Source organism: Ceratotherium simum, chromosome 39 (genome assembly GCF_057802395.1).
Source record: "Ceratotherium simum simum isolate JZ-2026a chromosome 39, ASM5780239v1, whole genome shotgun sequence".
NCBI lineage: Eukaryota > Metazoa > Chordata > Mammalia > Perissodactyla > Rhinocerotidae > Ceratotherium > Ceratotherium simum.
The window spans coordinates 10525564-10591798 of record NC_141938.1 but is presented as its reverse complement, the minus strand read 5'-3'; the positions used below and the strand labels follow the sequence as shown (position 1 = coordinate 10591798).

At 59.1% G+C, this 66235-nt stretch overlaps 6 protein-coding genes and 1 non-coding gene across 14 annotated transcripts; 2 read left to right on the top strand and 5 right to left on the bottom strand.

Annotated features, from left to right (window-relative positions):
- Nucleotides 1–14147: 14147 nt before the first annotated feature.
- LOC147912176 (U6 spliceosomal RNA) lies at nt 14148–14252 on the bottom strand. Its single transcript, XR_015550293.1, has one exon. It is a non-coding gene; the product is annotated as a U6 spliceosomal RNA (small nuclear RNA).
- A 3463-nt stretch (nt 14253–17715) lies between these two features.
- TIMM44 (translocase of inner mitochondrial membrane 44) lies at nt 17716–32034 on the top strand. Its single transcript, XM_004443487.3, has 13 exons — nt 17716–17794; nt 19490–19591; nt 21838–22008; nt 23060–23140; nt 23902–24051; nt 25254–25393; nt 25669–25754; nt 26476–26568; nt 26663–26787; nt 28292–28342; nt 30478–30567; nt 31040–31150; nt 31493–32034. The coding sequence occupies exons 1-13, from the start codon at nt 17750–17752 to the stop codon at nt 31610–31612; spliced, it is 1365 nt and encodes a 454-aa protein (XP_004443544.1). The 5' UTR covers nt 17716–17749; the 3' UTR covers nt 31613–32034.
- A 530-nt stretch (nt 32035–32564) lies between these two features.
- CTXN1 (cortexin 1) lies at nt 32565–34069 on the top strand. Its single transcript, XM_087426073.1, has 2 exons — nt 32565–32720; nt 33060–34069. The coding sequence occupies exon 2, from the start codon at nt 33080–33082 to the stop codon at nt 33326–33328; it is 249 nt and encodes an 82-aa protein (XP_087282199.1). The 5' UTR covers nt 32565–32720; nt 33060–33079; the 3' UTR covers nt 33329–34069.
- Nucleotides 34070–35388: 1319 nt separating this feature from the next.
- SNAPC2 (small nuclear RNA activating complex polypeptide 2) lies at nt 35389–38168 on the bottom strand. Its single transcript, XM_087426055.1, has 5 exons — nt 37945–38168; nt 37025–37144; nt 36832–36900; nt 36130–36547; nt 35389–36040 (listed from the first exon to the last, which is right to left on the bottom strand). Exons 1-5 carry the CDS (start codon nt 38125–38127, stop codon nt 35709–35711), a joined length of 1122 nt encoding a protein of 373 aa, XP_087282181.1. The 5' UTR covers nt 38128–38168; the 3' UTR covers nt 35389–35708.
- Nucleotides 38169–39637: 1469 nt separating this feature from the next.
- On the bottom strand, nt 39638–42141 carry TGFBR3L (transforming growth factor beta receptor 3 like). The gene is given in 5 exon segments (XM_087426075.1): nt 39638–39754; nt 39756–39875; nt 39877–40290; nt 40881–41197; nt 41200–42141. Coding segments are annotated over 5 exon segments (1302 nt in total). The 5' UTR covers nt 41534–42141.
- A 724-nt stretch (nt 42142–42865) lies between these two features.
- MAP2K7 (mitogen-activated protein kinase kinase 7) lies at nt 42866–52641 on the bottom strand. 3 transcript variants are annotated; one of them, XM_004443490.3, is made up of 12 exons: nt 52404–52641; nt 50583–50630; nt 47436–47577; nt 47217–47283; nt 46993–47106; nt 46793–46912; nt 46508–46615; nt 46241–46420; nt 46056–46136; nt 45796–45938; nt 45178–45223; nt 42866–45083 (listed from the first exon to the last, which is right to left on the bottom strand). In XM_004443490.3, exons 1-12 carry the CDS (start codon nt 52525–52527, stop codon nt 44949–44951), a joined length of 1308 nt encoding a protein of 435 aa, XP_004443547.1. In that variant the 5' UTR covers nt 52528–52641; the 3' UTR covers nt 42866–44948. The 3 variants fall into 3 exon arrangements, with proteins under 3 accessions (XP_004443547.1, XP_087282179.1, XP_004443548.1); XM_087426053.1 differs by lacking the exon at nt 46508–46615; XM_004443491.3 differs by lacking the exon at nt 50583–50630.
- Nucleotides 52642–53708: 1067 nt separating this feature from the next.
- On the bottom strand, nt 53709–61757 carry LRRC8E (leucine rich repeat containing 8 VRAC subunit E). Of its 6 annotated transcripts, none has more exons than XM_087425588.1 (5): nt 61688–61757; nt 61205–61405; nt 58421–60662; nt 58071–58213; nt 53710–57067 (listed from the first exon to the last, which is right to left on the bottom strand). In XM_087425588.1, the coding sequence occupies exons 4-5, from the start codon at nt 58206–58208 to the stop codon at nt 54824–54826; spliced, it is 2382 nt and encodes a 793-aa protein (XP_087281714.1). In that variant the 5' UTR covers nt 58209–58213; nt 58421–60662; nt 61205–61405; nt 61688–61757; the 3' UTR covers nt 53710–54823. The 6 variants fall into 6 exon arrangements, with proteins under 6 accessions (XP_087281718.1, XP_004443549.2, XP_087281714.1 ...); XM_087425589.1 differs by having other exon boundaries at nt 58421–59424; XM_087425590.1 differs by having other exon boundaries at nt 61205–61400; nt 61688–61736.
- Between the last annotated feature and the right edge of the window lie 4478 nt (nt 61758–66235).

Genomic DNA, 66235 nt, shown 5'->3' with positions numbered 1-66235 from the left:
TGCCAGGCCGTTGCCCATGCTGTTCACCCTGCTGGGAGTGGTTTGCCCCCTTTGTGGTGTCCTCAGCTCAAACTCCACCTCCTGGGCTGCCATCTCTCGCTGGTCCCATGGACTGGGCTGGGACCCGTGCGGGGACAAAGCCACTGAAAGGTTTCTGCAAGCCTCTGATGGTGGTGTGTGCGCTCTGATGGAGGAGGCCGGGGCTGATGACCCGATGGACCGCAGTGCGGCATGTCAAGAGGAAAATCGAGTGAATAAATAAAGGGAATCTTTGAAAGAGATGCGTCCAAGACAGAGGCATCAAGATAGCGCATTATGGCTAGTGAAGATGAAGTAGGAGGAAGATGATTGACTGGGGAGGCGGCTGGGGCCCAGACCCGCAGGAAAACAAAAGGATCAACGTGCAGTAGGCTTTGTAAAAGGCTTTCTGATTTTTTTTGGTAACTTTTTTTTTCATCTTTTTCTTGTGTGTGTGTGAGGAAGATCAGCCCTGAGCTAACATCTGCCAATCCTCCTCTTTTTGCTGAGGAAGACTGGCCCTGGGCTAACATTCGTACCCATCTTCCTCCACTTTATGTGGGACGCCGCCAGAGCGTGGCCTGACAAGCGGTGCGTCGGTGCGCACCCGGGATCCGAACTGGCGAACCCCGGGCCTCCACAGCAGAGCACGCGCACTTAACCGCTTGCGCCACCGGGCCAGCCCCTTTTTCTTTAATCTTAAAACATTTCATTCGTCTACATTTGTGACCTAAGAAAAAAATGAAAATTTCAGTGTTTAGCGAGTTATTTTTAGACCCTTCAGCCACATGAAGATGCAATCTTAAACGTTTTGAATTTAAAGAGACAATGTATATAAAGCATCCCCTTCCCTCTTCCCTCTCCTTCCCACCTTTCCAGGCTCTTTAAATCCCTCCATGCCCAGTGTGGGTTATATCCTTAAAATGCCAGGAATCAGACCGGAAGGTATGGGTGACATGTTGGCAGGATGATGGAGGCTGGGGACAGAGGGATGGAGGGGGCCAAACCCATGCAGGCAGGCGGGTTCACACAGCCCTGGGGGCTCCTAGGCTGTCAGCCCCAGTGACCCCGTGCCCACCCCCTGTGTGTCTCAGAGGAAGGAGTGGCACTCCTTGGCTTGCAGACGCATCACCCCAGCCACACGGCCATCTCCTCCCCGTGTCCTCACATCATCTCCCCTCTGTGCATGTCTGTCTCGGTCCAGATTTCTCCTTTTTACGACCCTAGTCCTATTGGATTAAGGCCCACCCTAATGACCTCATCTTGATCACCTCTGTAAAGACCCCATCTGCAAATCAGTTCACACTCTGAGGTCCTGGGGGTTAGGACTCCAACATATCTATTTCGGGGGACATAATTCAACCTATAATAGGGTTCCTCATTGGGTCTTATTGAGTTCTTCCCAGAGCAGTACATTGAGGGTTCATCATTGCCCCCCCGGATTTAGTGTGACAGTGGCCAGCAGGACAGGCTACATAGTTTATGGGGCCCAGTGCAGAATGAAAATGCAGGGCCCCTTGTTCAAAAGTTGTTAAGAATTTCTGATAAACAAAATGTATTATATACATACAATGGAATATTATTCAGCCTTGAAAAGGAAGGAAATTCTGACACCTGCTACAACATGGATGGACCTTGAGGACATGATGCTCGGTGAAATAAACCAGTCACAAAAGGACAAATACTGTCTGATTCCACTTTCATGAGGTCCCTAGAGGAGTCACATCCACAGAGACAGAAAGTAGATGGTGGGGCCAGGGGCTGGGGGAGGGGATGGGGAGTCAGTGTTTCATGGGGACAGAGTTTCAGTTTGGGAAGATGGAAAGTTCTAGAAATGGATGGTGGGATGGTTGCACAACACTGTGAATGTGCTTAATGCTACTTAAAAATGATTACAATTATAAATTTTATGTTACGTATATTTTACCACAATTAAAAATAAAGTTTAAAAAAAGTATTAAGCGTTTCAAGACGGCAACAGCAGAGCATGAAACCGAGCATGGGGCTCTGTGTGTCTGCGTGGGTCACTTGCCCGTGAGGCCGCCCCGGGGCCAGACCCTGCCCCCATTGGCTGCGTCTTGCACCACCTGCTGTGTGCAGCCAGCAGACTCTGGTCAGCCAAGTCTCCCTCGTCCTTGGCGCCCAGGTGGGGAGAAGCCTGCTCCTCGCAGCTGGTGTTTACGCAGCCAGGCGTATCCGGTCCAGGTCTGCGTGGGTGAAAATCCGCAGTGTGTTTGCTGGCAGACGGTACTCCGTGCAAAGAGAAGCACGGTTGGCGGTGATCGGGTTCCAAGGGCAGATCTCCGGCCTGGTCTGGGTGTTGCAGTGGAGGACTGCCCCTCCTGAGGTCCCAGCCCAACCTGGGGCCTCTGCCGCAGTCAGCCTGGAGAGGGGAGCAGAGCAGCCCTGGCCCTGAGCCCCCATAGGCAGGAAGCCTGCAGCCCAGCACAGCTCCGCCTGCTGCAGAAGAAGCCAGCTCCCTTTGGGCGGCGTGTCCGGGACTGCTCCCTGCGAGGATCTGCTCTCTCATCACATAGGAGCGTTTCTGTCAGCTGGGCGGCTCTCTGCCTGTCTTCTCTGCTACCTGCGTAGCCCCTGCCAGCAACCCCAGCCCCATACTCTCCCACATGCTCCCACCCTCAGGATGAAGGCTGCTTCCCTCTCCCATCACCCACCCCACGTCCCTCCTTTCCCATGCTCCCATGGCTGATCCAGACTCCCCACTGGACTTCTGGCCCTAACGGAGGGCAGCTGGGCCCGGCCCACCTGTGCCTCTGCCCCCACAGTTCACTCGTCCTCCGTCGCTACCCTTCCAACCATTCTTTTATTCAATCCACACATATTCACCATGTCAAACATTTTAGAGCGGTCAGTCCATCAACACATGAATATAAACAAATTGTGGTGTATCCATACAATGGAATATTATTCAGCCATCAAAAGGAATGGAGTCCTGATACACGCATGGATGAACCTAGAAAACATGTTAAATGAAAGAAGCCAGACACAGAACGTCATATATCGTATGATTCCATTTGTATGAAGTTTCCAGAATAGGTAAATCCACAGAAGGTGGATTAGTCATTGCCAGAGGCTGGGGGAGGAGGGACCAGGTAAAACTGCCTAATGGGTACAGGGTCTGCTTTTGGGGTGATGACAATGTTTTGGAACTAGATAGAAGTGATGGTTACACATCACTGTGAATGTTACAAAATGGCACTGAATTGTTCACTGGAAAAGGGTGAATTTTCTGTTATGTGAATTTCACCTCAATTAAAAAACAGAAATCAGCTTAGGCATTTCAACTGCCAAGAGTTGGACATGTGACATGGTAGACCAGCCGACCCGATCATGGGCGCTCAGCCTGTGTTGGCGTCACCCTTCAGCTCTCCAAATGGATCAGCTCACATAGGGAATATTGAGTCTGTTCACAGACTCTTTCAACAGGTCTTAACTAAAGATCTAGAGATACATTTGCTAGGGTGGCTTAAACAATGGAAATTTATCATCTCACAGTTCTAGAGGCTGGAAGTCTGAGATCAAGGTGTGGGCACGGCCGGTTCCTTCTGAGGCCATGAGGGAGAATGTTCCATGTCTCTCTCCTAGCTTCTGGTGGTTGCTGGCCATCCTTGGGGTTCCCTGGCTTCCGGTAGCCTCACCTGGGTCTCTGCCTTCATCTTCATGGCCTTCTCCCTGTGTGCGTCTGTGTCCAAATTCCCCCCCACATCTTTTTTTTTTTTTTTTTTTTGTGAGGAAGATCAGCCCTGAGCTAACATCCTTTGCCAATCCTCCTCGTTTTGCTGAGGAAGACTGGCCCTGGGCTAACATCCATGCCCATCTTCCTCTACTTTATATGGGACGCCGCCACAGCATGGCTTGACACGCTGTGCGTCAGTGCACGCCCGGGATCCGAACCTGTGAAACCCTGGCCGCCGAAGCGGAGTGCACACACTTAACCACTATGCCACCAGGCCGGCCCCCCAAATTTCCCCTTTTTATAAGGACACCAGCCATATTGGATTAAGGGCCCCCCTACTCCAGTGTGATCTCATCTTAACTAATTACGTCTGCAATGACCCTATTTCCCAATAAGGTCACATGTGTAAAGCGGTGTGACATTGTCACAACATCCAAGTGCCTTCTCAGTTGACTTGGCTCCTCGCCCGGGGTCTATACCAATTTGGGTATCGTCGAAGTCACTCAGCGTCCTCCTGGCTGTGTTCCTGCCACGCACGATAGAACCCCGTATTTCTTCACTGCAGATTGGGAATTTTAAAAGAGGCGTAAATGAAGCTTGATCCTGCACCACAGATGGTTAGAGCAGCACTGGTCTCGTGGGAAAGACTCGAGAAATAGCCGCACGTGCGGATACCCGCCGGCCAGGCTGACCGCTGTGAAGAACAGTGAGCTACGAGAAGGAACAGCAGACACGCCGAATCTGGGTGGGGTCAAGGAAGGTCGGGGATTTCGTGGAACCAGGAGGGATGAGAGGAGGGAGGAGTGAGAAGCCTTGGTGGAACAGGACAGGAGGGACTGAGGGCAGTGGGGCAGGGCTCCTGGGACAGCTCCATCCGCAGATGTGGCTGAATGTGCCAGAAGCCGGGAGCTCAAGCCTGAGGAAGACACAGCCCCTGCGGGGCTGGCACGGTCGTCTTGGACCCAAGCTTTGTCCTAGCAATGCCCTCAACCTCTCCATTCCAGAGAAGGCTCGAAGGCAGAGGGCGTGGGGGGGATAGAGGGGGTCCCGGCACTGAGTACGCAACCTCCCACTTCATCCACGTCCTAGAATCTGCTGCTTCCCGATGGGACGGGGATGCCCCGCCCCCAGTCCTGCTCCTGCCTTCCTGTCTCTGCACTTTGGCAATGCTGATCCTTCTCCTTGCGTATTAACCGTGTCTTTGATTTTCTGTCGTCTGATGCTTTCACATCCTGGGGCCTTGCTGATCTGAGAGAGTCTGCCTCTCCCAGGACTAGCTAATTCCTAGAGACAGCAGACAGCTTGCCAAAAAGCGTGCCTTTCATGTGCAAACCAGCCAATCCAGAGCCCATACCCTCATCACCTCCTGTACGGGGCTCTCACACTCAGGGCCACTCTCCCCTGCCCTGATCACCCCAGGGCCAGGTGCCAGATAACTAGGGCCAGCCCCTATGCCCCAGAGCCTGCTGGAATTATTCAGACTAGCTGATCCCAAGCCTGCCTACCCTGCCTTGCCTGTTCCTTCCCTGAAAACTACGATAAAGGCTCCTGCCTACGTTCCCTCTCCCTGCCCCCCGACCCACCCTGGTGCTTCCCTGTGTGGCCCTGCCTGGTGCACTGTGCCCCCTCCTCTTGGGATCTGTGAGTAACAACCTGTCTTTTCAATAGCGGTCATCTCCTGATATTATTTGCCATAGCTGAAATATAATAAGCCTACATTTTAAAACACCTTGAAATGTCCTGCCATTCCCCAGCCCCAGGGACAGGGCAGCCCCAGGGGATTCTGCCATTACCCTGCTCCAAATGCAGAGAACAATGCAGCAGGGCCAGACACACCCAGAATCTTCCCAGTTTACAGGTGGGTAAACTGAGGCATGGAGCGGTGAAGTGCCTTGCCCAGGGTCATAGGGGCAGTCCAGCTCCTGAGTCTTTTTTGTTGTTGTTGTTATTATAATTGCACTGATTAATTTTTTTTTGTGGTAAAACATTCAAAATTTATCATTTTAACCATTTTAAGGGTATACTTCAGTGGCCTGAAGTCCATTCACGCTGTGCAACCATCCCCACCAAAGTCTGCAGAACTTTTTCACCATCCTAAACTGAAACTCTGTCCCCATTAAACACTAACTCCCCACTCCCCACGTTTATTTTTAGTAGGTAATAGTCACAGTTCAAAGCATACAAGGTCCTAAGATTATTGAATGAAAACCTCCCTTCTCTCTGGTTTCCTAACCACCCAGATCCCCTCCCTCGAGCTGCCTGTATATCCCTCCAGAAGTCCTCTGCGCACATTCCAGAAAATCTATTGATCTCTATATCATAAGGTATTTTAAGTGGTGGGGGCGAGGCCATCAGATCTGTGTCTTAAGCCCACTCAAATGCTGAGAGGGGAATGGTTCTCTGCCTGTGGAGCTCCCTGCATTTCAGAAACTGTTGGCTTATTTTGCTTAGCAAATGTTTTCAGGTTCATCCACATTGTAGCGTGTATCAGAACTTCATTCCTTTTTTATGGCTGAATAATATTCCATTGCCAGGATGGACCACATTTTGTTTATCCATTCATCTGCCGATGGACACTTGGGTTGCTTCCACCTTTTGGTTATTGTGAATCATGTGGCTATGAACGTGGGTGTGCAAACATCTTTTGGTTCCGCTGTTTTTTCTCTCTCTCTGCCCTCCCTATCTCCCCTTTCTGGGTCACGATAACAGAAGAGGGGTTGATAATGGCAACCAAGACTGAAGAGACAGACCCCAGCTTGATAAGGCCCCAGAAATACGCTAAAAACACACCCCACTGTAACTTTCATGGGCCCCAGGCTTTGCCTTCTTGGTTCCCATCCTCCACAAAAAACAAAACAAAACAAAACAAAAAAAACAATTAAAAATGATATTTTACAACTGAGTTGGCTTAAGGATGAATATAACCCAGCTGGATTACAGCTTTGTTTTTTTTTGTTTTTTTTGTTTTTTGTTTTTTTGCTGAGGAAGATTCACCTTGAGCTAACATCTGTTGCCTATCTTCCTCTATTTTGTATGTGGGTCACCACCACAGCATGGCCACTGATGAGTGGTGTAGGTCTGCGCCCAGGGTGGAACTGAACCCAAGCCACCGAAGGAGCTTGCTGAACTTAACCACTAGGCCACCAGGGCTGGCCTGATTATGGGATTTTTTCCTTCTAATTTTAAAAGAAATTGAGGGCCGGCCCCATGGCTTAGTGGTTAAGTGCGCACGCTCCGCTACTGGTGGCCTGGGTTCGGATCCCGGGCGCGCACCAACGCACTGCTTCTCCAGCTGCGCTGAGGCTGCGTCCCACATACAGCAACTAGAAGGATGTGCAACTATGACATACAACTATCTACTGGGGCTTTGGGGAGAAAAAAGGAAGAGGAGGATTGGCAATAGACGTTAGCTCAGAGCCGGTCTTCCTCAGCAAAAAGAGGAGGATTAGCATGGATGTTAGCTCAGGGCTGATCTTCCTCACAAAAAAAAAAAAAGAAAGAAAGAAATTGAAACATTTGCAAGGGTCCCCAAAGTGTTGTGGGCCCTGGGCATTTAATAGATAAGTCAGCCCTGCTGAGAAGTGACACCTTGTTCTTGGAAAGGCCTGATTTCCTCGTAAGCTCTGCATCTGCCACCTACTGACTATTCTACTCAGATCCCACGTGGACTCTGATAAGTGTGAATAATTACAAGAAGAGAGATGAGGTTCCAAATGGGAGGAGTGTCCCATTGCCCAGGAGCAGAAGGGCCACGCAGCATGGCTTCAGGGAGCGTGGAACAAGGGACCACTGGGGAAGCTGGAAGCCCCTCCCGATCTCCCGCCTGCTGTGGGCCCTGCACGGTGGGGAACTGCTCTGCACTCCTGGGTGGGCCTGGAGGCTGAGAGCCAGTGGGTCAATAATGGACTGTACCACTCAGTCTGCACCGTAAAAGGGAGATTTCCGAGTTACACAGTCATGGAGTCCTGTCCACCCCGTCTCCTGGCTTCTCAGCAGGCCCACCTGCCAAGACCCCTAGTTTGGGACACCGTTTCCTCTCTCCTCACGGCCACAGTGGCCTCCTCATTGCAGCCAGAGAGATCTCTCTGCAAAACAGATCTGTCTGTATAGCTTGAACAACACCCCTCGTGCCCTGCTTAAAACTCCCCAACAAGAGCAAACTGGTGCAGCCACTATGGAAAACAGTATGGAGACTCTTCAAAAAAATTAAGAATAGAACTACCATATGATCCAGCTATTCCAGTGCTGGGTGTTTATCCAAAGAACGTGAAAACATGTGTGCGTAAAGAAACATGCACTCCTGTGTTCACTGCAGCGTTATTCACAATAGCCAAGACTTGGAAGCAACCTAGGTGCCCATTGAGGGATGAATGGATAAAGGAGATGCAGTATATATACACAATGGAATACTACTCAGCCATAAAAAGATGAAATCTTGCCATTAGCGACAACATGGATGGACCTTGAGGGTATTATGCTAACCAAAATAAATCAGAGGGAGAAAGTCAAATACCATATGATCTCACTCATAAATAGAAGATAAAAACAACATCAAACAAACACATAGAGACAGAGATTGGATTGGTCGTTACCACAGGGGAAGGGGGGAGGGAGGAGGGTGCAGGGATGATTAGGCACATGTGTGTGGTGATGGATGTAATTAGTCTTTGAGTGGTGAATATGATGAAATCTACACAGAAGTTGAAATATAATGATGTACACCCAAAATTCACATAATGTTATAAACCAATGTTACCCCAATAAAAAAAAAATAAATGAAATTTAAGAAACCTCTCCAACAGCTCCTGGCTTCTGCGACCACTGTAATCTGGTCCCCACCTAAGCTCTCCAGCCAAGCCCTTTTGCTCCCCTGCCGTTTCCACAGGCCGTTGCCTCGCACTGAAACGTACTGGCCTCATCCCCGGCTTGTGTCATCCCTTCCTGCAGCAAGCCTTCGCGAGTCTAGCTGCCCGTTATAGCTTCTCGAAAACAACTTCCATCTCCCCGATCATAGCACTTGAGTGGCTTAACGTCTGGAGGCCTTTGCTTCCTTGGCTAGGAAGTGGGGAATAATGCCGCCAGCTTCACAAATTTTAAGGGCCTGCCATATGCCCAGCCTTGCTTCCACCCTGCCCACACATGGCCATGGGCCAGGGGTCTGTGCTGCGACCGGGGACAAAGGCTCTGCCCTGGCCGGGTCAGCGAGATTCCTTTTTTGACGCTAGTCACATGGCTGTGGGCAAGTTCCTTCGACTCTGCAAGCTCTGGGTGCCTGTCTGCATGAGAGGGCTAAGGATAGCATCCACCTCAAAGGCTTGTGGGATGGCGCTAAATAAGACACAGCTTCCTAGGGCTGAGCCCGCCGTCTGGAACAGGGGAGGTGGGCCACTGGTGCCAGCAGCTATTATTATACCTCGAGAGAGAGAACAGGAGATGGAGGAGAGAGTCAGCCGGGTAGAAGAGGAGCGGGTGGGCAGGAAGCCACACAGAAGGCAGACAGATGGCGGAGGCCTGTGGGCAGCAGAAGCTGGGCGTGGGTGGGCAGGGGCTCTGAGCCCTAGGGAAGATGCAGAGGATCTGTTGTATGAGTTTGCAGGGGCTGCCCTAACAAAGTACCACAGACAGAGTGGCTTACACCACACACGTATTTTCCCACAGTTCTGGAGGCTGGAAGTCCACGATCAAGGTGTTGGCAGGGTCAGTTTCTCCTGAGCCCTCTCTCCTCGGCTTGCAGATGGCCGCCTACTCCCCGTGTCCTCACGTGGTCTTCCCTCTGTGTGTGCCTGTGTCCTAATCTTTTCTTACAAGGACACCAGTCATGCTGGATTAGGGCCCACCCTAATGACCTCATTTTAACTTAATTACCACTTTAAAGGCCCGTCTCCAAATGCAGTCACATTTGAGGGGCTGGGGGTGAGGGCTTCAGCATATGAATTTGGGGGACACCATTTAGCCCATAACAGCCAGTGAGGGGGTCACTAGGAGAAGGGGAGCAGGAACAGCATTAGGCTGGAGACAACAGGCTTCTCTTGCTAAGGATGTGCCTGCGTCCTGATGCAATGTCTGTGAGGCTGGAAGGACTGTCCAGGTCTGCCCATGAGGGCTGGTTAGATGCCCGTCTTTCTCATTCAGATTCTTTTTTTTTTGGCGAGGAAGATTGGCCCTGAGCTAACATCTGTGCCCATCTTCCTCTATTTTGTATGTGGGATGCTGCCACAGCGTGGCTTGATGAACAGTGTGTACGTCTGTGCCTGGGATTTGAACCCGTGAACCCCAGGCCACCGAAGCGGAGCACGCGAACCTAACCACTACACCACCGGGCTGGCCCTTCATTCAGGTTTTTTACAGCCAAAAAGGGCCTAACTAAACCAGTATGTGAAGCCCTTGGCACACTGCCTGTCCAAGAGCTCAATAAATCGCAGCTATTATTGTTGTTAAGGTTATTTGGTCAGGGGCTGGCCTGGTGGCACAGCCGTTAAGTTTGCGCGCTCTGCTTCGGTGGCCCAGGGTTTGCCAGTTTGGATCCTGGGCGCGGACCTATGCATCGCTCATCAAGCCATGCTGAGGCGGTGTCCCACATAGAGCAACTAGAAGCATGTACAACTATGACATACAGCTATCTACTGGGGCTTTGGGGAGAAAACAGGAAAAAGGGGGAAGATTGGCAAGAGATGTTAGCTCAGGGCCAATCTTCCTCAAAAAAACAAAAAGATTATTTGGTCGGCAATATTAATACTAGAAAAAATATCATTTAGATAGAAAAGATGAAGAGCTTGATTATATAGTGATAAACATTACAATAAAATTGGAGACGTGGCATTATTGAACTTATATGCTTCATAAAATATAAAAACAAAATGAAAAAAATAATGTTAGGAATAGGAGAAATTGACAGAAACATAATTGCAGTGAGAACTGAATATCATCCTATGGCAAATTAAGAGTATAAAAAAGAGCTCATTGATCCAGCAACCGCACTCCTCGGTACTTATCCAAATGAAGCTTACAGCCACACGAACACCTGCACACGGATGTTTCTAGCAGCTTTATTCATAATTGTCAAAACGTGGAAGCAACCAAGATGTCCTTCAGTGGGTGAATGGATAAATACACTGTGGGACGTCCAGATAATGGAATATGCATCAGCGCTGAAAAGAAATGAGCTCTCAAGCCATGAAAAGACATGGGGGAACCTTAAATGCATATCAGTAAGTGAAAGAAGCTGATCTGAAAAGGCTACGTAATGGATGATTCCAACTCTGTGACATTCTGGAAAAGGCAGAACGATGGAGACAGTAAAAGGATCAGTGGCTGCCAGGGGCTGAGGTGGAGGAGGGATGAACAGGTGGGGCACAGAGGATTTTTAGGGTGCTGAAACCACTCTGTATGATACTGTGATGGTGGATCTGTGTCTTTATATATTTGCCCAAACCCATAGAATATACGGCACCAAGAGTGACCCGATGTCAACTGTGGACTCTGGGTGATAAGGACATGTCCATGTTGGTTCATCAATTGTAACAAATGTCTCACTCAGGCGCCATGTTGGTCGTGGGGGAGGCTGTGAGTAGGGGGGCAGGGGGTATACGGGAAATCTGTGCACTTTTCACTCAATTTTTCTGTGAACCTAAAACTGCTCTAAAAAATAAAGTTTTATATTAAAAAAAAGAAGAGTCACTAATTGTTTTTTACATGAATGTCTATGTTGAGAATACAGTACTGTTTAGTAAAGATCAATATATTAAATTTATGCATCTATTCGTAAAAAATAATGATACAGAAGATGTGAATGTTGTAATTAATAAAATAATTAATTCGTATATGAAAGTTTGCACCTTACAAATAACAAGTAGGCTTATTTATTTATTTATTTATTTTTATTTTTTATGAGGAAGATCAGCCCTGAGCTAACATCCATGCCAATCCTCCTCTTTTTGCTGAGGAAGACCCGCTCTGAGCTAACATCTATTGCCCATCCTCCTCCTTTTTTTCCCTTTTTCTCCCCAAAGCCCCAGCAGACAGCTGCATGCCATAGTTGCACATCCTTCCAGCTGCTGTATGTGGGACACGACCTCAGCATGGCCGGAGAAGCGGTGCGTCGGTGCGCGCCTGGGATTCGAACCCGGGCTGCCAGTAGCGGAGTGTGCACACTTAACCGCTAAGCCACTGGGCCGGCCCTCAGACTTACTTTATTTTTTATGACCTTGACAGTTTTGAGGAGGATTGGGCAGGAATTTTATAAGTTCTCTGTCAGTGGGTTTGTCTGATGGTTTTCTCACAGTTAGACTGGGGTGACGGGTTTGGGGGAGGAGGACTGCAGAGGCGAAGGGCACTTCTCATCCTATTACATCCTATTAAGAGCACATGCTATCAACATGACTAGTCATGGGTGATGGGAGCCTTTTTGTTCTTCAAGTTTTCAAGGAACAATAACAGAAAATGATAACTACATAGTCTAAGCAGGATATCTCTAAGTACAAAAAGATAGAAACCGCCCAGGTCCCAGGTTCTACTATGGCACAACTATAACAAATAAAGCTTAAGTTATCCCTGAGTCCCAAAGGGTGTGGGTGGGGGACAGCCTCTAAAGTGGCCCCATAACCCCACCTCCTGTATTCACGCTCTTATCTGGTCCTCTCCCCTCTAGTGTGGGCAGGACCTAGTGAGTCCATTTTAACTAACAGAATGTGACAAATGTGATGGATGTCACAGCTGAGACCAGGTTACCAACGACTGTGACTTCTGTCTTGCTGGCTCTCTCCTGCACCCTCGGGTGGAAGCTGGCTTCCACGTTGGAAGCTGCCGTATGCACGTGTGGCAAAAAGACAGCCAAGAGACAGCGAGAAACTGAGGCCCTTTGTCCAACAGCCGGCAAGGGACTGAATCCTGCCAACAGCCACCTGAGCGATCTTGGAGCAGAACGTCCCCCATTTGAGCCTTGAGAAGATTACAGCCCTAACCAACACCTTGATCGCAAACTTGTAAAGTCCCCCGGAACCAGAGGACTAGCTGGGTCACACCCGGATTCCTGACCTACAGAAACTGTGAGAGCATATGTATTTGTTGTTTTAAGCCATTACACTTTATTTTATTTTTTGTTTTGGTGAGGAAGATTGTCCCTGAGCTAACAGCTGCGCCCGCCTTCCTCTATTTTGTATGTAGGCCGATGCCACAGCATGGCTGGTGAGTGGTATAGGTCCGCACCCAGGATCTGAACCAGCAAACCCCTGGCCACTAAAGTGGAGCATGCCGAACTTAACCACTATGCCACAGGGCCAGCCCCTAAGACATTACATTTTAAAAAACAGCTTTAGGGCCCGCCCCGGTGGCCTAGTGGTTAAGTTCGGCGTGCTCTGCTTCTGTGGCCCGGGTTCAGTTCCTGGGCGTGGACTTACACCACTCATTTATCAATGGCCATGCTGTGGTGGTGCCTCACACATAAAACAGAAGAAGATTGGCAACAGATGTTAGCTCAGGGCGACTCGTCCTCAGCAAAAAAAAACAAAACAAAAACAAAAACCCAGCTTTATTGGGATATAATTGATATAGAAAACCTGCACATATTTAATGGATATAATTTGATGAGTTTGGACACACACATACACCTGTGACACCGTCGCCACAATCAAGGTAATAAACATACCCATCACCCCCAAAGTTTCCTCGTATGCCTTTGTTTTCGGGGGGTTTCTGGGTGGAGGTAAGAACACCTCACATGAGCTCTACCTTCTTAACAAATTTTGTAAGTGCACACGCAGTCTTGTTAACAAATTTTGTAAGTGCACACGCAGTCTTGTTAACTGTAGGCACTATGTCGCACAGCAGAGCTCTAGAACTTACTTATCTTGCACGTCTGAGACTTTAAACCCATTAAACGTCTGCCACACCCTCACCCCCGAGTTGCCAGCAGCCACCATTCTACTCTCTGTTAAGCCATTATGTTTTGGGCTAATTTGTGATCATCCTAGTCCCAAATCTCGCCCTTCCTGGATGAGCACCACGTATGCACTCCCAGCTTTCTGGATGCTTCTCCAGAGGGCGGCTCCCTGAGTGCTTCAGTCCGTATCCTGCTCCTGGTCTCACCAGGACCGTGGCCAGCCCATTCCAGTGCACACTCGACAAACAGCGGTGGAAGGTTTCCTGCGCCCTGCGAGCACGCCGGGCAGCCCTGGGCACACAGCTTGGTCTACTGATGGGGGAGGATGCTCTGTCCCAGGCAGCTCGGGCTGCTATAACAGAACACCACACACTGGGGGGCTTACACAACAGACATCTATTTCTCACAGTTCTGGAGGCTGGAAAGTTCAAGTCCAAGGTGCCAACAGATTCAGTCTTTGGTGAAGTCTCTCTTCCTGGCTCGGAGAGAGAGAGAGGCTCTTAACCAATTTTTAAGTGTCCAGTACACTCTTGTCAACTATATGCCCATTGTTGTAAAAAGATGAAACGCTTCACGAATTTGTGTGTCACCTTTATGCAAGGGGCTCTTCTAATCTATGTCTTGTTCCAACATCAGGGTATGGGCCACCCAAGCCAGCACTCAGCCAGACTTCTGGCCTACAGAACTGTGAGATACTAGATGGGTGTTGTTTCAAGCTGTTAAGTTGGTGGTGATTTGTTGGGCAGAAATAGAAAAATCAGACTCTAACCACATGGGATTGTTGGAAGGCTTACATGAGAAAATGCGTGAGAAAATTTAGCACAGAGCCTCGTGCCCAGTCAGTGCTGATAAATGTTAGCTGGTATAGATGTCATCCCCCGCCAAGCCCACCCAGTAAAAACCACTGGGAGCCCATCGCCAGCCTGGAAACCTGTGCTGTAAATAAGGTCTTCTGTGTTCGAGAACTTTCATGTAAATTCCTGCAGGAGCTCTTTCTTTCATTCACTTTGTTGATACACATATTCACTGAGTACCTACTGTGTGTCAGGCATTGTGCTACGCATCAGGACATGAGTGGCCAGTCCCCAAAGGGCTTACACACTGGGGAGAGAGGTAGAGACCCGGAAGTCATTGCCTGGGGCTCCCTGAAGAGCATCCTCCTGCTGCGCCAGCCCCATGCCCTAGCCCTTCCCGCTGGGGACCAGGGTGGTGAATGCAGAGCAGTGTTCTCTACTCGCTCCTCGAAGGCTGGAGCAATGCCCTGATGGACATCCCTCTGATGTCATCCTGGGCCAGCAGCAGACTTCCCAACCACTGGTCCCCACCTCTCCCCCATCCCTCCCAGGGAAAGAGGCATCTTTCTTGCATGCAGGGCTAACCCATCTTCTCAAACACTCTGTTCCTTCAGGTACGCCCTCTCTCCTCACCTTCAACTTCTTCCTCCCTCAAGCTCTTTACGCCCAGCTCTGCATGTAAATACACTCCCACCTCTCCCATTAAAAACAACCAAACCCTCAACCAGCCAGCAAACTCAGCATCACCATCACACCAAGGACCACAACCTTACATTACGGGGCTTCTGCTGGGATGCAGTGGGAAGTACCAACACCCCCGTGGGACACTCTTTGCCAAACTGGAACCTAATCATGCTGAACCAATCAGTCAGCTTCAGAATGTGGCACATTTTTATAAGACAACAGGCCTTCAAAATCATCGGTCATGAAAGACTCCCCCCCCCCGAAAAAAAGCGAGGGGACTTTTCTAAATTAAAGGAGACTGAAAGAGACATGGCAACCAAATGCAATAAGTGAAACTTGATTGAACTCTAGATTTGTAAAAAAAAAAAAAAAGCGATCAAATTGGGGAAAGAATAATATTGAGTTTTATTTGATGGAATTTTAATTATTTAATCAATGATAATGAATTTCTTGGCATGATGATGGCATTGTGGTCTTGTGGAGAATGCCCTTAGGAGACACATCTTTAAGTATCGAAGGGGAAGTGTCATGTTGTCTGCAACTCTCTTTCAAGTGGTTTAATGAAACAAAGAAGTTTATTTGTATATATTTGTATATATATTTGTTTGTATCTATAATAGAGAGAAAGCTAAAACCAGCAAGGGAAAATGAAGCAGAGGTGAAGGATATATGAGTGTTCATTATACTTTCTGGCAACGTTTTGGTGGCTTTGAAATGTTTCAAAATAAAAAGGTGGGAAAAACAAACACACCATCCTCTCTGCTGCCCAAATATCCCTTCAGCTGTCATTTCACCTTCTATTCACAGCAAAGAGGCCTCAGAGGAGTCTGTGCTCACTCTCTCCACGTGCTGCTTAAATGTTTAATGACTGGCCCTCAAACAAACCCCAAAGCTCCTGATCTGTAGTGTCTGCCAATTCCTGTGGTGTAAATATCCACCATGGTCGATTTCAAGCTACTCGCATGGCATCATTTAACACAGAACTGGTATGCAATGCAGCAGCACACATAACAGAGTATTTCCAGCATGCAAATACCATATATGTAAATAAACTCAGCAGCACAGCTAGTAACATGTAGCAAAATAATTAGGAAGTGTTGCGTTTTGAGTATTTATTACTTTCGTTTTAATATAATGCATTTGACCAGAAGTTTATACAATCAATTTTTCAACAATGGCTGTGTTTAACAACTGGCTCCAAAATTCCTGGAAATTGACAGCTGGCTCTCACCAGCCAGTACACACTGACTCCAGCACACCTCTGTCAAAAAATCTCAACCCAGTGAAATCCGGCTTCCACAGCCTCGATTCAACCCAAACCCTCTTGCTCATCACACCAGGCACCTCCATATTGCAAAACGCAAAGGACATGGGTAAAGTTCTGGACTCGCCTGAGTTCTCTGAAGGATTCAGGAGGGCTTACTCCACCTGCCTTCTCCAAGGCCCTCCGGGTCCTCTCTCTACCTGTTGACCAGTCCTGCCCAGTCTCCTTTAAGGGCTCTTCTTCCTCCGTTTTAGCTTTGGGTCTTTGATATGCCCATTTGACACACTCTCCCTGGGGGCCCTTGTCCCAGTCCATGGTTTCAACTACAACTAAGAAGGCCAGACCTTCTTTTCAAACCTGTATATCACAACCGCTGAACTAGTTTGCTCCTCTTGGTGTTAAGACATTTCAAACAAAGCCAGAGTGGAAGCCCTCATCCCTTACTCCCACCTCGAGGTGCAGCTTCTGAGGGATAGAGAATGCAGGTCCGTCCAACCCTGAAGCCAGGGAGTGTATGTTGCCCCCCTTTCAAGTCCCACAGCCCTTATCACAGTTTAATAATGCAAATGGCTTCAATAGAGCAAACGCAACATACATTAACTCCCGCAAGAGACCAGACCCCTCCTCTCCCCAGCCTCAGATGGCACGGACATGTCAAGGTGCCGCCACTTGGTGGCAGCATTCTCTAAATAGGAAAATAGTATCTAGGCACTGAAATGACAGAGGCCTGAGCTTCTTCAGCGCAAGGTGTGTCAATTCACACTGCATCGATGGAGAAGTGGCCTGGCCTCAGCTTCCCTTTCCTGTTCTGGGCCAAAACCAACAGGCGCCTTCCCCAAGTGCTGTGTAAAAGCGGGCTCGTCGCTCTTGCTCTTGGAGCAACTCACTCGTCCGTCTGTCGGTCACTGTCAGTCATTCACTGGCAGTGAGAGCCAGAGTCAGTCATTATCGGGCTGGTCCGCCGTTCAGTCAGTCAGGAATCCAACTGAATCGGCCCTTGCGGACAGCCTACCTTCCCGCCAGCGGAACCTGCGCGATGTGTAGGGAAATTACCGCCCCAAACAGAATCCACGCCCTCAGGCTCCGCCCCTTCGTAGTCTTATCCAACCATAGGTCTCTGCCTCAGAGGAGTGCCCGCCCCCTGGGTCACATCCAGTCACACCCCGCCCTTCCGAAATCCTGCCCTATCAGAGGCCTAGCTCTCAAGGTGTTCCCGCCCCCTATCGAGCCCCGCCCCGTCGCTGCCCTCTCCCAAGGCCCCGCCCCCTTTGGAGCCCTGCCAATCAGAGGCCTTTCCCTCTCGAAACCCCGCCCCCCCTAGGGCCCGCTTTTCCCAGGGCCTCCCAGCTCCAGGCCGACGCGGTGGATGACGCCATCGGGGCGCGCCGCGAGAAGGTCAGACGGGCTAATCCAACATGGCGGCGGCGGCGGTGTGGGGAGGCTGGTGCCGCTGCCCGCGGGTGAGCGGACGTGCGGGGCCGCACGGGGTGGGCCTAGAGGGCTCCGGGCTCGCGACCTCCAGGGCCTTCTTCTCTTTAGGCCCTTGGCCCTCGCGGCCCTTCCCTGTGCTCGGCGAGAGGCGTGGGGTTGGCTCGTTGTGTCAGCCGAGGCCGGGGCGGGGGGCCCGGAGCGGGGCCTGAGGGCGGGGGCCGGGTGGGGGGCGGCAGTGCGCGGAGGCGGGCGGGGAGCGGATCGCCCCTCCCCTCCTGCTCAGATCCCACGTGCACCGGGGAGTGCATGGTGGCCTCGGCGCCCAGCGCAGAGTAGCGAGGAGAAGGCAAAAAATCCGTGACAGTCACGGTTCACGTTTATATGCCACGTCCTCTACCGGGAGCATTTCCTGCATCGCCTCTCCTAACCCTCCGTGTGAGAGCGCGGGAGGTGGTTCTCGCCCTGACTGAGAGCCTGGGCTCATAGAGGCGGTGGGAGTCAGGGCGTGTAAAGCACACTGAGAAAACAGTACTTCATATTGCTGCCGCTTGTCGCAATCGCACAGGTTAGGAAACTGAAGACTCAGAAAAGTTAAGCAACCTGCCCACAGTTTCAGAGCTAGTGGGGGCTTTGGACCAGGTCCACCTGACTCCGGAGCCAGACTCTGGAGGAAGGAAAATATCTCATGGGAATCTGAGTGTACCAAGAAAGAAGATGTCTTTGACTTCCCACTGACTTTTTCTTGGCCTCTTTAGAGCCAGGTTTTAGAGGTTGAATTGACACGTGTTTGGATTTGAGCACAGGAATGAGGGGGAACCGACTTCAGGTTTGGCCCTGCTGTGGGATTTCTCGACCAAGCTAGACAGCCATCTGCCTCTAGTTAAGACGCTGAAGCCAGTGGCTTCAGTGTAGGCAGATCGAGAAGTACAAGTTATTTAAACTCCCAAGAGTTACTCTTGAGTAACTATAAGTTTGGGATGTTGCTTAGGGTTACTGGAGACAGGAGGTGTGGATCAGGGAATGTGGGAATGGAAGAGAGGTTCTGTCAGGTCACTCACATCTGTGCACATGGCTCCGTGCTGGGTACTAGGGTGCAGTGTTGAATAGGACCCGCACAGGCCCTTCCCTCATGGAGCTTCATTTGGTGGGAGAAGAAATGCCTTTCACGTAAGGTTAGCTGGCTGTTGGCCCAAGTGACTCCCGTAAGTTGTCCTGCATGCAGCACAGCTCTGGGCCAGGACATTGTAGGTTTATTCCAGAGTTGCTCCTGGAGAAATAACTTATCAGAATTTACCTTTGAAAGCCCAGGTCTCTTGTCTTCCAAGGCCAGCAGAAGTGGGGTGGGCTAGTGAGAGAAGACTGCTTGTCACCAGCATTGAAGCTCAGCATGCCCATTTTCAGACTAAGGGATTAAATTGGACTGGCATGTTCAACCTTCCTCCCTCATAGGTTGGCGTTTCCCGGGACCCATCAGGTTTCTCCCAGGTTCAGAAGCGGGAGGGGAGAGATGGGCCCTGGAGGTGCAGATCCAGTGTTTTCTCTTTCCACCCGATCCCACTGGCTTCTCAGAAAATGGGAACTTTGCAGGGCACCCAGCATGTGGCAGGCATGCGATAAAAATTGGCAGATAAGTCTCAGACGACCCCTGCTTTTTTAGTGTGGCCTACCTCATTCCTCGTCACCGTCTTTTCTGAATGAATCTTTCTCTTTTCTCCCCCACTTAGAGATGCCTCCGTGGTGGAGTCCAGTTTCTGTCGAGCCACAACCTAGTGCCGCTGCCCCAGGGAACCTATCAGATACGGCGGCCAGGCAGAGAGCTGCCCCTGGTGAGTGACTCAGGACCCGAGCAAGCAGACAGGAGGAGGAGGTCGGAAAAATCAGACCTAGTTGACGGGAGAGAGGGCTGCAGGATGTTGCCCATACTGCCAGTGGCGGCTGATTGGCAGACAGTCAATATCCAAGGCCCTTGGAGTTACAGAGCCCAGTGTGCCTGGTCCTCTCTGTATCCCAGGAAGTGCCCAATATCGTTAGGAATCAGGCTCCTGCCTACAAAGTAGCACGTTGTCTCAGCTCTAATGGCTAGAAGAGTCATCCCCTGTACTGGGCTGAAATCCACCCCGTGTGGCTTTGAGCAGAGTTACCCATCATCTCCTGGGGCTCGGTTTCCCCAGGCCACATCCCCCCATCCTTTATGCTGCTCCTCACAGGTAGCATTTTCTAGAGCTTTTGTGTCCCCAGTCACTCCTCTTCATGTTTCTCTTGGTGCCTCACCACCATGAAGAGGGAGACTGAGAACCTGACACTCTTCCCCAAACCTGAGTGCTCGGGCAGCCCACGCCCTCCCTTCCTTCTGAGTCTCCCTCAGCTGCCTCCTTGTAGGTTCCCTATGCCCCCGCCTCACTCAGATTTTGTCTCCCTGATCCTGTCCTGGGGCTGTTGTGGGCGTGGGACAGGCCCTGGGGCCCTGCCCTGTAGTTGTCCAGCCCACCCTACACTCACAGTGTGCAGGCCCGCAGTGAGTGGCAGGGCTGCTGCAAGGTGGCGCCGTCCCTGATAGTCCTGGAACTTCCCCTGGAGAAAGGCTGGCCAGGGCACATCTAGATGAGACGGCAGCCTGGCCGTGCCAGACCTGGCTGCCCGCCTGTGGAGCAGCACCCAGGTTTGGTACAGCTTTCCCTGTGGCTTGATGGGGGCCAGGGAGGCAGTCGCTCCTGAAACTGTAGAGGGAGCCCCCAGCCCCTGCAGCATAGCCAGCACACCCGGGGAGGGGTCGGGAGCAGCTGAGCACACACGGCCACTTCCTTGTGACGTGATCTCTCATCGTCATCCTCTAAGCTCTCTCTTTCTGAGCCTGCTCTTAGTGACACGGGTGGGGATGCAGGTGTCTAACCCCAGCTCTGTCAACCCCAGAGCCCGTCTTGGGCAGTGTACAATGTGGTTCTTGTGCCCGGAGCGGCGTCTCAAGCTCTCTTCTGGCCTCCCTAGGGTCTGGCCCCCAGGTGTGTTGGGTTTTCCTGTGAGGGGACACCCCGAGCTTGGGCTCTCGGTGACTGTGACCCTGTGGGCTGAGACAGGGAGGTTTGTGCCAGTCTCCAGGCCCTTGGGTGACATATGAGTCCCAACTGGGGACTTGGGAGTGGCCCCAAAGGAAGAAGTTATCCCAGCCCCAGAAGCCCAGGGTATAGGGCGCTGTGCCAGCTCCTTTGTAATGGGGAGCCACAGAGTCCTTTCACCTCCAGTCCTGGGGCAGGAGCCCCTTTGGGTGTTGAACTTTGCCTTGGGTTTAACGCGAGTGTATTTGAATCCCCATGAGGGTTCCAAGCTGCACCCGTTTCTCGTCCAGTGTTTCCTCTGTTGGACAAAGAGCATGGCATCTTGTTTTGTTTTTAATAGACTTTCTTTTTTTGAGCAGTTTTAGATTTATGGAAGAACTGAGTGGAAAGTACAGAGAGTTCCCATCAGCCGTCCCTCCCCCTCTCCTCCCACCTGGCACACAGTTTTCCGGGTCATCAGCATCCTGCAGGAGGGTGGTACATTTGTTACAACTGATGGGCCATTACGGATACATTATTATTAACTGAAGTCCTAGTTGACATGAGAGTTCACTCTGTGTTGTACCTTCTGTGAGTTTGGCGAATATGATACATGTATCCACCACCATCACAGTATCAAGCAGAATAGTTACACTGCTCTAGAAATCCTCCCTGCTCTGCCTGTTTATCCCAAACCCCAGCCCCTGGCAACCAGTGATCCTTTTACTGTCTCCATAGTTCTGCCTTTTCCAGAATGGCACAGAGTTGGAATCATCCGTTATGTAGCCTTTTCAGATCAGCTTCTTTCGCTTAGTCATATACATTTAAGGTTCCTCCATGTCTTTTCATGGCTTGAGAGCTCATTTCTCTTTAGCACTGACTAATATTCCCTTGTCTGCATGCCCCACAGTTTATCGCCTGTTGCTTTTTAAATTTGTCTTTTATTACTCTTATAAAAAGAGGTAGCTATTCATTGTTAAACCTAGGTCAACAGAAAGGAGAAAACAAAGAATCCCTCATTTCTTTTATTTTCTTTCTAGTCCAGATCCTATTCTTCTGGAAGCAGAAAAGGCTTTCTCTCTGGCTTGCTAGATAATATCAAACAAGAATTAGCCAAAAACAAAGAAATGAAAGAAAGTATAAAAAAATTCCGAGACGAGGCGAGGAAGTTGGAGGAGTCAGACGCGCTCCAGGAGGCCAGAAGGAAATACGTGAGTCCCTCTTCTGCGTGTCTCCCTCGGTGGCACACGTTTTCCCAGAGCCCCCCGGACAGTGAGGGGCTCAGTGCCGGGGCGCTGGGGGAGGGGCGGCTTGTGTGGGGATGAGGTCACCCCACTGATGATAGGGAGCGAGGGGACAGGAGTGGGCCATCCAGCCTTCTGGTTCTGTGGAGAGACAGTGCGCCGTTCTCCGCAGACCGTTCTCCCGGCCTCTGCTGGGAGCTTGCGAGAAAGGCAAGGTCTCAGAGCCCTCTTGACTGCCGGAGCAGAATCTGTGTTTCCGCAGGTCCCCCCGTGACCCCTTGATTTCAGATGCGCTGCTCCTGAGAGCCTTGCAGTCTTGGCCTTCAGAGTGAAATGGGTAGAAAGTGGGTTACGATGCTGGCGTAATTATTAATTACCGCTGCTGTCTGTTACTGAGCAGCTGCCAAGCGCCCACCACCGCGAATGGGCTCGCGTCCTCTATTCATATGCCACGTCAGGGCTCTGCGAGGCGGGTACAGCATCCGCATCTGATGGGCGGCTGAGGCCCGGGGGTGCGGGCACCTGCCCCCGGGTCCCTCAGGTTTTTGTTCTCTTGGCCCCCCTCCCAGGCCATGGGCAAGGCCTGTTCCCTCTGAGTGTCCCCAAGTCACTCACTTGGATGTAACTACCCATCTGGGTCCTGCCTCTGGGGGACTCGACCCGACAGAAGATCGCCCTTCCTTTTCATTAAGGGAGGGGAGTGGGTGGAGGGGTTGTGTGGGGCAGAGCAGGCCGAGGTTGGGTGGGGTGGCCGGGATGTGGGAACCGCTGCAGTGGCTGGGTGGGGGGCAGAGCGAGGCAGGATGATGCTGAGAGCAGAGCCCCCCGAGATAGATCGCTGATGAGCTGATGGGCAAGATCAGAGAGAAACGCTGGGCAGGGGGATCCTGCGCTCAGGCGGTTCAAGTCCATCAGCTGAGCCCCAGGCTGTGGGGCAGCGAGGGGCCCTGGGTGGGGAAGGGGGGTTGAGAAAGTGCTTCCTTGGACCAACAAAAAGAAACAACGTCCTTTACCCTAGAAAACCATCGAATCCGAAACGGTGCGGACGAGCGAAGTGATCAAGAAGAAACTGGGGGAGCTCACAGGCACCGTGAAGGAGGTAACAGTCTCTGGGCTCGCCGGCCCCGAGCCACCGCCTCCCGGGAGGGGAGTGGGGCTGGAGGCAGCGAGCGGCAAGAGCAGGCGCCGGGCAGGGCGTGACTTGGCAGCCGTGGATGGACAGGTGTGGGTGGCAGGTGAGGGAAGAGCCATCCGGGTCGGGAGGCTTCTGGAGTTTAGATCCACGCCACCCCACGGGAAGGAGGGCAGGCAGACTAGCCACTCGCCCGGCGGTTCACCACTAAGTTAGAACCAGCCGTGCGACTAGCCAGGACAGGAGGATGAGTGGGGATTTTCTTCTTCCTGCCTAGACATAGAGGGGAGGGGACACTTGTGCCAGGCGAGGGTGGGGATGGGAGTGACTCCTTGGGGCCATGGGCGGCTTTCTTTGGTGGTTTCTGTTTTGGTTTTTCTGTTCTGTGGGCGGGAAAGAGGGGCGGGGCTCTGCATGGTTCTGGGCCCAGGGGAGGCCAGCCCACCCTCACCCTCCTGCTCACCTCCCGGCTGCTGCTCCTGCGGAATCCTTGGAGGGCTCGGGGCTCCTGCCCGTTCTGGGGAGCCCGAGGGCCCAGCACCCCAGAAGTTGTATGCAGTGTTCTCCAGCGTGTGCACCCGAGTGTCAGGGCCCCACGAGCCAGATGAGTTCGGAGCGCCTGTTCCCGCCCCTTGGAGGCCTGCTCTGGCCTTAGCTCTGGGGAGCACCTGCAGGCCTGAGGGGGCCGTGCTGACACCGCCCGCCCCATCCCCACCCTGTCTCAGTAGAGTCTTGACGAAGTCAGTAGGAGTGACTTTGGCCGGAAAATCAAAGAGGGCGTGGAAGAGGCAGCCAAGACAGCCAAGCAGTCGGCCGAGTCAGTGTCTAAGGGCGGGGAGAAGCTGGGCCGGACCGCCGCCTTCAAAGCCCTATCCCAGGTGAGTGCACTGGGGCTCGGGGCCTCACGAGGGGAGCGCAGTGGGCCTGGTGGGAGGGCCCTGCTCCCCTCTTGGCTGAGGGCCTCAGGCAAGTCGCAGTCTCTAGGGAGCTGCAGGTTGACACCCCAGGAGCCTCTCGCCTGCTCTGAGCTGCGAACCCCGTTAGCTTGTGTCCGTGACCCAGAGACCTCTTGGGCTTGGGGTGACTTGAGGTCCTGAATTCATTCCACAAATGCCTGTTGTATCTTACTGTGTGCTGGGCCCTCTGCTGGCCGCAGGGCAACAGGAGAGAAATTCCAAGTCCCTGTTCTCCAGGGGTGCAGGGGAAGGAGACAGGCAGTTCCTGACCAGTGAGCCACAGAGGAACACACGGGGGACAGGGAGCCTTCTCAGAGGGGCCCTTCTCCCCTGAGGGAGGGAGGAGTTGGGGGGCGCTGCAGGTGGAGGGAGCAGGCCCTGCAGAGGGGAGCGGGCACAGCCAGCTCGGGGCACCCCATGAACGGTGGGGAGGCCATGGGGCGGCTGAGGGAAAGTGGGGCCCGTCGAGAATGGTCCTGCGGGCCATGCCGGGGGTTAGGGGTTAGGTTTCATGTGGAAAGTGACAAGGAGCCGAGGAAGGTTACTGAGTGTGGAAGAGGCACAGCCACCCAGCCAGGACTCCGGCAGTGTGACAGAGGAGGCTGGAGGCTGCCTTGGGTGGCCTGGGCACAGCTGCCTGTTGGTGGGGACAGGAGGAGGGAAACGGGTTCCAGAGATTTGGGGAGGTGGAATCCACAGACTGTGGGTCAGCTCGGGTCAGGGGAGAGGGGCAGAGGCAGATCCCAGGATGCCTCTTGGGTTTCCAGGGAGAGTGAGGAGTCAGTCTCGGAATCTGAGGGTCAGCTGGGGGCAGCCAGGGGTGTGTTGGCTGCTCCTGGAGGGGAGGGGCAGGAGTCAGCAGAGCTGGGGTCTCTCTGGGCCTCTGTGTCTGCCTCCCCAAGGCTCAGATGTGTCGCTGCCCTGCACCAGGCTGGGTGGGTGCTCTGAGCCGAATGACCCCGAGACCCAGGGAAGGTGAGGCCCCAGGGCGCCATCAGGCCCAAGGCTGGGGTTCAGAGCAGGCGCTCTCCCGACTTTGGGCGCGACCACAGGCCGACGGCGGTGGTCTGGGGTATGGGGAAGGATCCCTGCACCCACGCCACGCTGGCTGTGCTCTCTTCCAGGGGGTGGAGTCAGTGAAAAAGGAGATCGACGAGAGCGTCCTGGGGCAGACCGGGCCCTACCGGAGGCCCGAGCGGCTCAGGAAAAGGAAAGAGTTTGCAGGAGAGAAATTCAAAGAAGAGAAAGTGTTTGAGCCCAATGAGTAGGTACCGGACGGGCCCGGGTCTGCCCCCTCACCGCCTCCCTTTTCCACCCCCCTCACTGTGGTCCATTTTGAGGGTCCACCAAAGGCTGCTACCCGAGTCACTTGCTCAAGTTTCTTCTCTGCCCGAGGTTCCCCGGCTCCCTCGAGAGGATTTGGGGGCTTGGTGGTGGGGGAAGAGAGATGAGGCCGGTGTGGTTGCAGCCCCTGGACTGGGTGGGGCTGGGGCCCGGCGGCTCTGGGCTGCTGCTCACTGGCTGCCCTGTCTTCCCCAGGGAGGCCCTGGGGGTCGTGCTGCACAAGGACTCCAAGTGGTACCAGCAGTGGAAAGACTTCAGGGATAACAACGTGGTGTTCAACCGTGAGTGTTCACCCCTTCAAGACTTGGCTGACGGCAGGGCGGTGACAGTGACACTTACTAAGCACTCCCCGTGCACTGGGCACAAGCCAGACCCCAATTTCACAGAGGAGAAGACTGAGGGTCAGAGAGGACCAGTCGCTTCCGCAGGGTCACCCAGTGGGAAGCCCCCGAACCTCTCAGCGTGGTGGGTGGGGACACTGCTGTAGGGGCTGTGTCACCATCTTTGCTGTTCCTGGAGCCAGGGCCAGTGGTGGCAGCAGGGTGGCCGGGCCCAGCCGCCTCCCTGCCGGTTCTGCTGTGGATTCCACCACGAGACGCTGCCCATACAGGAGGCCAGGAACGCTGGTGCTCACGGAGCCGCCGCCAGCTTGTGGCCCTGGAGTCCTCTGCCCTCGTCTGGGGCGTAGGGCTTCCCAGGTGGTGACAAGGAGCGTAGCCATGCCACACGCCCTGTCCCTTGTCCTGTGAGGACTGCCGCATCCTTTGTGATGACAGCACCAGGCAGCGGGGGCGGCCCTCCAGTTCACACAGCCCTGCCCAGGGTTGAGGGGGCTCTGCAGGGGGGTCCTCACTCATGGCCAAGGAAGAAGCTCAGAGAGTCCCCCAGTGTACCCGAGCTGCGTGGAGAATGGCTCTCCCGGGGGCCACGAGGATCCCCGGAAGTTGTGGAGTGGGGGTGTCTTTCCGGAAGGCACCCTGACCCCTGCCCCATCCCCCGCAGGGTTCTTCGAGATGAAAATGAGGTACGACGAAAGTGACAACGCGCTCATCCGGGCGTCCCGGGCGCTGACAGATAAGGTCACGGACCTGCTGGGTGAGCAGGGTGCCCCAGGACCGTCCTGTCCCCCGGGGCCAGCTGCAGGGAGGGTCCTGGGCCCTCAACCCACTCCTGGCTCGGCCGCCCCCAGGGGGCCTGTTCTCGAAGACAGAGATGTCGGAGGTGCTCACGGAGATCCTGCGGGTGGACCCTGCCTTCGACAAGGACCGGTTCCTGCAGCAGTGTGAGAAGGACATCATCCCCAACGTCCTGGAGGTGGGTGCCCAGCCTGCAGGCCCCCCCACCTCTGGTGCCCGGGCTCCGGCCTGCCATCCCGGGGGTGCACGTCACAAACACTGTGGCCCGAGCGAGGCTTCCCTGGGGGCGTTGGGCCGTGAAGGGGGCTTTCTGAGCAGAGACGTTGCTCCTGTCTTCAGACGCCTGACCCCCCATGAGAAGGCATGGTCCTCCATGGCGCCTGCTGGCCCTGGCGCCGGTGGCTCTGACATGTCCTGCCTCACCCACACAGTGTCCTGCCCGGGGACTGAGCTTCTCTTCCTGAGGTCGGGCAGCAACGCCCGCCTCCCCTCTCGCGCCTGCTGAAACAGCCTGGCGCCTCCCGGCTCGTTTCCCTCCCACTCCCCTGAAGCTGTTCCCTCTAGCCTGCCCTGAGCGGCCGCCAGGGGCCCCGGGTCTGTCTCCAGGTGCCGGGGGCCTTGCAGGAGTGGGAGAAACCAGCTGTCACCCTGGGGCAGGCGTGAGGAAGGCCTGGAGAAGCTGGTGGCTCAGGCCAGACCTGCCGGGCAGGGAAGCAGGAGAGGGGGCTTTCCTCCGAGGTTGTCTGTATGGGAATCCCAAATCCCATCATCTGGTCCTCTCGCCTCTCCTTTTGGCTCATAACTGAGGCGGGGGGCGTGCCCAAGGTCGCCCTCCACGAGCCCCCTGGCTGCCTTTTCCCTGCCACGTCTCTGCTCCTCTGCAGCCCCCAAGATGTGGCCAGAGCCTGGGCATCCTCAGCCCAGCCCAGCCTGGCCTCTGGAGGGCCCTGAGTGGGACCACAGAAAGGCCCTCCAACCCCGTGTGGATGCCTGGTCTCTCCTCCTGTGCTGCCTCCTCGTGGTCCCCTCTCCTCTGATTTCCCAGGCCCCTCGGCCGCTTGGGGCAGGGCTGGGAGGAGGTGGAAATGGAGCCACTCCCAAAAGCAGCCACCGAGCACTGGCACTTTCTTCTGGGCTGAGGCTGTCTCAGCCCCCAGCCTGCCTGCAGTTTTCCAGGGCCCCCGGCCCCTCCCTTCTCTGGGCCCCTCCTTCGCCCTCACTGGATCTGGCCCTGTCTCCAGGTTCCTGTGCAAGCATCCCCCACTGCACCTTGGGGACCCCCCAGGGCTCCCTCTCTGCCCCCACTGGTAGGACATTGTGGGCCTGGCTGTCCAGAGCTTCGTCCCCAGGGCAGGCAGAGTGCAGCTCCTCGCCTCCATGGCTCAGTTTCCCAGCCAGGGCGAGAGGCCCCCTGCCCCCCCACTGCCACCCTCCCCTTTCTTCCACCAGGCCTTCAGGGACCCCCTTGGGCTGCCCGTGGTCACACAGGGGCTCTGCTCCCCGAGGCTGGGGAGGGGGCACCCACTGCTTCAGCCTGACCTAGGTCCCCCTCCTTCCCCAACCAGAACCGCAGAGGGGCCGGGGGTCTGCAGAGGAAGGATGCCCACTGGAGAATGCTCAAAAGGTTTCCACCAGAAGAGCCCACTCATTCTAACATTTATTTTATTTTTTTCTGTCTTCAGGCCATGATTTCTGGAGAGCTGGACATTCTCAAAGACTGGTGCTATGAGGCTGTGAGTACTTTTCTTTTTTTTTTTGCGTTTAGGCCTAAAAGGAAATCACAGTTTGGAGAAAATCTGCTTGGGCAGCTGGATCTGGGAAGGGCACCCAGGGCGTGGTGTCCTGGTCGGAGGGGGTCCTTGTGTCTGCTGCTCGGCTGGCCCAGAGCCATCTCTACCTTCCTCCGCCCCTCAGCACGGGGTGCACGTCCCCGCCCATGGGCTGTGCACCTGCGGGACTCGCTGGGGGCCAGGTGGCTGGTCCTTTCCGCACTGAACTCCTAGTCAGAGATGACCCTTCCAGCTTCCCCCTCCCTCCCTCACTGGGCCTAAAGGATGGCCTGGGGCCTTCCTGCCTGTTGTCATCTAGAAACCTTCCCCTGTCTTAAAATAAATCTGGTTAAGAAGGCTCATGGGGAAAAAAAAAAAACAAAGGATCATAGGAGAGGCAACCTGAGGAAGATGAAGTTTTCAGTGTGGCCTGTCTACCTGCCCCGTTTCAGGCGGCCCTGCGTGACATAAAGGAAAGCCCCGTGGTCAGGACCGCCTGGGGTACAGGCTGGGGGCCCCGGGGTCAGGGAGCGAGGGGAAAGGGACAACAAATAACTGGGGTGCATCAGACGCTCGCTCAGCATACGTGGGTCCCATGTGTGGTGATTGTGGGTGCTGGACAGAGCGGCCCCCTGGGCCTGTGTCACCTCCCTTCCCTGGGACAGGGCTGCATCATTGTGCCGTTTCGCGGGGGTCCTGAGGGTCCAGTGGGAACACAGAAGCGGCGCTCCAGGATGCACAAGGTGCATGGCTTCATTGCAGTCTCAGTGCAGGATCCCACAACACGAACCTAAACAGATATTGATAGATGCCCCTGCCCGAGAGGAGCCATGTGTTCTCACCAGGCTTTCTGCTCCCTGGAGTCGGCTCAGGGTCCCTGGGGCCACAGTTGGCGCCGGGCTGCATGGGGGCTGGTCAGGCGTCCCCCGGAGCACACACTGTCTGCCCCGGTCCTGGCAGCCTCCCTGTCCCTCGGGGCTCCGTGCTCTTCGGCCACCTCACCTCACCCTGCTCACTCCCCGACCTGCGTCTTCGTGGGATGTTTTTTTTTTCTCCCAGCTTCTTTGTATGAAGCAACCCAAGAGTCTTTTGGCTGATTCTCTTCTGTTTCCAGCTCACAAACAACTTGGAAAAAGCAGAGGAGAAGATGTCAGGTTTTCTTTTTAACTACTCCCCTGCATGGTGACTAATCCAGCAGGCATTTATGAGTGTGGGTTTTTTTTTTTTTTTTTGCTTGGGGAGCATTAGGATGTGGCTGATTATCTCTGCCAGAGAACTGCTGGTGCCCCTTGAAATGCAGCTGAAGTTGCAGCCGCTCGCACAGAGGTGTTTTTAAAATGTCATCTTTAAGAAACTGCACGAGAAATAAGATTGGCACCATTTTTATTTTTCTGGGCAGATCGGTTGTTGCCATAAAAAGTAGGTGCCGTCGGAATGCCTCCCGTCCTGGTTGTCTGTCGAGCTGCCAGGCTGCACATGTCCCGGGGGCTGTGTCCTGGGCCTGGGAGCAGTCACAGGGCTCAGGAGTGTCATAGGAGGCCCCGTGGCCCCCGTCGGAAGAACAGGCTGCCTGTGGCTGACAGCCGCCCATGAGGGGCCGGGCGGTGGGAAGGAGGCTGACCCTGGCAGTTGGTTCCAGAGCAACCCGTGGGTTAGGACAAATCCTAGAAAAAGTGGCGTGATTCCAGGCCAGGATTCAGAGTGAGGTGAACGTAGGAATGTTTCAGATCAGCCAGGAGGCCTCAACTTACCCCTGGGGTGCATTTCAGGTAGTGTTCCAGAATAGCCCACTTTCCTCTGGGAATCTTGATACAGTGCTCTTTGTAATGAGGGAAGCGTGTGGCTCAGGCCAGCAGAGGGGTGGCACCAGCCTCCCTGCTTGGACCTGTGCTCCTGGTGTCTGCCGCTCCTGGCGTGGCACACCCAGATGCCGGGAGCCATTTCTGGAAGGTGCAGAGCTGAAAGGGAGCCTCCCTGCGGGGAGGGTTTCCCAGGATGCCGCCCTGGCCCCGGGGTGTGCGGGTGTCGGCCCTCCCCTGTGATGTGGCACCTTGCGCTCAGGTGGCCGTCCACATGGGCTGGTCGGCTTCTTGTTGCAGACCTACAGCCAGCTGGCCCACCCCATCCAGCAGGCCAAGGCGCTGGGCCTCCAGTTCCACTCGCGCATCCTGGACATCGACAACGTCGACGTGAGTGCCTCCTCGGGGGCCAGGGGGCCCTGGGGCCGGGCAGGCTGCTACTCAGAAGGGCACTGAGCAGGGGGGAGTGAACTCCCCTTCCCTGGAGGAGTCCCAGCACGGCAGGCGCTTGGATTAAAGGACCTCGAGGCTTCCTTTTCAGTGAAAGGTGTCTGTGGTCCTGTGGTTGGAACATTAGACAAGCAGTGGGCACAGGGGTGCTGCAGCTGGTCCCCCAGAGGCGGTGCTGTCCCTGCCCCGTCCCTGGGAAGGCAGGGCTCTGTCAGGCTGCTCTGCCCCGCACGGCCCGTCGGGGAGCCTGCGCAGACTCTTGGCAGTTCAGACCCAGGCTCGCGGTGGGAGGACCTCAGGCCTGACTGCCGGGGCCGCCTCCTGGCAGCACCCCCGGAAGGGGGGTTCTGCAGGGAAGAAGGGCTGGGGGCCATCCTCTGAGGCCCGCCCGCCCTGTCGGCTCCCCCCGCAGCTGGCCATGGGCAAGATGATGGAGCAGGGCCCTGTGCTGATCGTCACCTTCCAGGCGCAGCTGGTCATGGTGATCAAGAACCCCAAAGGCGAGGTGGTCGAGGGCGACCCGGTGAGTGAGGGAGGAGCGGGACGGGCCGGGCGGCTGCACAGGACTAGCTGCAGTCTCCGGCCACTGTGCACTCATGGCCAGGAGCTTCTGGGGACGGCAGGGCAGCACCTTGAGCAGTCCCAGGGCCTGAGACGGGCCTACTGGAGGTCAGAGGGCAGCTGGCCTGTCCGCTTTTACCAAGTCCTGAGTTGTAGCCTCTGCTCTGGGCCCCAGACCGGTGCTCCTAGTGTCCCCCTGTGTCCTGACCTGGGAACCTACTCCAGCCCCGCCCCGCTGGACGGCCCCTGGTCCCCTGGTGGGTGCCGCGAGCTCTGCCCCGGCCCTCACCCTTGGCTCCTGCAGGACAAGGTGCTGCGCATGCTGTACGTGTGGGCGCTCTGCCGCGACCAGGACGAGCTCAACCCCTACGCGGCCTGGCGGCTCCTGGACGTCTCTGCCTCCAGCACAGAGCAGATCCTCTGACGCTCCGGGCCTCCAGGGCTGGATCAGCCCGAGGGCATGCCCAGGGGACCGCTGTCCACCTGCAGCGCCTGGACCTCTGGGGACGCGACTGCTGGCTCGGCCCCACTCACTGCCAGGGTGGCTGCGACCCTGGCTGGATGGGGAGAGTGGGGGCTGCTGAGGGCTGCTCCCCACTGCGCCAGCCCCTGCACGGCTCTGTCCACGGGGGCTGCTGGCGAGGGTCACGGAGGTGCACAGGCCAGGCGGTGCCAAGAGGCCCAGCCCAGGGCTCCCTCGGGGCAGGGTGGGCCTGCCTCAGAGCGGCCAGCCAGCCTGTCAGCCAGACGGTTTTAGCTCCGTTTTTTTAAACAGTGCCCTTATGATTGTCCTGTACATTCGCGGAGATTTGGAAGTGAGAATAAACGCCAATGCGTAGGAGAGCAGCTTGGGTGGTTGAGGTGTCTGTCACTGGGGTTGGGGGAGCCGGCTAGGTGGTCATGGGGAGGCGGTCAAGGTCATGGAAGGATCTGTAGCCCCAGAGGCAGCACCTTCCCTGCTCAGGACCCTGCCCCCCTGGGGGGGCTCAGTGGTAAGAAAAGCTGGGAGGAATTACTCTGTGACCTGGCTGGGGTCTCTGAGTGTCGGGGTCCCCAGGGCTGGGGAGCTTGAGCGCCCGAGTGATGCTGGGGGCATTGGGGTTCCCCAAACGGGGAGTCTGGGTGAGGGGCCCATCGAGTAGGAGAATGGGGGTGCGGGCGCTGCAGTCGGCCTGGGCGGGCAGAGTCCTGGGCGCTCGGGCTCCCGGGGGCGGGCCTGGCCGGGCGGGGCGGGGCGGGGGCTGCGGTCCCGTGGAGCCAGGGGCGGGGTCGCGGGCCGCGCGCTGCTCCCTGCGCAGCCTCCGCCCCCCGCGGCGGCCCCGCCCCCGTCGCCATGGGAACAGCCGCGGCGGCCCGGCTCGCGCGCGGCTCGCCGGCGTCGGTCTCCGCCGCTCCAGGGGCGGGTGGTGGGCTGAGCTCAGGCCGCTGCCGCCGCCGCCGCCGCCGGGGAGAAGCCGAGAGCGGAGCCGGCGCGGGCCCCAGAGGAGAGCGCGGCTGCCGGGCGCTCGGTCCCGGTCGCGGTGGAGGCCAGGGTGAGGGGCAGGGGCAGGGGCGAGGGCGGGGGGTGGGGGTGCCCGGGACGCCGAGAACAAAGGGAGCGGGAGGGGGAGCCGGGCCTCGCCCCCGCCGCGCCGTGGGCCGCGCGTTCGCACCTGTTGTGCTCGGGCCGGCCCGGTCGGGGCTCCCTCCCCCGCTCTCGGCGCCCCACCTGCGCGCACGGCCGGAGTTGGGTCCCGGCGTGGCGGCGGCGGCGTGCCCGCGGGCCCGGCATGGGCGTAGCCCGGGGACAGAGGCGCGGGCGGCGGCCGGGGGGCGGCGGCGGGAGGGCGCAGCCTCATCCCCGCGCCCCGGGCGGGCCCCGCCCTCCGCAGGGCCCGCGGCGATGTGAGCCATGAGCGCGACGTGGACGCTGTCCCCCGAGCCGCTGCCGCCGTCGACGGGGCCCCCCGTGGGCGCGGGCCTGGACGCGGAGCAGCGCACGGTGTTCGCCTTCGTGCTGTGCCTGCTCGTGGTGTTGGTGCTGCTGATGGTGCGCTGCGTGCGCATCCTGCTCGACCCCTACAGCCGCATGCCCGCCTCGTCCTGGACCGACCACAAGGAGGCGCTCGAGCGCGGGCAGTTCGACTACGCGCTGGTCTGAGCGGGGGCGCCCCCGGCCGGCCCTCCGCGGGGTCTCCGGGGGCCACCCGACCCGGGCTCTCGGGATCCCGCCTCGGAGCCCAGCCCGAGGGGGCGGGGGCGTTAGGAGAAGGCCAGCCCCTCCCCGCTCAGACCCTCCCATCTTCCCTCCTGGCCAGGCCGCAGCCCCACTTGGTGCCTTTATCCCGCCCTGTCCTCGCTCCTTAACTCACCGGCCAGGCTGGGAAGAGGACCCGCCCCGCCCTCCCCCAGCGTGTAGGTGGCTCTGCTATTGTCCTGCCGCCGAGCATGAGTGTCATGTCTGTTCGTGGATGCGGGAACCCCCGTGTTCCCTCTCCCTTCCCTGTCCACTCTCTCCTCCGCCCCCGTAAGTGTGGAGCCCCTCCTTGGGCTGCGGCCTTGCGGGGCAGGCTCTCCTGGGCCCACGGGGTGGGCGCTGCATATCAGTATGCCCTGCGCAGCCTGCCCCGGAGACCAAGCCTGAAGAGCGACCATGGCTGCTGTGTCCAGGATGCGTGGCGCCTTCCGTGCGGGGAGAGCGCCGGCAGGCTCACTCCCGCCCCCAGCCCAGGCCCCAGTTAAGGTCAGCGCCCCCTCTCTCGGTCACCACCTCCCCCCCCCCACTGACCCTCCTGCCACTTCGCCCTGATCCCTCCTGCCATGCCCCCCACGGGCCTCCCCCTGCCTTCTCACTCCCTGCCTCTGAGTGATGGTGATAATAAAAGCTATTGTTGAGCGCTTACTACTTGCCAAGCAGCGTGCTGAGTTAGCGCCTCCTGCGCACGGCCTGTGCCGTCTTCAGGCCCCAGATGGTGAGCCCTGTTAGCATCCCCATTCTACAGGCGGGGGACTGAGGTCCAGGCAGCTTGAGTGACTGGCCCCTAATACGTGGCTGGATTCTAGCTGGGCTGGGATTTGAACCCGGGTCTGACTTCACGCCCTTAACGGCTGCCCAGTTTTGCGAAAACACCCAGACCCACGCTCTGGGGCGTTGAGTAACCATCTCAATCCCCCCAGCTCCAGACACAGCCGAGACCCCCGTCTTCTTTCTCTTGACTTGGGGAGACTCTGGGAGCCATGGAATGGACTTAGCCAGGTGGGGAGCTGGGCTGGGGCGCCCTCAGCCAGCCCTGGAGGTTGTCTCCGAGAACCGGCACGGCCTCCTGGCACTGTGTCCGCACCTGCAGCCCCAAACCTCTCCGAGCCTGGCCCCTGCTGCCCACCATGGGCGCTTGTACTTCTGGAGCTGTGGGGCTGGTGCGTGGCGCCGTGAGCATGGAGTGAGCTGGCTCCACTCCACAGCCCGCCTGCCCGGGGATGAGTTGTGCGCCCCCGGGGAGCCGTGTACAATGTGTGTGGGGAGAAGTGAGCACTTCTATAAAAGGAAGGCTGTGTCAACGCACAGCTCTGCGGGCAGAAAATTTACCAGCTCTCGGAGGACTGGTTAGGCTTGAAGGAAGGTGGTGTCAGGGGAGGTCAGCTGGGTCCCCGCCCTCCCCAAATCCACACGCTCAGGGAGGTTGATGGAGGGGGACCCCGCGCACGGAGACCCAGCAGCACCCCCCCTCCCGGGAATTTGGGGACCTTGGCAGCAGCAAGGACTCCTGCCTCCCTCCCTGCTCATAAGGCCCCTCCAGCTCCCCCTCCCTCTCTCCCTTCTCCACTTGCTTCCCCCAAGGCTGCCTCAGGGACTTGCTCGCCGCCCCCCATCCTCCTGCCACATGGAGAGCCCACTCCTAACCCCTGCGGGTCCCCTCCCCCCACTTGGGGCCTGGCTCCTCCCACTTGGCCACCCTCACTCTGCTGGCCGTCTCCCCTCCATCTGCATGATGTGAGGTCACCCTGCTCCGAAAACCTGACACCTGTTGGGCAGTGTCACCAAGGGTCCCCTCACAGCCAAACCGAGGTCACTCCAGGCAGCATCAGGGACCAGACCTGGAGACAGCTGCCGTTGCTGATGACAGCGCCTCCCTGGCATGCCCCCTCCTCGGTCCTCAGGACCCCAAGCTCTGGCACTTTGGGCCCCCACTCCCATCTTGAACTCAGGAAAGAGAGAGCAAGGCAGACTGACAAGAACTTTATTCACAGTTACAGGAACACAACACAGGGCTCAGGAAGGGGTGGGGGCGGTATTTGACGATGGTTTGAACCCAGCTGCCTGGCTCCCCCTCCTCAGTTCCACAGCCGAACCCCTGTACAACTCGGCTGCAATTCCTGAGACCCCTGCGGTATCGAGCATCTCAAAGGGCACCCCGCACTGTGTCCCGTGTCCAGGACCTTCCACTATGACCGGATCCTCATGACAACCCAGCGTCAGCCCGAGCAGGATTGAGGGCGGCGGGCTCACGGATGTCTGCTGTGTCCTCTGCCGGGCGGGCCCCTCACCTTGCAGGGGTGGCCGCCTGGCCCAGAAGCTCCAGGGGCACCAGGAACGGGTTCAGGGGACAGACCCCAGCTGTTTGCCAAGTGGGTCTCGGCTCGCCGGGCCTGGCATTCTCAGGGGCCTGGGGGGTGGTCTGGCCGGCCTCCTCTTGCCCCCTGGAGCCTGTCCCACCAGCCTCGGCCGCGGGCCCCAGGCTCCCACTGGTGGGGTCGGGCTGGGGGGCCGTCAGGCGCAGGTACGTATCCGCCAGATGTTCAACCAGGGCAGCGCAGGGCAGGCGGGGCAGCTCCTGGGGAAGCGCCATGAGCAGGTCGAGGACCACAGCTGACTCTGGTGACGGATAGAGGGCAGAAGTGAGGGGAGAGCGGGGCTTGCTGCCTGGGCCCTCACCCAACAGCCCCCGGCCCCATTCCTCTCACCAGCTGCGGAAAGCTCAGGGCCCTGGCAGCTGCGGGAGATGGACGACAGGTACTTGTAGATCTTCTCAAAGTCGACGGTGAAGTCTCCCTCACCCAAGGGGCCGGCGAGGGATTCGGAGGGTGCCTCAGGGGCGGGGCCATGTGTCTTAGGGGCGGGGCCAGGGGTGGGACCAGGAGCCTGAGGGGTGGGGCCAGGGGTCTTGGGGGCGGGACCATGGGCCTCATGGGCGGGGCCCAGGGTGGGACCAGCCTCAGGAGTGGGGCCAGGCGCCTCGTGGGTGGGGCCAGGGGCCTCAGGGCCCGGGGCCTCCTGCCCTCCAGGGGCACTGACGAGCAGTAGCTTTCCACGGGCCTGCGTGGGCTTGGGGGGTCTGGAGTGCAGGAGGCTGATGGGCTCCGTGGCCGCGATGGTGAGCACCTGGCAGGCAGAGAGATCAGTGGGGAAAGGCGGAAGTCCTCCCACCTGCCACGCCACTGCCCTGCACTTACTAGGCCCTCCACCTCCACCTGCTCACAGAATCCTCCCTGCCACCCTGAGGAAGGATCACATCCAGGAGCTGGCCTCAGAAGCGGGGACACCGAGGCTCAGAGTGTCCAGGGACTGGCCAGAGGCACAGAGCTGGCAGGAAGAAGGGTCCATCTAGACTCCTAGGTATGGCCCTGTCTCCAGGACACCCCCGCCTGCCCGGGGGATGGCTGTACCTGGGAGAAAGCCACAGTCAGGGCTTCCTCCAGCGGGCCTGTGATCTTCTCAGCCAGGTCCATCCACACCTAGGTGGGGCAACCAGAAGATACTCGGTCGGCCTGGGGATCAACCCTCAGGACCCCCCCAAGCCCTGCCCTCCTGGGGATCCTCTGACAAGGTTATCCCCCGCAACTTCTTGCCCTGACACACCTCGATGGGGGCCGGGGTCTGTGTTTCCCGGCGCCTTGGACCCTGGGGGCCACCTGGATGCACTCTCTGAATGGCCTCCCGGGCCACGCGGCCCTTGAGCTGCCGCAGGAAGTCCCGGATCTGGGGAGAGAGGAGGAGGCCGAACGGGCCCTCGGTAAGCCCGGAGCTGGGAGGAAGAAGCCAGAGCCCACTGCCTGCTCCAGGCCGGCCACTGCTCCCTAGCCTCCCGCTAGCCCCGTGTGAAGGGTCGCAGTGACTGCTCGGGGGTGGGGGTGGGGGGTGGTCTCAGGCCAAGGCCCCCAGTGTGACCAGCTATCTAACAAGGATGTAAGGCCCAGGCCGGTTCTGGCTCCTCCCCGCTGCCAGGGCCACCCCCATGCGAAGTACCACCCTATTCCTTTCCTCGCTCCGTCCACTCCGCCCCATTGCCAGACTCGCACTTCGACCTCATGCCCGCCTACTCCCGCTGCGCCTTCCGTCCTATCCGTGGCCTCCGCTCCCGCCACAGCCTTCCCTTAGCCTCTCACCACTGCCTCCTCCTCGCCCCGCCCCTCAGTCTCACGTAGGCCCCGCCCACTCCCCGCCTTCCTCCCAAGTTCGCCCCGCCCCCAGCCTAGCGCTCGTCCCGCCCACGCCCCGCCCCTCAGCCTCTCACAGCACTGCCTCCCCCTCGCCCCGCCCCTCAGCCTCACGTATACCCCGCCCACTCCCCGCCCCAAGCTCGCCCCGCCCACTCCCCGCCCCTTAGCCTTTGACACGCCCACATCGCGCAGCCTTGTATCAGTCCCGTCCTCCTCCGGTGCTCATCCGGTTCCTCAGCCTCGCCCCCGCCTCGCGCATCCCAGGCCCCGCCCCTGCGCCCACCCCGGACACATCCTAGCCCCGCCTCCAGCCTCGCTCCGTCCTCGGGAGCCTCTCACCTCGGCCTCGCTCCGGCCCGGCAGCTCCCGCGCCAGCTCGGCGGCGTCCGGCTCCGGCTGGCCCCGCCGCGACTGCAGCAGTCGTAGCAGCTGCCGCTTCTCGCGGGCGCTCCAGGCCGCGGGGCCGGTCACCTCGCCCAGATAGCGCTCCGGGGCCGCTCGCCGCCGCTGCGGGGGCTTCATGCCGGCGACGGCAGCGTCGGAGCGCCGTTTCCCTGGTGGGCGGGGTTACGGCGGCCGCTGGGGCCAGAAAGCACCGCGCAGAGGCGGAAGCAGGTGGGGGCGTGGCGCTGCCTTTGCAGGCCGGGGGGAGCCGCCTTAACGGGAACCGGTGGGGAGACTGGCCTCGGAACCGAGGCCGGGCAAACGAGACCCCCGCCCGCATTTCATCTTCGTGCCCTCCTCCGTTCCTGGTCTAAGTCTTGTGAAACTCCTGTGTGCTTTGCTTCTCGAAGAAGGGTGGGGCCTGGCCGAAGGCAGCTGTCCAGTCGTAGCCAAGAGCCTGGGCTGGGGGGTCGACCAGCCCTGGGGACCCTGAGCAGGTGATCGAGCCATGCTGGCCTCAGTTTCCTCATCTGTAAAATGGAGCTAGTAGTCCCCCTCTTGTCTTTGCTCGGGGGAGGGAGGAGCTCGGGCAGGAGGCATGTAAGGAGCTCCCGAGTAGACAGAAAGGAGACCGGAGCAGAGGCCGGAGCTTGAGGCCCTAGAGAGGGCAGGGTCCGGGATCGCTGGGGGCAGGTGGGCCGCTGCAGGGGTGGAGGAAGGGGGCGGGGCCTACTTATAACTTAACTTATAACTTAAGCTGGTGAGGTTGGTCCCTTTCTGTTTGGGACCAGACGCCCTTGGGTCTCCCCTGGCCCGAATCTGCACACGTGTACGTGGGCATATGAGCCCCGCCCCTCCGGTCAGGACCCCTTCCAGCCGAATCCCCCCAGTCCTAGTCCCAGGCCTCCGCTTCCTGCCCTCCACCGCCGCGCCATGCGCACACCCAGACTTCAGAATTCAACAGGGCGAACCAGATGTTTATTTTGGGCCCAGGTGGGACGGTGGGAGGAGGAGCGAGAGGGGGCGCGGCGCAGGGATCGTGGTCCCATCGGGTCCGAGGTCGAGGGCAGCCTGTCCAGTCCTGGCGGGCCTGGTCCGAGGCCGTGGCTGGTGCGTCTCCGAGCCCTGCTGGGGGCGCGCCATCCCTGGGGGGCGGGGTGCGACCCAGGCTGAGCGAGGAAGAGGACACCACGTAGGCCAGCCCCTTCCCAGCAGATCATTGGCCTCCCCCATCAGTCTGTGTGCCGCGGGAGGGTGGGTGCTAGGTCTGAATCTCGAATTCTCCTCGCCTAGTGCCAGTGTCCGAGGTTTGAGGATCCCGCTTGCGACACAGAGCCCACAGTCGGCCGCGGGTCACTTACTGCCTGAGTTCGAATCCCAGCTCCACCAAATTTTGTGACCTTTGACAGGTTACCTACAGAGTGTCTCGTTTTTCTCATCTCTAATACGGGGATTATAATAGTATCTACCTGAAGGTTGTTATGAGGATTAAATTAGTTAAAATGCGTAACACATTCAGAACACCGGCTGGCACAGAGAAAACGCTGTGAAGGGTCGTTATCATCGCCTTCCTCCTCCAGCTGTCCGTCCTACCGTCCTCAGGTTACTCCCTCCCCATCCCCCACCCCCCCACACACACTCACCTGCCTCACTGGGGCCTCCTGGGCTGGAGGCGGCTGGGCGAGGCTCTCGGGGGCGGGCCGGGGGGTGGGGGCGCTGGAAGGGAGAGGCAGGCTGCGGAGCAGTAGGGGTTGCTGCGCGCTGGGCCGGGGGCAAGGGCGCCCCCTGGGGGCTGCTGAGGGCGTAGCGCAGGCGGGTCTATGGATGGTCAGGCCGGGCGGGCTGGGATCGCTGCGCCCCGGCGTCCAGACGCGCGGGAATAGGCTGCGGGCCGGGCGGAGGTCCCCGCGGGCGGAGGTTGGTACCTGAGTGCGCGCAGACGAGGCCGACCCCGGCGGCCAGCGCGGCGCCCAGCACGAAGGCGGCCAACACCAGCGCCACCACCGGCGCGGGCTCCAGGGCCGCCGAGGCCGGCGCGGGAGGCTCGGGGCGCACGGCTCTGCCGGGGACGTTCTTGGGTGGCCCTGCGGGGAGTACAACGCTGACACTGGGCCCAGGCCCCAGGTGTCTTCCCCGGCCCCAGGGACCCCCGCGGAAGACGACTGTGCGCTCACGTGGGGGCGGCCGCGGCACGGTGACCACGATGGGCTGCGTCAGCGTGTGCAGGTGGGGGCTGTCGGCACCCGGGCTCTCGCCGCCGCCACTGCCGGCGCCCGCGCACGCCTCATCCTGAGGCAGACACTGCGGGGAGGCGGAGGCGGAGATGGCGACGTCAGGCCCCGGGATCCAGGATCCCAAGAGATCTGAGTGTCCAGCGCTCTTTGCTACCGGGAGTCCCACCACTAGACCCCTGGAAATCTGGCCCTTTGGGGGTCCCTCAGCCCAGCCCCTAAGGTATACAAGCAGTCAGCCTCCCGGCCCGCGAGGACCCCAAATTTCAGCCACTGAAGGAGGTCACACGACCCAGCTCTGTGAGCACCTAACCTGTGAAGCCCAGAGATTCCTCCTCTTAGCGACCTTCTGCATCCAGCGCCCAGCCCTGGAGGGATCTCAGAGGCCCGCCCAAGGGACCCTAGAACCCTGCCCGTGAGGGAACTCAGTGCCCACTCCCTGTCTCCTGAGGAACCCTTGCGCAGAGCCCTACGGGCCCCTCGGGAATCCTTGCGCCCAGCCTCCAGCCTGAGAGAGACCCAGTGCCTACCCTCGGTTCCCAGGGACCCCTGTGCCCCGATCCCCAAACCCCAAGAGGCTCTTTCCTCAGATGCCAGAGGCATGTATGCCCAGCCCCGACAGGCCCTGGCGTCCAGATTCCCGGCCGTGCCCTCGCGCACCGTCGACGGCGGCGGCAGCGTCAGAGGTGCAGGCGCCCGGCGGGCTCCCCGGAGGCGGCGGCAGCGGCTCAGCTGGCAGTGCAGGAACTGCACGGAGGCGTTGAAGACCGGGCGCAGGAGGAAGCTGAAGCGCGCGGGGCGGGCGGCACCGGGGCGCGGCGGCGGCGGCGGGAAGGTGACCGAAGAGTCGGCGGGGCAGCCCCCGCGCAGCAGCGCCAGGGCGGGCCCCGGGGCCGGGCGTGAGGATGGAGTCACCGAGCAGCGGTGCACGGCCAGGCCCCAGCGCGGGGAGGGACGGGCTAGGGCCGCCTGGGGGGCGAGGCCGCGGTCAGGATCGACCGCCTCCACCTGCGCCCGCCCGGTCCCCGTGCGCCCCGCGTCCGCACCTGCACGAACACGCGGCTGTCGGCTGGGACCTCGAGCGGCCCCCCGCGGCGCGGAAAGGCGTCCTCCGCGTCCGACAGCTCCAGGCTGAAAAGGGGTCGGCGCAGCCAGGGCCCAGGCGCCGCAGGGAACGGGGGCGCTGGCGGGGAGAAAAGGCGGCACAGGAAGGACGCGCTGCCCCTTAGGCCCTCCGGCCAAGTTACCCAACTTCCTCGCCTCCTCTGCCTCCTTTGGAAAACGGGCGCAGTTGTGGCGGAGGATTCACCCATGCTCCGCTCCGCGCCCCCTTCACCGCGGGCGGGACGGCTGCCGTGATGCGCCCGCTGGAGACTCCGGGCACGTCACAGCCCAGCAGCTGAGGCTGGGCGCAAAGCTGTGCGCCCCCCGGAGGAGCCCCGGTTCCCGGACCTCGATTTCTCCACCCTCAGTGGGCGAGGACTCCCTGTCGGGGAGGGGTTGAGGGGCACCTGATGGTGGAGGGCCAGCCCGGGTGGCATCCGTGGTCCTCCCCTTCTGGATGCCCTGCAACCGAGAGGCCCGGGGCTGCAGCAGGGCCGGCTTGAGGGGATGGTGCGGGCCCCACCCTTTCCTTTGTAAGGGGAGGGGAAGAGGGAAGGTGCTCTCGCCCAGCCCTTCTGGCCCAGCGCAAGCCCAGCCCGGCCTGGGCACCAGGGTCCGGGGCTTCTCTGCTGGTCCCGGTTCCTCACTCTCAGGCTGAGAGCAGCGGCAGCAAAGGGCAGAGGCACAGGGGAGCCCCCACAGGGGCGCACGAGCGCCCCCATGCACGCACAGCCAAGTGTCTGCTTCAGGAGGCGCTCAGCTGGGGGCCTTGTCAAACGAGGTTCTCGAACATTCAGGATGGCCCGCACACACATCTCCTAAGGCACTGGTACACCACTCCCCACAGCCCAGGGCCTCACCCTGGTTGCCAGGGACTTGGAAGAAGTTGGGGATCCAAGAGAACCTGGAAATAGGGGACAGGGGCAGAGCCCGCCTCCCACCCACCTCTGCTCCCCCAGGTGGGGTGGACAGGAGGTCCAGTTGAGAAAGAGCCACACACGAGCAGGAGCCTGACGTCTGTGTCCCCAGCCCCTACGTACCAGGTGGCCGGCTGGGCAAGGCGGTCGTCCCGGGGAGCAGGCCCAACAGCAGGAACGTGGCACCCAGCATGCTGGACCGGCTGTGGCAAGTGTGCGGGGGGGGGGCCGGTGGCAGAGGCGCCAGCCCAGGCAGCACCCGGCCCGGCAGGTGGGCAGGTGGCCCTGTCCTTGGCTCGGTGGCCACCCGGGAGGCAAGAAGCGGGGGCGGCGCACAGAGGGGCTGACATCAGAGCCGGCGCCCAAGGCCTGCAGGGGATTAAGGCTCCTCTCCCCGCCGGCCTGTAACTCCTGGGGGTGGAGGGAGCTCCCTCACACTGGCTGCTTGGTATCCGGCAAGTTACGACAAACACCACCTCCCAGCCCCAACCCTGCCTCAGTTTCCCCTAGATGCAGAGGCCTCATCTGCCAGAACGACGCCACTCCCCTAAACCCCCCACCCCTCCAAGGTCAGGACGCCCTCCCACGTCCCACTGCCAGGCCCACGACACACCACAGACTCGGTGGAAGAAAAGGAAGGGGTTTATTCTCAAGCATCTAAGGATTTACAAACCAGGGCGTTTCGTTTTAAAAACGGAGGGGGCAATACTGGCGGCCTGAGAGGGGGTCGTGGGTCGGTGGGCTGGGCCAGGCTGCCCCAGGCCCCCGCCTGCCCGCTCCGCCCTCTGCCTGGTCGAGAGGGATGGCTGGTGACTGGTGACAGAGGGGAAGACGTGGGAGAGGCAGGGGGCCGCAGAGGCTCCCCGGCCTCCCACTTAACACTGAAGGGGGCAGGCGGACACACACTCACAAAACAGAAAATCAAGTTAAATAAAAATAAACCCAGGCAGCCGGGCTCAGGCCCGTGCGCCACCTTCCGGCTCCCCGCTCAGGCCCCTGGGACTGGGCCCGGCGACGGAGGGAGGGCAGGGCCAGGTCTGTCGGCCCCCCACCCTGCCCCATCCCCTCACAAAGGGGACTCGGAGCAAGAGAAGGTGGCTGTCCTCCCGGGGCCAGAGAGAAGATGACTTCGAGTACGTTTTCAATATGCGGCGTTTTGTAACTATCGTGAGTGAGAGGAGTCAGAGGATAGAGGCTACAGTGCAGCTAAGTCTAGATGCTTCGGCTACATCCAGCAAGGTGCCTCACCTTTGGTGCGGTTGGTTTTTGTGGGGTTTTTTTTTTGTTTTGTTTTTTTGTTTTTTTGTTTGTTGTCCACTGGATTTGCATGCATGACCAACAAAAAGAAGACACACCCCTCCTGCTCTGGCTGCTGCAGAGGGCTGGGGGGCACATGGCCCTACCCCGGCCTGGGGCCTCCAGGCGGGCTGGGGACCGGCCGGCCCTGGGTGAGTCGAGGGGTGCTCAGGGGCACCACGAGGGCATGACTGCCTCCGCACGCCCAGCCCTCGGCCTACCCGCCTCTGTCCCTGTCACACGTCCTCGAACCCCCGCCTCTACTCCATGCACCCTCCGTCCCTGCCTCCCCGGGCCCCCCGGCCCCACTCCTGCCATCTGTTTCCTCTGTTCCCTCCCTGCCGCACTGGCGCCTCCTGCTCTCCACCTCGCCCCGTGCCTGCCTTCCCTGAAGGCCACCCTGGGTGGCCACGGCCCCTTGGGCTCCCTCCACGCCCCCTGAGGTCCTCGACTCACCCCTCCAGCTGTGGCCAGTCTCCAGCCCCAAAGGAGGAGCAGCCCCCGGAGCCAGCCTTTGGGACCAGTCTCTCCAGGGCCGGGCCGACGAGCGCAGCAGCCCAGGCCCCCCGCTCAGCCCCCAGCCCCAGCCCCCCAGTGCCCGCAGGCGGGCGGGGGCTCCCCCCACAAGCAGCTCAACATGACTTTGGTAAAAGTTTCTGAAGGTACTGACGAACCCACGAGACAAGCTCTTCTCCTCCCCCCACCCCGGACACCCCACCAAGTACAATAAAATACAATAAACTCCAAAAAGGACCCCCTGAGATCAAAGAGAGAGAGAGAGACAGAGACCAGCCTGGGGCTGGCTGCCGTCGCGATGCCCAGCCCACCTTCCCATCCCCCGGCCAGGACGCCACTCAAGGGGTCCTGCCAACCGGGCGTGGAGTGGGGGTGGCGGGGGGGGGGGTGGCAGAGCCTGGGCTTGGGCCAGGAGAGAGGCAGAGGCAGGGAGGGAGATGGGAAAGCCAGAGAGGTAGAGGAAGGTGACAGGGAGACAGGGACAGGGAGCGTGAGTGGGACAAGGCAGAGGGGACAGCAGAGGAGGGCGAGTGGGGGAAGGGGAGGACGGGCGGCTCTCTCCCAGCCCCTGGGGGCCGCCCCAGCCCAGAGGTTACGGCTGAATAAATATCGAGTCTGCTGGCGGCCTGCTGTCTTCCGTTCACAGTGTCTGTCGGGGGACGCACGGCCGGCTGACCCCAGGACGGGAAGGGCTGGGGCCTGGTGGGCCCGTCTGTCCACGGCTGGTGGGCAGGGAGTCGGGGGTGGCTCGGCGCCCCCCACTTTCTGTCCTCAGCCCTCAGCGGCCGTCCAGGTCCCAGGTCTCCCCTGGTGGGCAGCTGGGTGGCCGGGTGGGGCGGGGGGGGGGCCTGTGGCCACGCCCCCGGCCCCCGCGGGGCTGGCCGCCACCACGTGGCTACCTGAAGAAGGGCAGGTGGTGCTGGCTCAGGACTCCACTAGTCCGCGGCGACTCAGTCTTCGCCATGACGTCCTTGAACCAGGACGCCACGTCCACCTCCAGCGTCTCGTAGCGCTTGATGAAGCAGTGTTCCTGCGGGCCGAGGCGCGGCTTAGCCCAGGGTGGCTTCCCAGTGGCCTGCCAGGAGGGGGACGGGGCTGGGAAGGGCGGGAGGGCAAGTACTCACAAGTAGCTTATTATACTTTGGTCTCTTCCTGTGATCTTTAGTAAGGCTGGAGGGAGGGGGGGAAGAGAGGTGAGTGCCGGGGACGAGGGGCCGGCCAGGGCCCTCCCGCTGAGCCGGGGGTCTGCAGGATCCGCAGGAAGGAGCCGCTGCGTCCTCTGGCCCTGTGCCGACAGCCGGGAAGCCTGCCCCCAGTGACAGAAGGGCCTCCCACCTGGGACGGGAGCCTGAACTGGGTGGCCTGGTGCCGGTGGCAGAGGGGGCGGGTGCTCCCTGAGGGAGACATCCTGCACAATTTAGACATCCTGCATAACTCCACTCGCTGGTGCAGGGCACTCCGAGCCCCCAGCCCTGGGCACCTCTGCTGGTTCACATCCTCCCGTGGCGAAGCCCAGGGGCCACCCTGCCAAACACCCACGGGGCCAGCTGTCCCCTTGGGCCGAGTCTAAACCCAACTCATGGCCCCCAGGGCTCGGGCTCGGCGCCCGTCCGTAGCCCCCACTCACCACGAGCCCCTTCTCCCCCAAGGCTACACCACCCCCAACCCCGGGGGCCCCTCTCCAACCTCCCGGCCGCCCGGAGCGCCTCCCAGGGCGGAGGGCCGGGGCAGGGGCTGCTCACCAGTCTTTGACAAAGGACTGGAAGTCCCCTGAGAAGCCCATGTGGCCGGGCAGAAGCGGGGGCTCCTCCTGGAGGACTTTGGTGAGGACCTCGAAGTCCGTCTTGCAGTTCTTGTAGGGAAACTGGCCTGTGGCCAGCTCCACCTGGAGAGAGAGGGGCGGGCTGGATGGGCCGAGGGCAGCCCCTACCCTCCCTCGCACCCCCTCCGGACCCTGAGAAGCCCTCGCTCCCAGCCCTCGACAACAGGAGCCCCAGCTCACCAGGGAGATGCCCAGACTCCACACGTCAGCCCGGATGTCGTAGTCTGGCTTGGTGGGGTCCGGCGGGTCGATGCGCTCAGGCTGCCAGCAGGAGAGGGGAGAGGGGAGAGGGTGTCCCCCTGCGGCTGGGCGGGTGCGCCGCCCGGGCCCCAGGCCCGCCCCCGGCGCTGCTGGGCCCCACTTACTGCCATGTAGGCGGCGCAGCCGGCGCTCCGTGTCTTGGCCTTGGAGTCGACGAGGCGGCCGCTGATGCCGAAGTCGCACAGCTTGATCTGGCCCCGCTCGTCCAGCAGGATGTTGGAGGGCTTGACGTCTCGGTGGATCACGCCGTGCTTCTCCTTCAGGTAGAAGAGCGCCTTCACGATCTGCCGCAGGGACGACGGAGGGCATCGGTGAGGGGGGCCGGGGCCTGGGGGCCGCCCGCCCGGCCGCGCCCCTGCCCGGCCGCTCACCGCCACCGTCATCTTGCCCAGGATCCGCTCGGGGATGGGCCCCTGCATCCGTTTCTTGAGCTTCTCGGCGCACGTGCCCATGAGCTCCATGGCGATGAAGACATCCGTCTGCGGGGCAGCGGGCGGCGGCTGGGGGGCGGCTGCGCCCTCCTGCCCACCCTAGACTGGCTCCAGTCCCGGGGGTGGGGGCGGGGGTGCTCGGAGCCTGGCAGGGAAGTCTCAGGGAGGGAGGAGGGCGTGGCTTCCGGGGGCCTGGGGGCCCTCGGGGTGGGGGTGGGGGCTCACGTTGGTGATGAAGGTCCCGAAGCACTGCACGATGTAGGGGCAGTCGTGGCTCTTCAGCACCACGTCCAGGTCCATGAGGATCCGCTTGTTCTCCTCCTTGTTCCCCGAGCGCCGCATTTGCTGCACGGGACGGCAGGGAAGGGGGCCTCAGCACACAGGGCAGGGCCCACCTGGGGTAGGGGCGGGGAGGAGGGGCTCACCTTGACAGCGATGACATGTCCTGTCTTCCGGAAGCGCATCTTCCACACCTGGCCGCAGGTGCCGCTGCCCATCTCCCCCAGGTTCTCCAGGTCGTTGATTTCCGCCTGGTAGCGCTGCCGAGGAGAGCCAAGGCTGGGGGTCAACCGGGCGTCTGCCCCCTCCCCTCAAAGACCTACCCTGCTGAGGTCTGCCCGCACCCTGGGGGCCGAGGGAGGGGTGGTACCTGGCCCCCGATGGTCAGGTAGCCCGTCTGCTTCATGATCTCCTGCAGCTTCTGGTCAATCTCGATGCTGCGGGGACAGGGAGCAGGTGCTGGTGGAGGGGGGTCCTGAGGCCACCCCAGCCGCCTACACACAGGGGGTCCCACAGATTAAACCACCCTCCTTCCCACACTGACCTCTCGACCCCCCACTGGCCAGCCGGCCCCACCCCGACAGCTCACCTCTCCATGCTGCGGGGCGTGAACAAGGCTGACGGGAGGCCCAGCATCTGGCGGGGCCGGGCGGGGGGCGTGGGGTGCTGGGGGGAGCTCTCGGAGGACGGTGAGCGGCTGCCACCATCGTTGGCCAGCGGGAGCTGCAGGGCTGGGGGGGCGAGCATCGGGGGGGAGGGGTTAGCTCCCTACTGGCCCCAGCTCCAGGGCGGGCACTCGGGGACTCAGGACCCTCGTCCTCCCCTCCCTGGCATCCCTCAGGTAGACCAGCACTGCCCCCCGCCCCACTGGGCAGGAGGAGCTCCCCACCCCCAGACCACTCTTAGGGTGCCTTCTCCCGCCCCCGACCTGGAAGGAGAGAGAGTGGGCTGGTGGGGAGGGGTGGTCCCCAGAGGCTGAGGGCTTGTCCCCAAGTGTATGCAGACAGAGAAACGAGGCCTGGACGCTGATGGCGCCGCTCAGCCAGGCGGCCTCCCCGGTATGTCCCTCTCCTCCCCACCTCTGCCCAGGAAGCAGGCCCAGGGCCACAGTGCCCACACTCCGGACCATGGAGGAGGGAACGCCTGAGGATCAGCCTGGGCGCTGGCCCTGTGGGCAGCACTGAACTTGGCTTCCCAACAGAGTGAAGCGGACACCCTGGGGAGACAGTGGGCGAGGGACCCAGGCTTCCGGCTGCCTCACTCCACGTTTTGTTCCAGCGTCACGGGGGCCACCCTCTGGCCAGTGGGCTCATGTGTAAGCCTCCTAGCCTGGCCTGCAGAGCTGGGGCCAACGGAGGCCAGGGCAGGACCCCAGGCTGGGCCTGTCTCCTTCGGGTAGGGGGGTCCAGGTAGCACAGCCCCTCTTGGGGCTGGCGGGCCTGGGGGGGGGTCAGGTACTGGGCCAGGCAAGGGGTCTGGTTCTTTCCAACAGCCTGCATGCGGACAGCTCGGGCATGCTCCAGGCAGGCAGGCAGGCAGCGGGCAGGCAGCGGAAACCCCGGGACGGGCAGGCCAGGCGTTAGGGGATGGGAGGGTGGGAGACAAGACAGACAGATGGGAGCCAAGACTTGGGGCCCGGCTGCCCAGAGGAGGCACCACAGAGATAGGCCAGAGAGGGGCCCAGGACAGGAGAGCGGGTTCCCTGAGGGACTAGCAGCCTCCCTGGCTGGGCTGGCTACCTGGCGGGGGAGACAGACAGCCCTCCACCGAACCCTCATACCCCAGAGGCCCTGGCACTCCAGAAGGGGGTCCTGGCTGAGGAACACATTGGCTACAAGGTTCACCTGTCCATGGAGTGAGGGCCCGGGGCCTGCCCCTCAGCTGATGACCCCTCCTCTCTCTCCAGACCTCCTGCGAGGCCCACTTTTTCCTCCCACAGTTCTGCAGGCCCCTAGTGACATGGGCCCAGTGGTCTACGGGGAGAGACAAACATGCTTGACTTGCTGGCAGCCGGGCGCTCTCCTTGCCCTGTTGGCCCAGGACCCTGAGTGCAGCCAGAGCGAGGGGGCAGGTATACGAGCCTGGCCTGCAGTTCGAGAAGAGCTGCAGGTCTGGCTAGGGCTGGCGGGAGCAAAGGAAGAGCTCTGGGGACCCCGAGGACACGCATGGGCCCAGCGACCTCGCCTCCCGTGGCCCCTCCCTGCCGCTCCGGCCCCGCTTCCTACCGTCCCTGCTCCTCTGCTCCGACGGGGCCAGGACCAGAGGCCTAAGCCCTCTCTCTCCGGCTCGAGAGCCTCTGGAGACGCTGCCAGGTCCTCGCCCCCTGGGGGCATCTGGGCCCCTTTTCTGCCCTGTGCCGTCAGCTGTCTGGGTTGAAGACCACACCCCTACCCTCTCCACACCTCTCGGTGCCCTATGGGCCCCCTCCCTTGCATAGGCCGCCAGGCCCTCTGAGGGCTGCCCCGAAGCCTGGGGAACAGGCTCCGACGGGAGGGAGGCTTCCAGCCAGCCCCACAAATAGAAGCACATGGGGATCTGAGGGAGCTAGTGCGGGTGGCTAAGGTGGGGGACAGTGGAGATACACGAAGGCCCTGTGAACAGAGGTCACAGAGGTGGTGATGGGCCACACGGCAGGGTGGGAGGGCAGAGTGAGGGTGAGAGGCTGCACGAGAGAGAGACAGAGAGAATGACAACAAGAGAGGACACGGGGGCATGTGGCCATCAGGAGCCACAGATGTACCAAGCTGTCAGCCTGACATGCACGCACGTGTGCACACACACACACACACACACGGGGGCACAAACCCCCACACACGCAGACAGGCAGACAATACGCCACAGAGCCCCCGACAGAGCCAGCCCCTACCCCCCATCTTACACACACACACACACACACACACACACACACACACACACAAGTGCCCTACCTAGTCCGACTTACACACAAAAACCACAGGCCAGGCCCCACACCAGTCTCTCACGCGCACACACATCCACGCACGGGCATGTCCCGCACTCGTCCAATCCCAGACCCGCTGGGCCTCAGCGGGGCTGCTCCCTCTGCCTCCGATCACATGCCCCCCACCTCCCACGAGGCTCAAATCCCACCGTCTCCAGAGGCTCCCCCACCACCCCTGCAGGACCCCAACCCTGCTCTGCTCTGCCTCTTCTCCGAGGCCCCGCTGCCTTCTCGGGGCTCCCTGACCGGGACGGGGCTCCTTGTTCATCGCCCCCGTCCAGTGGAGCAGCATCAGCCACACAAGGACAGGGACTCCGTCCCTTGTGCTCGCTGCTGTGTCCCCAGTGCCTAGAACAGGCCAGCACACAGGGGCCAGGGGTGTTTGCTGATTGTTGAAATGGATCAACAGGCCCAGGCCCCCTGCTGGCCCCACTTTCTCTCCTTCTTACTTATACACACACACACACGCACGCATGCACACATGTGCCCCCTTGCAGGTGACAGACTCCCAGTCATCGAGGGAGCCCATCTGCTCCTCCAGGGAGGCCAAACCTGTGCCCGAGATGAAGGCAGGGGCGGGAGGTGACAGGACACAGAGGAAGGGGCCAAGCGGCCGGACGCTGACTGTGTGGAGGGGGGGAAAGTGAGAAACAGAGAGAGAGGAGATGCGCACGCGCACACACGCAGCGTGGGGGGTGGGGTTGGCATTCTGCGGCTGGGGCAGCGGTTAGGTCAATGGTGCAGACGTCCAAGCGGCGATGATAAAAAGGCTGGTACCTGCTCGTTGGGACGGGGCAGGAGCAGGGCTTAGAGTGATCACAATAACTGGATGGGAAAAGGAAGAAAAAAAACAACACCACGATAAATCACAACAGAAACCACCGATCTGTCCAAAAGAAAAGAAATCAAATCATAACGAGGAGGAGGAGGGGGAAGGGCGAGGCACCGAACTGCAGAGATGGGGAGAAACCGACAGAGATGGGAGGACCGGGAGGATGGGATGGAGCTGACACAGACACAGATGCCTGGAGGGGGGCTCCTCAGGGGCCTGCCCGCCGTGGGCCTCGCCATGCCTCGCTCTGCACCTGGGACGGCCACCCGCTAAGGCACCCCAGGCCCTGCAGCCCACTGTCCCGTCCACGCTGGGGCTGGCGGTGGGGGGCAGCACGGCAAAGCCCAGGAGGGACCCTCCAGTCCTGGCCGGGCTTCCTGCCCCAGGTAGTGTCCAGGCCAGCATCGCCACCTCGGGGCTTTCTCTGGACCCCAACAGACCCCCCCCAAGAAGGAACCCACACTAACCCAGGTCAGAAAAGGGAGGGATGGAGAGTGGACCCTACACAGAGATGATGGGGGGCGGGAAGTGGTTTGGATACCCAAATATGGGGGTGTCCTCCCCCTCCCATCAGGATGACCCCCCCAAAGAGCTATATAAGCTACTTAGATTGGGTCACATCAGAAGGGATACAAAGGAGAGCACTTTACTGGGTCAAGAGAGACACAGAAAGCATGTGTGGGGGGCGCTGTTCATCAGGTCTGTGGGGACGGGGAAAATCAGATGCTCTCCAGCAGCGTGGATTTACGGAGGGGCTTCTGGAGACTAGATGAGCTCATGGGGATCCCAGGCCTGGTGTGGGTGTCAGAGGGACAGCTCTTGACTCCAAGTGACAAGATGACACAGAGGTAGGCCCTGAGATAGTGGGATCAGAAAGGAAGCACATGTGTGCTGGAATGCCTGGATATCATCACATGGGCCTCAGGTGTCCCCAGGCCAGGTGGGTGTGGAGGTGGGCATGTGGGGAAGGGGAAGTCACTAGAATCCAGGTGACCAAGTTGCCAGGCTGGGGGTTGGGTGTGTATTGTTGGAGGGATAAACAGAGTCACCAAGATGTTGCCAGAAAAATTAGAGAAACATGAGGCAGTCTGGTATATGTGCGTAGAGGGTGTGGAAGGGGGTTTGCTGAGCCCCCTGACAAGATCCCAGGCTGAGAAGGAGGGATCACGAAACACAGTCACAGAGAGGGAAGGGGAGAATCATCTGGTCAGAGGAATACGGGGGTTATATGCGGTCAAGTGACCTCAGGTGTCCCCAGGCCAGGTGTGCGCGTGTGTGAGTGTGAGCGGATCACCCGCTCAACCCGGATGACAAGGACCCAGGCGGGGAGAAGGGGTAGGGAACTCTTGACAATCACTGAGACGGCGAGAGTTGGATCATCTGGTCAAAAGGGATGCGGACGTGTTTGCGGGGAGCTGGAGGTGGTCATGGTGGCGTGGAGTAAGTGGGGCACGGCTAGAGCAGGTGACAGAGGCTCCGAGGATCACGGTGATGGGGGCGGGTCACAGGTGGGGGGCCTCGCCTAGGGGTAACCAGGCTTCAAGCGCCGTAAGTGGGAACCCCCAGGCCGGAGGAGGGCCGCCCGGAGCCCGCGGGCCCCACGCCCCCCGGGTCACCGTGACCCTCTCCCCGCGAGCCGACCGCGGGGGGGCTGGAGGAGGAGCAAGAGCGCCCCGGAAGCGGGGGCGGGGCCTGGCGGCGGGGGCGGGGCCTCCGCGACGCGCGCCCCGCCCCGCCCGCCCCCTCCCCCACGCCGCCGTGCTTACTGGGCCTGGGCCGCTGGGGGCTGATATCCAGGTTGAGGTCGATCCTCCGCCGGGCCTCGCGGTTCTCCTGCTTCAGCTTTGCTTCCAGGCGGGACAGCTTCTGCTCCAGGGAGGACGCCGCCATCTTCCCCGCCGCCGCCGCGCACAGCCCGGCCGCCCGTCAGTCCGGCAGACAAACACCGCACTGCGCCTGCGCATGGATGACCCCGCCGAGCCGCCGTCTCGCCCCGCAAGGCGCATGCCCGCGGCACGCACCCGCCCTTCCCTCGTGCGAACCTCCGCGCGTGCGTGCTTCGTCCCAGCCGGAGGGATGACGCCTCCTAGAGCTCGGGGCTGGCAACGTGCAACTCCCCCACCGTGGTGCGCATGTGCGAACTGCCGAGCGCTCCGGCGAGAGGCGCTGTGTGGAAACCCACTCGCCGTTCTGTGGGGAGCGGTAGGCGGGGAAAGCGGGGCGCATGCGTACAGAGGGGGAGACGAAGTGCGCGTGGCGTCTGTTGCGCGTGCGCATCCTTGGCTCTGTCCTCGGCCCTGTCTCCGGTGTTCGTCGCGGCTGTGTATCCTCAGTCTCCTCCTCGTTCTTCCCGGGCTGGCCCTCTCTGCACCCACGCCCTCTCGGAACTGCCTTTCTCGTCTCGGACAGTGCTTCATTAGGATCCCTGTTAGGCATAATTGCTGCCTCCTCACCATAATTAGGCACCCGTGGGGAGCCCTTTCCATTTCAGCAAGCTCAGGGTTGCCCAAGGACAGGCGGGAGGGGCGGGGTAGGGCTCGGGCCACTGTCGGGGCCCTGGGAATCCAGCGGCGTGACCCCTGACCCCGACGTCAAGGCCAGAGAGTTCCAGGTCAGACCCGCGTGGGACATAGAGGACGGGTCTTGGGGTTACGCGCTCTGCCTGGCGCCCCCGCAGTCTACACATTTCCTTTACCTGGTCTGAAGGGTGCTGGGAAAATGTCCCCATCTGGAACCCTGGTCCCCACAGAGCAGCTTGCCTCTGCTCTTAGGTGCCAGGGGGAAGCTCGCATTTTGCAGATGCGTGCGAGGTGGCCAAGCCCGGAAGGTCAGGGTCAGGCAGGCTGTGCCGAGTGCCATGTCGGCTGCTGGTTCAGCTCAGGAACACTGTGATGGGCGTTGAAGGCCTGTGGGGACTCCTCTGTGATGACTGATGGGTAGAGCAGATACAAACCGGGAGAATAACAGGGAAGGTAGAGGAAAAAGCGTTCTCCAGAAAAAAAGCTAGGCTGAAAATACCGCCTAACATCTCCTGATTAGCCGAGGTCTCTCTCATCCTCTGCTCCCAGGACAGACTCATACCCTTGATTCTGGCACGTTGGGGTCGCCACTTGCCTGTAACTGGTCTGGTGCAATGCAAAGCTTAGACCACGGCCAGAGTGGACACAGATCAGAATTATAGTTCTCGTAATTAGTATTATTTATTAAGCACCCACTCCTGCTCCCTCACACAGGGAATTTTTGAAAGCTCAAGTCCCTGCCTGTCCTCAGAAATATGCAGCCTCCACTGCCGGTGTTCTTAACCTGGGCTCCACCATCCTTAGGAGATCCATTCCTCTGGGGAATCTGAAGGGATCTGTTGACTGCCTGAAGTTGTTTGCAGAACTCTGCCTATATGTGTACATAAGGCTTTTCCTGAGGAAGGAGGTGCCTAGCTTCATCAGATTCTCCAAGGGTCTAGGACCTGAAAAGGGTTCAGAATCCCCGCTCTAGACATCCAGATGTCTATTCCGTAGGTCAGCACTGTCCTGCATACAGGCCTAGGACCACCTGCGTCAGAACTACCTGGGATGCTTATTTACAGCCGAGTTCCTGGCCTCCAGCCAAAACCTCCTGAGTCAGTCTTTCAGGGGTGGGGGCCTGGCATGTTTTGTTTTGGGGATGTTGATTTAGATGCATAGCCAAATCTGAGAACCATTTTTCTGAGTTCACGTGTCTGGAGCAAACAACTTATAAATAACGCCTTAACGTCAAAGTGGGGGGTGGGTGCTGGTCCCTTGTGTCTGTGTCCCCTCCTTGGGAGAGAACCCCAGAGGTAAGCTGTTTTGTTGTGGGGGAGAGGGTTGAAATCCCATTGGGATGTGCCCCCACCCCCAAAGGTGGCACTGATTAAGCTGGAATGTCCAGGGGGAGGGTAGCAGTTCTGGCCCGGGGCTGGGGACAAGCCAGCCAACCACAGACACAGGTGTGGTTTTGGTCTGAGAATCCTATGACTGAGTTAATCCCTCCATTATGTTCCACCCCAAATCCACAGCCTTCTGTCTCTCCCCAGACAAACCAGTCCCGGGATCTTGTCTGCTCCTCTCCTGGCTGGGGCCTACTTGGCTGCCTCCTTTGAAGACAATGGTAGAGATTTTGGGGCGGAAGCATCCGGAATGTCTCTACCCCAACCTGCCCCTCCCTGCCTTCACTCCTCCTCCATCTTGTCCCGCACCTCTGCCGGCAGGCCTTCATAAAGGGTGTCTTCCACCAGGAGCCCTGCCTTCTTGAGCCCCCCACAGTTGCCAAGTTCTTCTGGCAGCACCTCCAACCGGTTGCCCTTGAGCTCCAGGCGGCTGAGGGCCCTGAGGGCCCCCACCTGGGGCGAGAGCTGGTTCAGGTGGTTGTAGCCGAGAAGCAACGTCCGCAGCTTGCGGCAGAAGAAGAGCTCGTCGGGCAGGGCCTCCAGGGCGTTGTAGGAGACAGCCAGGTGCTGCAGGTTCTGCAGGAGGCCCAGCTCGGGCGGCAGGGAGCGCAGCCCGTTGTGGGAGACGTCCAGCAGGCGGAGGCCAGAGCACATGCCGAGCTGGGTGGGCAGGGTCTCCAGCTTGTTGTGGCTGAGGTAGAGCTGCTCCAGGCTCCGGAGCCTCCGCACGTGCTCGGGCACGTAGGCAATCTGGTTGTGCCACAGCCTGAGCGTGACGAGCTTGCGACAGTGCTGGAAACTGAGGATCTCCTCGATGGAGCGCAGGTGGTTGTCTCTGAGGTCCAGCTCCTGCAGTGCGCCCAGGCTGAAGACGGCGTGGGGGACGCGCTCCAGCCCGCAGGCCACCAGCTCCAGCTCCCGCAGCACCGCCAACTTCTTGAGGCTGTTGAGGGCCAGCAGACGGGCCCCGTCGTTGTGCAGGCTAAGCCGCTGCAGGTGCCCGGCCACGTCGGTCACGCTGGCCGGCACCTTGCTGGCATTGCTCCGCAGAGACAGGACTTTGAGTTGCTTCAGCTCCCGGAGGCTCTCGAGGGCGGCCGCCCGAGCCAGCTCCGGGGGGAAGAGCCCCTCGAGGTGCAGTTCCTCCAGGCCACGCAGCCCAAACACCCAGAGGGGGACCTCGCGGAGCTCCTCGCACTTGACGCGGATGACCCTCAGGCGGTCCCGCAGGAAGACCTGCGAGGAGAAGGGCAGCCTGGCGGGCGAGTGGAGCAGGCTGAGCTCCTGCAGGTGCACCAGCTGCGACAGGCCCGGGGGGAAGGTGATGTCGCCGATGGCCTCCAGCCGGAGCGCCTCCATCTCGCTGAGCTCAAAGACAGTGTCGGGCAGTCCCGGGAGCATGCAGAGGGCCAGCTCGAGCCGGCCCCGGGCGTTGCGCTGCAGTTTTTGCCGAAGCTTCTCGGGCGTCCACTCGTGGTTGAGGCTGAGCTGCTTCAGGCGGCTCTCGCTGACCTCGGAGAGGAAGACGGCGAAGCGCTTGGAGTAGAGCGAGTCGTACTGGTCGATGAGGTGCAGCATGAAGGCGAAGTCATTCTTGACGTCGGGGATGTCCCCCATGCCAGTCTCCTCCCGCACGGAACGGAAGGAGTACTCCTTGAGGGGCCGGTGGAAGATCCAGTAGAGCGTGTAGAGGCAGGTTATGCCGTAGACGCACACGAAGGAGATGTAGCAAAAGGCCAGCTTGGAGAAGAGGTGAGCCTTCGTGTGGCTGCAGCAGAAGCTGGCGTAGCCCGTGACCTCCGAGGTCTCCACCCTGCAGGCCACCAGGAAGTTGATCTTCTCCACGTAGACGAGGCTGTAGACCAGGATGGCTAAGAACTTGCAGACTTTGAGCACCGTCTGCCGGATGTACATGGTGTACAAGATGTCTCCCTCTTCCACGTGCACGCGGAACTTCTTGACCTTCTCAAACAGGGCTTTGGCCTGCTCGCCCTCCTTCTTGTCCAAAAGGGTGACGGCGGGTGGCTCCGTCACCACCTTCTCAGGCTCCGCCAGCACCTTCTCCTTCTCGCCCTCACCTGCCTTCCCGGGACCCGTTGTGGCCGTCACAGCCGCCGTCGCCCGTCCGGTGGCAGGGCCCTTGTGGTTCTCCCCGGAGACCTCGGACAGGGCCCGCGTGGTCCACGGCGAGTCGAAACACTTGCCCAGGATGGAGATGAAGTGCTCGATCTTCGAGCTGGTGCCGGGGAACTTGAACCAGAAGCTGGTGCAGACCATGAAGATGAGCGTGTGAATGACAACCAGGTAGGGGAAGTACTTGGCATACCAGTGGAGGGCCGTCTCGTAGCAGAGCTGGTTGATGAAGTTGTACTGCTGCAGGTCCAGGTTGTTCTTCAGGCCGCTCACCTCCCGGAGGCCCCCCACCTGCTCCGAGACCCCCTGCGGGAGAAGCTGCTGGCAGGGGGCCTCTGATAAATTCTCCCGGGGCTCATGACTGGGCAGACAGATGATCTTGTCCTGTGTCACCTAGAGATGGGGGAGAGGACGAAAGACGGTGAAGGACCTGGAACAGCGTGGGGAGCTGGGGAGAGGGAAGCAGGCTAAAGGCTGGAGGCCCCGATCCCTGACTGTCCCTGGCTGGCTGTGACGTTGGAAGAGTAGCTAAACCTCTGAGCGTCGGTCTTTGTCTGAAAAAAGGAGTTGGGTTGAATTGTGTCCCCCCAAAAGTTATGGAAGTCCTAATCCCCCATACATGTGAACGTAGCCTTGTTTGGAAATAGTCTTTGCAAAGCAGGTGTAATCAAGTTAAGATGAGGTCATTAGTGTGGACCCTAATCCAATATGATTGTGTCGTTATAAAAAGGGGAAATTTGGACACAGACAGACAGACAGACACACACACAGAGGGAAGATGATATGAAGATACAGGGAGAATGTCTCCTATAAACCAACGAATGTCTGAGGCCACCAGAATCTAGGAGCGAGGCATGGACCAGATCCTCCCTCACAGCCCTTGACCGAACCAGCTGTCCACACTTTGATTTCAGACTTCTAGTGTCCAGAACTGAGACAATAAATTTCTGCTTAAGCCACCCAGTTTGTGATACTTTGTTACGTCAGCCCTAGCAAACTAGTAGGGTTAACTAGATTCCAGGGATGAAACTGAGTATTATAAAAGTATGGACTGCCATAGCCATGAGGAGGACTTTGGTGGCACTGCCAGTGCTGGCGGGAATGGGAAGGGGTCAGAATTGGTCTGCCAGTAGACCTCAGGCTTCCCCTTCTTTGGGTAACAGGAAGACTTCCGGAATCCCCCAGGCCCCGCCCCCTCTCGCCCAGGCCCCTCCCCTCCAGTCCCCCACCTCTAAGGCTCTACCTCTCACCCAGACCCCGCCCCTCCAGCCCCCCCGCCCCCCGCCGCGCCCCTAAGGCTCTGTCCCGTATCCAGGCTCTGCCCCTCCAGCCCCTAAAGCTCTGCCTCTCACTCAGGCTCCGCCCCTCCAGCCCCCGCCCTCGCCCCGCCCCTTACCTGGAGGGTGCAGCCGAAAACCCCAATCATCAGCATGGCCACGGTGAGGTACTCTGCCAGCACATCCCACCAGGGTTTGAGCACCTTGAGGGCGGGCTGCTGCTCTGTGAACTGCTTGAACTCGGCCACCGGAATCATGCTGCCTATGGGAGAGGAGGAGGCAGGGGGGCAGAGAGGCCCTCATTAAGGGGCGCCTGGCAGTGGGTCCCCAGAGGAGCCAGACACACACCTCTGCTCCCAATCCGCGCTGCGCCCTGCCCAAGGCTGGCAGAACCCACGAGCTGGGTGCCCCCGTCCCCTCTCCCCCAGACCTCTCCTCCTTCCCGGAGACAAGCGACTCCCGTTCTCACCACTTCTGCATCCCGGGACCCCTGACCTGACTCTGCTTGCACTCAGAGCTCAGGGGGGGCAGTCCACAGGGCCGCCGTCCTCCAGTCTGCCCGTGTGGCCTTCTCCCGGAACACAGGCATGTTCTCCCCCCGTAACGCCGAGGCCCAAAACTCTTGCTCTGTTGCTGGGCCAGTCCAGGATCTCTCTGCCGCTGGACCCGAGAGCGTCCCGAGGCTCAGGACTTCCGGGGCGTGGGTCCCCCACCCCCTTCAGGGGCGCTCCGGGCACCACCTCCAACCTCCAACCGGAAAAGCCGGCTGGAGCCTGGCTCTGGTTACGGGGCCCCAGGGGCAGGGAGTGTCGAAGCTGAAGGCTGGTCAGCCCTGGAGGGTGGGAGGTGACTAGGACACCTGGGTTTTCTGGAGGGTCTCGTGCCCAGAACCTGAGGCAGACAAAAGGCCTCCGAGGGGCAGAGGATCCGGAACTGGAAAAGGCTCAGCGAGAAAGCCAGGCTGACACCTACGACTGGGACGGAGCTGGGCTTCCAGGCTCCTGGGCTCCTGGCCCACTCTGTCTGTCCCTGGGTTTCATTTTAGACCAAGGTATCATTATTCCAGATACAGAGGGCCAGGAGCAGGGCACATGGGGGCGTGGGCCACAAGCTGGGACATTACCGAGGAGCCTCCCTCCGCCTCTCTCCCTGGGGCTGGAGGGGGAGGAAAGGGAGACAGCGAGGCCTCCACTGCCTCCAAGGGGGCTCCTAGGCTCCTCCTCCCAGCCTCCATGCTCCCCAATGTACAGCCCCTGTTTTCTCAGGCAGGTTCCTGGAGCCTGCTGTCCTCATCTTGATGGCCTGTCACTGGGCACAGGCTGCACAGGGGAGGGAGGCATCTGGGCTGCCCGCTGGTCCTCTAGCCTCTCTCCCATCTCCTGGGGGGAAGCTGGCCCCTGTCCCACACCTCAGCCAAGCACTCTGACATCTCCATGCCTCCCTTTTTGGTCCTCTGAAGACCTTTGGTGACTCCTGGGTGAGGACAAGGTGGGGTGGGTGGGGTTACAGGATGCATGCCCTGCCCACCAGGCTGAAGCCTGGGCAGTCCACCACACCCCTCAATCCCATCAGAGGCTCCCACCTCTGTACCCTGTATGAGGATGGCAAGCAAGGGACAGGCACACGCCTGCCCACACCCGGGCTCCTGGGTCCCCTGACTCAGGCCCTGACTCACCCAGAACCAGGCACACAAAAGGGGTGCACAGACAGAGCACAGATCCCTCACATAATGGCCCGTCCCTCATGCTCGGTTTTACACCCTGTCCAAACGAAAAGCTGAGTAAAAGTGTTCCAGTGCATCATGTGCAGTCTCAGTCACCAAAGAATCTGATAGAAATACCTGAATGACAGCTCAACAGCCTCCAGGGGGCCGAATGTACATTGCAGCCACCAAAGGGACACGTGGGGGCAGCTTGTACATGTGGGGACACAGTGCAAGTACACACACTGAGCTACAGGGAGACCCAGGACCAGGGAGCCAGCCACACACCCTCTTCCAGCTCTGGCCACCCACTGTCCTCCCTGCCGCGTCAGGACCTGCAAGGGACCCTGCTCAGCTCTAACCTAAGAACAGTAACTCTGCGGGCTGTGGCAGAAACGCCACACACAGACAGGGACCGACTTCCTGCCTGAGTGCCTGCCGCCCTTCAGGACCCATCTCACGACGTTGGAAGCTCCACCACCCCCATCCCGGGTCCACAATCAAAGGCAAGAAGGCAGAGACCTCCAGGGTCCCCAGTGAATGGCCCAGTGGCTCCCACAGAGCAAGGTGGACACACAAAACCCTCAGAGGCAGACACGGGAGTTATCATTATCTGTCTCCGTGACTCAAACTTGATGGTCCCGAACCTGCCATTAAGCTCCCGCAGACACAAGGGTGGCCCCCCTTTGTCTGAGCAGGGCTGGTGGGAGGGTCCAGGGAGAAGGGCTCTCGGGACCGGGGCCCAGAGAAGAAGAACAACAGAGCCGCGCACCTCTGGCGGCCACCAGACGCTTTCGATGCCTCGTTTTGATCCCCACTCTGTGAGCGTAGGTGTCGGGACCTCCTTTCCCAGACTCGGGGGAGTGAAATAACTTGCTCAAGGTTTCACAAGCACAAGTGATTTCTGAGGCGAGACCCTTAAGTCCCCTCTGTCTGATTGCATCCTTTGTTTCATCTCGGGCGAGAACCTGTTCGAGCATCTTTGCCAAAAGAAGCTCAGAGGGGGATTCTGGCAGAGAAAACATGGGAGGATGGCTGATCTGCATGCCAGGCTTGTGGGGAGGGTCTCGTCAGCCTGGGACCAGGTACATACCCCCTACCCAACCTTACCTCAGCCCATGCATCCTCACCCTTGCTTCTCCCCTCTCAGGCCCTCCCCAAGCCCCCAGCTTGCCTCCAGAAACATGGTGGTTGTGGGCTCACCTGGTCCAGCCCCCCTCCCCACCCACCCCCCATGCTAAGGGGCAAGGAAGACATAGCGACTTGCTGTCAGCCCTGAAACCCTGGAGAGGGTTTTTTTTTTTTTTTTTGCTGAAGAAGATTCGCCCTTAGCTAACATCTGTGCCAATCTTCCTCTATTTTGTATGTGGGTCGCTGCCACACTGCGGCTGATGAGTGGTGTAGGTCTGCACCTGGGATCCTAACCCAGGGTGCTGAAGCGGAGCACAGGGAACTTTAACCACTAGGCCAGGGGGCCGGGCCCTGGAGAGGATTTTTGACTTGACCTTTACACAAGGGAGAAACAGAGGCCTGGGTGGGGGAGGGTCTCACCTTAGTGGCAGATCTTGGGTGGGGCCCCAGGCCTGGGGACTCCCAACCTAGTATTTTTCCAAGCTGCCCCGCCAAGACTTGGGGTTCAGAGGATTCTTGAGGCTCAAGAGTTGCAGAGGGGGCAGCCTGGCGAGGACCCCACGTGGTAGGGTTCTGGGGCATTGAGGGGCTCACACGGATGAGTTGTGGCTGTAGTCTAAGCTGCCAAGGAGAGGGGAGCGTCGTCAAGACCCCCAGGGTCACCCCCAGCCTGTTGATCTTCACTCAGTCCTCGGTCAGGCCTTCGGGGCTCCCTGGACAGGCGCCCTCGGGAGGGCCCGGGCTGAGCCTCTCTCTACCCCCAACCCCCTCCCCAGCTCCTTGCGTGTCCCGGACGCCGGCTAGCTCAGGCCACAGCGCTAGCCGCACCTGGAGCGGTCCTCCCGCGCGCGCGACCCCGACTCCGCCACCCCAGTCCCCAGGGACGGACAGCCACCTACTCACCGCTCCGGGACCAGGCGCTGGGCCCAACTCCTGGGTCGCTGGGAGCGGAGCGGCCGCGACTCCCGCGGAGTTCCCGGGCCCGCCTGGGTGAGTCAGGGGGGCGGGATGGGAGCCTGGGAGCCGCCCCGCCCCGCCCGCCGGACGTCTCGGCCCCGCCTCCCTCCGGGCGCTCCAGGTCGCCCCCCACTCCTGGCGCCCTGGGATCGCGGGAGGAGGGCGATTCTAAACCCGCTCTCCCTGGGGTGGGCAAGGGACCCGCCACAGGAGCAGGGGCCTTAGAACTCCAGGCTTGGCTGCTGTCGGCCGGACCTGGAGTGAGGGAAACTGAGGGGGCTGGAGGGCTGTGCTCCCAAAGCCAGCCTGCGCGCGCCCTTCTGGGAGCCAGGCTCTATAGACCCTATCAGGAGGGCCTGGAAGGCGCCCCCCATTCGCCCCAAGGTGCGGCCACCTGGCCTTGAGGCCCAACCAAGGAACCGGGTGACCAGGGACCAGGGAAGGGGAAGGGGCCTCCCCCTTCCTGCTCTGACCACCCAGCCGTGAGGAGTTGAGCAGAGTTGGGGTGCTCTCCTGTGGGAACCTGCCCATCCTTGAGGACAGCCTTCCACTGGGGAAAGAGGAGGAGCGAGCTGCTCCCAGGTCCTGGGGAGGGGGACGCCAGGGGCCAGAAGGCTCTGGGAGCTGGGGCTGGAGTCCAGTCTGGAAGGCCGGCTTCTAAAAAGGATGACTGCCTCCCCACCGAGGGAGGCCTGGGCTGGGTCTTAGACCAGCAAATTGCCCAATTCAGCACGGAGGCATCTGCGATTGGCCCTTCATCGGCTCTGTCTGCAAAAGTGAAGGGAGAGGCGACCTGGATTAGGGTGGGTGAAGGAGACCCCTCCCCCACTGGGAAAAAGAAGCCCACGAGTTCACCAGATGAGAGACAGCCTGAGACCTGAAACCTTGAGGGCTGGGACCCCCTAAGCTTAGGTTCCTCTGTGAAACCCTGCAATGGGCACGACCCTCAGGGATGTGACCTCTGTGAAGTCCTGGGCTCAACCCCAGGCAGCCCAAAGACAAACCTTCATTGTGTGGAAAAGATAAGCTAGGGCCCTTGTCTCTCAGAGCTTCCATCCTCGCCGGTCGAGAGAGACGGACGTAAGCAGGTAAACAAATGAAGGAACAGATAATGTCAGTTTGTGACAAGAGCTGTGCATACTTCGTGTACTTGCACAAGAACCTCCAAGGTCACTGGGATGGAAGCCCCATGAGCCCCAGAAATGTGTCACTTTAGCTCCCCGCTGTGTCCCCAGCACTTGGAATGGTGCCTCGTGCACAGTGGGCATTCGGTAAATGATGGATGGGTGGATGATTTATCTGGAAGGTGATCCCAGGAAACACTAATGGTGGAGCAATAGGGAGGTGAGACTGGGAAGAGACGAAGCCAGTGGGCATTAATTTGGGTGTTTTAATGAGGGTGAAGGAGCAGGTTACCAATATAGGCAACTGGGTCTCCATTGTGCTGGGGATCTCTGGCAGACGGCAGAGGACGCACCTCGAAGTTGTCCCACCCAAAGGGGCGAGGGAGTGGAAGCATTGATGCACCAGCACCCGTCTGTCAAGGCTCAGGGCTGCTCTGGAGAAGGAGATGGAGGGGACGATAACTCCCAGGCCGTTCTGAATTTCCCTGCATATGGGGACTATGGATGCTCAGGGAATACGGCAGGGTCTATGGCACCTGCCACAGGTATAGATGCTTGAGTGGAATGGCTGGATCATAGGACACACATACACTGCTTTCCAGTTCTCCAGAAAGACTGCTTGATTTACATTCCCATTGGTAGGGTGTGAGTTTTCCCACATTGACAATACCCAGCCTTTTAAAAAAAATTGTGGTAGGGCCGGCCCCGTGGCTTAGCGGTTAAGTGCGTGCGCTCTGCTGCTGGCGGCCCGGGTTCGGATCCCGGGCGTGCACCGACACACCGCTTCTCTGGCCATGCTGAGGCCGCGTCCCACATACAGCAACTAGAAGAATGTGCAGCTATGACATACAACTATCTACTGGGGCTTTGGGGGGAAAAAATAAATAAATAAAATCTTAAAAAAAAAATAAAAAAAAAATAAAAAAAATTGTGGTAAAATACATGTAACATAGAATTTGCCATTGGAACCATTTTTAAGTGTACAGCGCAGTGGCATTAAGCACATTCACCGTGTTCTGCAGCCATCACCACCATCCAACTCCAGAACGCTTTTATTTTTTATTTTATTTTATTTTATTTTTGTGAGGAAGATCAGCCCTGAGCTAACATCCATGCTAATCCTCCTCTTTTTGCTGAGGAAGACCGGCTCAGAGCTAACATCTATTGCCAGTCCTCCTCCTTTTTTTTTTCCCCAAAGCCCCAGTAGATAGTTGTATGTCATAGTTGCACATCCTTCTAGTTGCTGCATGTGGGACGCGGCCTCAGCATGGCCGGAGAAGCGGTGCGTTGGTGAGTGCTCGGGATCCGAACCCCGGGCCGCCACTAGCGGAGCGTGCGCACTTAACCGCTAAGCCACGGGGCCGGCCCTCCAGAACATTTTTAATATCACAAAACTGAAACTCTTTGCCCATTAAACAAGTCCCCATTTCCCTCCGCCAGCCCCTGGCCCCCACCATCCTACTTTCTGTCTCTATGAATCTGACTCCTCTAGGGACCTCCTGTGAGTGGAATCAGACAGTATTTGTCCTTTTGTGTCTAGTTTATTTCACCCAGCATCATGTCTTCGCGTTTTATGCATGTTGTAGCCTGTGTCAGAATTTCCTTTCTTTTTATGGTTGAATAACATTCCATCGTATGGATGGACCACATTGTGTTTATCCATTCATCTCTCAATGGGCACTTGGGTTGCTTCCATCTTTTGACCATTGTGGATCATGATGCCACGAGCATGAGTGTACAAACATCTCTTCAAGTCCCTGCTTTCAATTCTCTTGGGTGGAATTGCTGGATCGTTCGGTAATTCCCTGTTTAATTTTTTGAGGACCCACCATACTGTCTTCCACGGTGGCTGCACCATTTTACATTCCTGCCAACAGTGCACAAAGATTCCAATTTCTCCACATTCTTGCCAACACTTATTTAATACTCAGCTTTTAAGATGTTCTGAACCTGAGGTAGTTACCGGTTGCTGCGTAACAAATTACCCCAAAACTCAGCTGCTGAAAACAACGAGCATTTATTGTCTCACATAGTGACTACAATGGTGGTTCAACAGTCTCCCTCCCCCACTGGCCCCCCAACAACCACTGATTTGCTTTCTGTCACTATAGATTAACTTGTGTTTTCTAGAAAGTTATAGAAACGGAATCATACAGAGCATGCTCTGTGTGTGTGTGTGTGTGTGTGTGTGTGTGTGTGTGTGTTTGGCTTCTTTTGCTCAGCAGAGCGTTTTTGAGATTTGTCCCTGTTTTGAGTGTCTTAGTAGTGCGTTGCTTTTTATTGATGAGGGGTATTCCATTGTAGGACATACTTGGTTTGCGTATTCCACCGCCCTGTTGATGGACATTTGAGGGGTGTTTTTATAAGTGGGCAGTGTCCAGATCCCAATGAAATGCAGGATGGGTTCAGTGTTGCCTTGGAGGGACCTTGCACCATAGAAGGCAGGAGGACGCTGCTGGTGAATGTGTGGGTGGGCAGGCAGGGGAACCAGGCTGCTGTCATGCCAGAAGGCGCTCACACAGGCGACACTGGGCAGACCTGGGGAGGAGATGAGGCTGAGAATGACCCAATCCAGAGGGCAGTGCCCTGGGGGGCTGTGAGAGGGCACCCTCCCAGGCTGAAGGGAGGGTTCATGGAGAGGATGGGTTCTGAAGATTAGCCGCCACCGGCCAAAGCAGGACATTCGGTTCTGATCTCGCCATCTTTTTCTTTCTTCCATTCCCGGAACCTCAACTGTGGGTACAACTCTTGAAGCCAGAAAATCCAAACCCTTGCTTCCAGCCACACCCTGGTTAAGTCTATCTTCCTTCCTCCCAGCTCAGGTTCACCCAGGTGTCAAGTGCCACCCTTCCCTGTCCTGTGCACGTTAGCCCCCTGGCGGGGGCCGGGGGGGAATCTCCACCCGAGGATGAGCTGCTCGTGTGTGGGTGTGATGGGGGAAGGGGTGGGGCAGAGGGAGCTGGCTCTTTGGGATGGGGTATGGGGTGGCTAAGAGTCTGCAGAGATGAGGCATCGAGGCTGAAAGCACAGTGTGTGCGGGGGACGTGGAGGTGCAGGAGGGCTCCTGGTGTCAGTCGGAAGCGCAGGGCAGCTGAAGTTGGCCATCCCCCTCTTCACACTTCCACCTCCTCGGTCCCCCATCAAGGCCCTCCACTGAGACCCCTGCACCAGCTGGCGAAGTCACCAAAATGACACCTCCCACTGCCGCCGGCTGGGCTGGAAACCACCGATGGGATCGTTTCTGCACCTTCATGCCCCCATTTTGACACCTCCCAGCCCCCCATAATCTTGGCCTCCCAAAGCCAGGCTCTGCCAGGAAGCCTTTGCTGACTTGATCTCGCCCCTTCCTGTGACCTAGGAGGGTGTGGAG

What these genes read in the sequence shown, in the direction of transcription:
- MAP2K7 (XM_004443490.3), bottom strand. Translation starts at nt 52,527, where the DNA reads ATGGCGGCGTCCTCCCTGGAGCAGAAGCTGTCCCGCCTGGAAGCAAAG. An exon ending in ACGCCCCGCAGCATGGAGAG is followed by an intron (nt 47,284 to 47,435) that starts GTGAGCTGTCGG and finishes CTGTCCCCGCAG; the next exon opens with CATCGAGATTGACCAGAAGC. An exon ending in GCTGCGCCGCCTACATGGCA is followed by an intron (nt 46,137 to 46,240) that starts GTAAGTGGGGCC and finishes TCCTGCTGGCAG; the next exon opens with CCTGAGCGCATCGACCCGCC.
- SNAPC2 (XM_087426055.1), bottom strand. Translation starts at nt 38,127, where the DNA reads ATGAAGCCCCCGCAGCGGCGGCGAGCGGCCCCGGAGCGCTATCTGGGC. An exon ending in CGGGCCGGAGCGAGGCCGAG is followed by an intron (nt 37,145 to 37,944) that starts GTGAGAGGCTCC and finishes CTCTCTCCCCAG; the next exon opens with ATCCGGGACTTCCTGCGGCA. An exon ending in TGACTGTGGCTTTCTCCCAG is followed by an intron (nt 36,548 to 36,831) that starts GTACAGCCATCC and finishes TCTGCCTGCCAG; the next exon opens with GTGCTCACCATCGCGGCCAC.
- TIMM44 (XM_004443487.3), top strand. Translation starts at nt 17,750, where the DNA reads ATGGCGGCGGCGGCGGTGTGGGGAGGCTGGTGCCGCTGCCCGCGG. An exon ending in CAGGCAGAGAGCTGCCCCTG is followed by an intron (nt 19,592 to 21,837) that starts GTGAGTGACTCA and finishes TTTTCTTTCTAG; the next exon opens with TCCAGATCCTATTCTTCTGG. An exon ending in AAGACTGGTGCTATGAGGCT is followed by an intron (nt 28,343 to 30,477) that starts GTGAGTACTTTT and finishes TTCTTGTTGCAG; the next exon opens with ACCTACAGCCAGCTGGCCCA.
- CTXN1 (XM_087426073.1), top strand. Translation starts at nt 33,080, where the DNA reads ATGAGCGCGACGTGGACGCTGTCCCCCGAGCCGCTGCCGCCGTCGACG.
- LRRC8E (XM_087425592.1), bottom strand. Translation starts at nt 58,208, where the DNA reads ATGATTCCGGTGGCCGAGTTCAAGCAGTTCACAGAGCAGCAGCCCGCC. An exon ending in TTTTCGGCTGCACCCTCCAG is followed by an intron (nt 57,068 to 58,070) that starts GTAAGGGGCGGG and finishes CCCCATCTCTAG; the next exon opens with GTGACACAGGACAAGATCAT.